This window comes from Eucyclogobius newberryi, unplaced genomic scaffold, assembly GCF_026437365.1.
Source record: "Eucyclogobius newberryi isolate DKJ021-1_F unplaced genomic scaffold, fEucNew1.0.hap1 SCAF_17, whole genome shotgun sequence".
Taxonomy (NCBI): Eukaryota; Metazoa; Chordata; class Actinopteri; order Gobiiformes; family Gobiidae; genus Eucyclogobius; species Eucyclogobius newberryi.
Window position 1 is genome coordinate 21716939 of NW_027315801.1, and position 54331 is coordinate 21771269.

Sequence of the window (54331 nt, forward strand, 5' to 3'; positions counted from 1 at the left end):
ATTTAAATATTGAATTGTTAAACTGTAATTTCAAAACAACAAATGTGCCTCAAATAACTTGAACATTATGTGATTTTTTTTATTTGTTTACTTTTCACTATTCTAGCTTTGGGTGAAAATGCAATGCCAAACAATAACCAATTTTTGGCTTTTTAAAAAATGTGCCTTAAAACGTTTTGTAAACTAAATAAAATGAAGTAAATATATAAAAATGTATTTGTCCATTATTAAGTACGGTATTTCAGAATTGATCATAAACCTTCTACAAGTTGAAAATAGAGCGGTTGTGAGGTCGTGAGGTGTGTATTTTGTTTCAAAGCAAATTTACATTTTTCTTTGTTTTGTTCATTTGCTAGTACAGCCTCTAACCAGTGCCAGGGGTGAAAAGTAACGAAGAACAAAAGTAAAAGTACTGTAAGAATGCTTTTTAGGTTTCTGCACTTTCTACATTACTACATTTGAGAAGGATTGAAAGGTAAAAAGAATAATACGGTCTGTGTGAAGCCGCGGTAGCGGCGATGATCTACCTGATCTACCTGCGTTGCATCAATGAAATTTCCCCATGTTGGACAATAAAGGATTATCTTATCTTATCTTATCTTATCTTATGATGGCTCTCGCCTCCCGCGCCACCGCCTTCCCGCCCGCCCATGTTTTCTGCTGCGTTTTGCCGCATACCAAACGACGCTCAGTAATTCACTGTTGATGATTGCGTAGTCTGCGATTCAAATACTAGTTTGGCCTGATAAATTGCAAGATCGTGCTGAACGCAGACCTGAGCAGGGAGAAAGAGAGAGAGCCTCGGTGACCCGGAACTTTTCATTGATGTTGTTGTTGTTGTTGTTGTTCTATGGCGGTTGGCATCCAATTGTTGCATTACCGCCAGACTTTATTCCTCAGACTTTTCGTAGTCCTCAGACTGTCGTAGTCCGTAAAAGTACTCCTTCCATTGCTTTGGTGTTACAAAGCCCATGAGGTCATGATATGTCTTTGTGACTAGAATTGTTGTTGTTGTTGTTGTTGTTGTTGTTGTTGTTGTTGTTGTTGTTGTTGTTGTTGTTGTTGTTGTTGTTGTTGTTGTTGTTGTTGTTTTTTTTATGGCAGTTGGCATCCAATTGTTGCATTACCGCCAGACTTTATTCCTCCTGATGTTCAGGGGGTCAAAAATACCCGAGTTGTGGCAGAAAGAATAAAGTCTTAAGAATAAAGTCTTAAGAATAAAGTCTTAAGAATAAAGTCTAAAGAATATAAAGAATAAAGTCTTAAGAATAAAGTCTGAAGAATAAAGTCTAAAGAATAAAGTAAAAAGAATAAAGTAAAAAGAATAAAAGTCTTAAGAATAAAGTCTAAAGAATAAAGTCTAAAGAATAAAGCCTAAAGAATAAAGTCTAAAGAATAATAAATCTAATGCTAAGACTGCGGCACAAGAGGAAATGTCCCATCAAAATAAAAGAGGAAGTGAAGGCATTCATTGCGCCCCTGCTGGCCAATTGTGAAAATACACAAACCGGCAATGCACATTTTGTCATGGCGTCTCGAGGAGAATATGAACCATGAGTTTCAAACAAATCAGACATTGTTGAGTTTTTCACACAATGGGTAGGGGGCGCTAGAGAGTAAATTTATTACATGGTATTCATTATTTCCACTCAGACCATAAAAACGCATTAGTGAGTGAAATATGAGCTCCGTAGATCATTTCTATTAGGCGTGACTTGTCCTTGAAAAAACAGGAAATTAAGCCTTTTTTGAGGGCGTTACGCCAAAACATTCTTTTGAATATTTATAAAATTTCAATGTCTGTAGATGCAAAAAGTGTTGTTTTGAGCTTGATCGGACAAAAAACCTAGGACATGTACGATTTTGAAAAAAAAAAAGTCCAAACGTGGCGGTGCCACTTTGATTTGACATGGCTGACTTCCTGTTTATCATAGAGCGATTCTGCCAGGTGTGTTTTACTCGTCAAAGGTCAGAGGTCAAAGGTAGCTCTATCACTGTTCCAAGTCTCATGTGCCTAGGCCAAAGATTAAGAGTTTCATGTTTTGTCTTTTTTGAACTAGTCGGCACTGTTGAGACGGCGTTCTCACAAGATCCATTTTATTGGCGTTCGGGCCGAGCCGATCGTGTCTATGTCCCATGTTTGACCCCTGTCCCCATGTGTGACATTCATCAATGTTAGGGGGTCAAAAATGCCCGAGTTGTGGCAAAATGTGGCAAAATGTGGCAAAATGACCATGCAAGAAGAAGAAGAAGAAATATGGCAAGAACAAAGACTCGTCGCATAAAATACTTTTTTACTATGAAAGTGCAATTGACCAGTGATACATTTTTTTATGATCTAAAATAGTCCAGATCACTTCCACGCCATTTTGTGCCTCAGGAGGGCGCTCAAGCTCGTTTTAGTTTCTTAGAAAGAGTTTTTAATCCGATGAAATGTCCAATGAGTAAAACATTCCTAAACTCAGTCTTTGCTGGACCCCGGGTTCTTGGATCATCTCAAGTCCTAATGAGAACCAGAGCTCCATACATATTATGAAATAGCATTTATGCATTATACAAAACACATTGTGTAAGACTACGGTCTTACACTGAGCCCACTGTTGTAATGGGACACATCAGTGTTTGTGAGCACACACGTATTAATATGTATTAATATATCCTTTTCATTTCACTTTAAGATCTCATGTTCCAATCACACACATTGGTCGAATAAGCACTGGTCTCTTTGATACTCACAGATACTCTGCAAACAAGTAGCCTACATAGTTGTTATTATCACTAATACTAAATTATACCCTATTAAGAGTTCCGTTACTTCCAAATAATATTACTTGAGTAGAAGTACAAAGTTACTCAAGTATAAAAACAAGCAATTGTAAGAATCATATATGATTTAAAATATTTTTTAAAAGCATACATTTTGGTATTGTCAAAAGATAAGACACACCAACGAGATTAAATAACATGTGAAAGAGTGGTGCAAGTGCACAAATGTTCAAATTAATTTATATTTTTGCAGTAGGAAGAGGAACCAAAACCTTTACCTCCAATAAAAAAGTAAAAATATGCCGACAACTACTCAGAGAAGAACAATTGTATTTAAAAAGTTACTCGAGTAGTAAGTGTGGGCCTCCTGCTCACCTCTGATTCTGAATTAAGCTTGGCAGAACTGTTTTGGTTTAAAGAAAACACACAATTAACAAAGTAAGGGTGTTATGAAATGTAATAATTCGCTTTCTTTTTAAATAAGTAAATTCCAGCTACAGACAAACATCTGCAGTACAGCACAGCTTGTGAACCTGCCGCTCTGGCGCACTCTGGTGGTGTTCGGGGCGCACTGCATCTGTGCGTGCTGCATCTGACCTCCACGGCTCTGTCCTTCAGAGCGCTGCATTCTTCTCCTCTATGCAGCGCGCGCGCGCGTGTGTTTTGTGCGGGAGGGTGACGTGTGTGAGGAAAATCACTATGATCGTGATCGTGATCTGTTTTTAAAAAAAAATGAAAGCCGCGAGATCCCGGTGACGTGAGCAGCTCGTGCTGTGGTAAAACAGCGGGAGCTCTTGGAAAAGGGTCGTGAAGGGCGGAGTTAGAGCCGTTGCGTCATAAGGCCACTTTATAAAGCCCATGCACGTAGGTAACGTCCAGCAGACAAACGGACAGACTTACACGAGCCCTGACGCAGCGACGCTGTAAATACCTCCGCGTGACTGTGACAAGACCCCGACCCGTCTGAGCACACGCTGCCGAGCCTTCACGTCTCATTTTTGGCCTTTAAAACGGATGGAGCTCGGGTCTACTCTGGACCTCCAGCCCAGCGGCGCCTGAAGCCCCCTCCAGCCGGGCACCGTGCTCTCAACCCCCGCAAGATTCCACAGAGCAGGCCGCTGAGGACCAGCCCTCCGTGAAGTCCATGCGATTCTTCAGACTATCATTCAAGTGTTTCGTGGATTGTTTTTGAAAGTCGCCGTACGTTCTGTGGTGTTTATTTTTACGTTTTTTTTATTTTAGCGTTTTTCTCCCTAACCCTATTCTTTTGCACCCCAACTGTGACTGGCCGTGATTGTTGAAGTGACTGAAGCCGCGGCTCGTGCGTGACACCGCGGGGGAAACAGGTGCTGCGAAAGGACTAAAAAGCAGAGTGACATTTGACAGATAAAACATCGCAGCCGCTGCATTGGTCCAGACTGCAGCAGCGGGAGGAGGACAGGTCTTTAGCGGTGACAGGTGAGCACTGCCCCCGCAAAGACACACGGGACACACGGCTTTAAATCTGCGGCACCGAGGATTAACGGGACAGAAATACGAGCGGGTTATGAGCCTTTATTAGTGACTTCTAACGGGACCAGCGGCAGAAACATTTGAACTTTACGCTTTTTTCACAGACTCATTTCTTTAATCGGTTTTATTCGACTAACTACTGACTCTTTTAACGCTTTCAATAGGATTTGAACGCGTGGGGGCTGATAAGTGTTTTTTATTTGGATTTGTGCCACAAACAGCCTCTGCTACATTATTAACAATTTGCAATTTTGTGAAAAACTTAAAAGCTGAACTATAGTTTACTGCTGCTAATATATACTATTAAGAATATAAGATATAGTCTGACAAATATTAACCCAGACTTAAAGTAGAGTTTATCCATTAAAAAGTGAATTAGAATAAATAAGTTTCTGTTTTGAGAATTTGAAACTGTTTTGCTGTTCAGGACCATTTAGAAGTTGTTTTTTTGTTTTTTGTAGAAAAACAAAATCTGACTTCTGTTGAGCTCAGATCTTTGTTTGGACTTTGAAGTTCTTACTATAAAAGAAGTGAACCGCTCTGTGGAAGCACCAGTGACAGTGAAAGAGTGGAGCAAATTTCAAAGCCATATACTGAAACTCTTCTAAACTTCCAGGGAGCAATGGAGAAGACTGAAAAACAGTCTCTGCCCGCTTCATCGTCCTCAACACTTCTGGACGACTTAAACAAAAAGTCCCATTTCGTGGCCAATGGCAGTGGCAACCATCTTTACCCCTCTGTGCCAGCCGCTAACGGCTCACTCGTGGCCACTGTGGCCATGGGGGGCGCGGCCTGTCCTGAGAAGAACGGCGTGGGCACAGGTGGCACGGTGGCAGTGCCAGGTGCGTATCAGGAGCGGGAAACATGGACCCGACAAATGGACTTCATCATGAGCTGTGTGGGGTTTGCTGTGGGCCTCGGGAACGTCTGGAGGTTTCCATACCTCTGCTACAAGAACGGAGGAGGTAAAGAACAAACACACACCTCATTACTGTGTTCAGTGGTGCGATTACAGACGTAAAGAGTCGGCTAATGTGCTTTAACAAGCTTCTCAAAACACTCTGCAGTAATTATGCATCACTCTGCGTCCGGTTTAAGCTACTTTTGAGGCCACAGTTGCCTTGGGCTGGACTGATGCAGAGCTGCCACCTCCAGTTGCCTCACTCTCCACATGTGATGCACGGTGCACACGGCAACGCTTTAAAATGTATGCTACGCCTGTTCCACACAATAACTCAATGCATAAAACGATGTGCAGTGACCACAACAAGCCAATTTAGTGATAACGCAACACGGAAAGTCTTACATTCATACTGTTGTGTGTAAAAAGTGTAAATGTTTTTTATAATTGTGTCCCACTTTGGCCCAGGTCAGCCCTGATAGAGGTTTAAACCGGGTTTTACAAATTCCTGCCCTTTTGTGAAACTTGTGAACGTCAACCAAGACATTTGATCACATTCCTGATGCATAGTTAAAAATAATCCAATAATCTTGTTAATATTGCCCACCCATAAGAAGAAACAACTTAGAGTCTAAATTGTTTGACCAATGGATGGATGGATGAGAGCGTAGAAAAACCCCCAGCAGCCTCGTGTAGACCAATAGGGTTAAACCGGCTCTGATTGGTTCTGCTTATCCCCAACGCGCCTAATAATTGTGAATAATCGTTCCAATTGTGACATCCCTAGTCCCTGGTTCGGTATTAAATCTGTTTGTATTTAGTCCCAGTTTTGACACATTTTTGGATCTCTCAAGAACGCATTCTCCGTTTGAACGTATTTCTTTTTGATGGACCGTTTTATTTGACCAGGTGAGAAACCCCATTGAGATTGAAACCTCTTTTACACGGGCGCAGAGGAGCAGACGGAATCATCCACCACACAGATTCTGTCTTGAGAGTGTGTTGGTAAAACGCCGACCGATGCTGATCGCTAAAAGTTATATTTATTCTGTTAATTCCACTTTGGCCCCGTGTGAATGAACGCGAGAGCGATGGTTATCTGTCAGTCTGTATCTAAAGCCCAGGAAAAGGTCTTGTTTTTGGCACGCTTTTTGAAAGTCCACATAACAAAGAGGTTACCTGGAGATGTCTCTGTATGTAATGCGACGCAGAGGACATTAAAGAGATGGAAGAGAGACATCCAAACGAGAACAAAGAGAAATATAGCCGCAAGCGGCAATGATCGGCCCTCGCCACGCCGCCGCCACACCGCCGCCACGCCGCAAGAGGAGGGGGCGCTAACGTGCCCCAATTGTCCTTTTATTACGCCTACTGCTGAATCTGTGACGCTGTCACATCTTCTCCCCTTTGTTTTACCATCAAAAAGCTATTTTATTTTGAATTCTTGGCAAAATGTGCGGCTTCGCCGCACAGACACCGTGACTCTTTGAATAAAAATGTGGATAACTTTTGATGGTCCTGAAGATGAGTCTCACCAAATTTCAGGTTAATATGTCTAACGCCCTGGGAGGAGTTTGTGAAAGTCTAAAGTGTAAACATGTTCTGGCGATTTCCCCATTGGAATAACATGAAAGGTTTCGATCATCGTTACGGCAACGCCATAACAATTATGACATGGGTCTCATTGACTTTTTTGATGGGGATGCCAAAATTGAGTTGTGTGTCAAATTTCATATAATTTCGCAAAACTAAACATTTAACCTCCATATAAAAGCTGTAGGGGGCGCTGTGGCGCCAAATGAATTTATTTCACTTCAAGTAGGTTTAGGGCAAAGAGTTTAACAACTGATTCTAATTTGACGCAATTCGGACTTTATCTGCGCAAACGGCAGAAATTTTAAATATGGGAGATTTCTGAAATTCTAGCTACAGTTTGCGGCTTCGCCGCACCGAGACCGTGAGAGGTATCAATGTAATTTGGATAACTTTTGATGTCCCACTCCTCAGTAGCATTTTCACCAAATTTCAGCTTTTTAGGGCCAACGCCCTGGGAGGAGTTCGTAAAAGTACGACGTTTGGAAAAACTCCGAAGTCATGTTTAGCCATTTTTGAAGCAATATGGCCGACATTTGGTTCGGGGGACGGCGTTGCCGTAATAATATTTTTTACTTCTCTTGTCACCATCTACCTCTGCGCCAAATTTCATGATTCTACGATCAGATTTTTTTTGGGTCATTTCCCATCTCTCAATGCATTTTTGGTACATTTGGTGGCGCTGACGCGCCAATTTTTTTTATTTTAGAAAAGGGAAATAGCCAGAATGTAGAGAGGCACGATTTTTAGAGGTGTGCAAATTTTTGTGACTTTTCGTCAATGTTCACTGGGTGAAAAATAGGGGGGTTGGTCCCGAGAAGAAGAAGAAGAAGAAGAAGAAAAAGAAAGAAAGAATAATATTCCGATGCGAAAACAATGTTTCCCATTTTTCAAATATCATAAACTATACATTTTCGGAAAGCGCTCGCGCTTTCCTACCTCATGGTGTGGGTCCCTGGTCACTGACGGGTACTTTCGATAATTTTGAGTGGGCTCCGCCCACTTTGTGTTTTTGGCCCTCTATACAGTAATAATGTTCAATTTTTGCATTACATGCTTATATGCACGGAACATGCAAGAGATGGGGAACGTATTCGTGAGCTACTTAGCGCAAATGAGTGCTTTATATGGGGATGACGACCGCTTCGCGGTCGTCATCTCAATGTAAAGTGCTCGTTTAGTGCGCACTTTTGCACGGGCTTCGCCCGTTTACAACGGTAATGTTCCATTTTCCTACTACTAATTAGTATGCACGGGGCGTGCATGAGTGAAGGAGTGCGTTAGTGAGTGTTTGGAAGTGGGCGAGCGCTTCGCGCTCGATTTCGTGCGCACTACGTGCGCACTTTCGCAGCCGTGCTTCGCACGGCCTTACGAGATTAATAGGCCTCTCGCCAGCTTGTGGCGCTCGGGCCTAACAAGACGTTCAGGAGACATTCCGGACAAAGAGCAAAGTGAAAGCAAATGATTCACCTGGTAAAGGTCCAGCTCTCACCCAGATCTGGTTCAGACCGGACTCTGGGTTTAGGAGAGGCCCATGGAGACGGGCTCTACGGTCGTATCTCACCCGTCCTCTCCTTTGCCCCGTGAAAAAGACCTTGATGGTCAGCGCATCAAACAGACTCCTGATCACCTTCTGTCCTACACTGTCTCTTCCACTCTTTTTTTTCTCCCCTCTCTCTCCTCCTTTCCTCTCCGTCTCCTTTGTCTCCTAAATATAGTCACGACTGGTCTGTTCGGATGCAGTTTTTTGGAGGTGACTTCTCTGTCCTCTCATTCATCCAAACCTCAAGAGATTCCACTGAAGGTCTCGGAATGCAATCGGACCGAGTTATTTATTGGGGAAACGGTAAATAGTGAGGCACTTTTTTTAGATAGTCTATAAATGTTTTTGTGGAGCACATAAACTCGAGAGGTTTAAACAACAAACCATTCCAAAAGCGATTCAAACATTAAACACATCATCATTTACAGCCCTGATTCAAGTTGACGTTTACAAATGCTGCCCAAGGATTCTAAAAGACAAACACTATAGATTTGGCACAAAACGTGTGCTGCTTTTCTGTGATTGGTTGAGTCACATCATGACCAGGACGTTTCAAAGCTGTGTTCTCACCCTGTCCCTGTCTGTTTCCTGTCAGTTTTAAATAAATTATTTATTGATCCAAGCTCAGGTTAATTTACTGATTGGCCACAGCTGATTTGTGGTTTCCACAGCGACAGGCTCAGGGTCACAAGGTCAAACTAACACCCTCATTGTGCACGTTGGTGTGACAAACCTCAATGCCAGGGTTACACCAGTGACTAAAGGCAAGGCAGTTTCTCTGCTTCTAAAACACTAACACTGAGAACAAACTATTCAGATGACACATAATCTAACTGGTCATCTTCAGGCCCGAGCCAGGAACTATTAATATTATTATTAGGCCCGAGCGCCACAAGCTGGCGAGAGGCCTATTAATCTCGTAAGGCCGTGCGAAGCACGGCTGCGAAAGTGCGCACGTAGTGCGCACGAAATCGAGCGCGAAGCGCTCGCCCACTTCCAAACACTCACTAACGCACTCCTTCACTCATACACGCCCCGTGCATACTAATTAGTAGTAGGAAAATGGAACATTACCGTTGTAAACGGGCGAAGCCCGTGCAAAAGTGCGCACTAAACGAGCACTTAACATTGGGTCATCCCCATATAAAGCACTCATTTGCGCTAAGTAGCTCACGAATACGTTCCCCATCTCTTGCATGTTCCGTGCATATAAGCATGTAATGCAAAAATTCAACATTATAACTGTATAGAGGGCAGTACCAGGGACCCACACCATGAGGTAGGAAAGCGCGAGCGCTTTCCGAAAATGTATAGTTTATGATATTTGGAAAATGGGAAACATTGTTTTCGCATCGGAATATTTTTCTTTCTTTCTTTCTTCTCGGGACCAACCCCCCTATTTTTTACCCAGTGAACATTGACGAAAAGTCACACAAATGTTCACACCTCTAAAAATCGTGCCTCTCTACATTCTGGCTATTTCCCTTTTCTAAAATAAAAAAATTGGCGCGTCAGCGCCCCCAAATGTACCAAAAATGCATTGAGAGATGGGAAATGACCCAAAAAAAATCTGATCGTAGAATCATGAAATTTGGCGCAGAGGTAGATGGTGACAAGAGAAGTAAAAAATATTATTACGGCAACGCCGTCCGCCCAACCAAATGTCGGCCATATTGCTTCAAAAATGGCTAAACATGACTTCGGAGTTTTTCCAAACGTCGTACTTTTACGAACTCCTCCCAGGGCGGTGGCCCTAAAAAGCTGAAATTTGGTGAAAATGCTACTGAGGAGTGGGACATCAAAAGTTATCCAAATGACATTGATACCGGTCACGGTCTCTGTGCGGCGAAGCCGCAAACTGTAGCAAGAATTTCAGAAATCTCCCAAATTTAACATTTCTGCCGTTTGCGCAGATAAAGTCCGAATTGCGTCAAATTAGAATCAGTTGTTAAACTCTTTGCCCTAAACCTACTTGAAGTGAAATAAATTAATTTGGAGCCACAGCGCCCCCTACAGATTTTATATGGAGGTTAAATATTTAGTTTTGCGAAATTATATGAAATTTGACACACAACTCAATTTTGGCATCCCCATCAAAAAAGTAAATGAGACCCATGTCATAATAGTTATGGCTTTGCCGTAACGATGACCGAAACCTTCCATGTTATTCCAATGGGGAAATCGCCAGAACATGTTTACACTTTAGACTTTCACAAACTCCTCTTAGGGCGTTAAGACATATTAACCTGAAATTTGGTGAGACTCATCTTCAGGGGTGGACCATTAAAAGTTATCCACATTTTTATTCAAAGAGTCACGGTGTCTGTGCGGCAAAGCCGCACATTTTGCCAAGAATTCAAAATAAAATTGCTTTTTGATGGTAAAACAAAGGGGAGAAGATGTGACAGCGTCACAGATTCAGCAGTAGGCGTAATAAAAGGACAATTGGGGCGCGTTAGCGCCCCCTCCTCTTGCGGCGTGGCGGCGGCGTAGCGAGGGCCGATCATTGCCGCTTGCGGCTATATTTATGATTATTATTATTCGCTGGTCAGTGTAATCGTCCAGGAAAAAGATTCAGTTGCAGTCATCTGGACGCTGTTTTTAAAAAAAACTCATCAAAAAGATTTTCAATCTGTGGATCTAGTCTGAGAACTCAAGTATTTATCCTACTGAGTAAGCCCTGCCTATGGGGTGGAACCTCCTGACAATAGTTTTGAATATATTTGTTAACACTGTTAAGTTTGACATGAAACTAATCTTCTTAACAACACCATTTTGAAACCATGGGGCAGGATCAGCTTGGGCCAGTCAGATGCTAATCAGGTACTCATCAGTGATGAGGAAGCTGCGGTCGGCAAACAATAGGAATTCTATGGCCCATTACAGGGCTGCTAGTGGACAAGGTCATAGTTGCACACAAAAGCCTTAATCTCACAAAAATTCCAAGCATTTACGTGCGCTCATTGACTGCACGGATTGAAAACTATATTTTTGAAATGATCTCTACTATACTATATACTGCTTTATGGGTACACGGTGGCAGATTTCTCTGGGTGGAGACTGCGTCCTCCACCTGTGTTAGCGTGGGTTCTCTCCAGGTGCATGTTTTAGGTACCGTAGATTGGCAACTGTAAATTGCCCCTTGTTTGTGTCTCTGTGTTGACCCTGCGACGAGCTGGCCCCCCCAATGGGAACAAGTAGTTGAAAATTAATTAATAAATGAAAGATCTCTACTATAGCACCACCTACGTATACCTTGAATGGCCCTTTTTTGGATATCCACCGAATTTGGCAGACACATGTGTAACATTAAACTGAACCGAAGGGAAAGAAAAAAATTGAAAGTGAATTTCAGTCTGAAGACCTTTGCCCTATTGTGTACAGTTTCACATATAGGATCTTAAGGTCTCCCATTCTTTCTCTATGGCATTCACATGTTTCATTACTAAGATAAGATAAGATATTCCTTTATTGTCCCACATGGGGAAATTTCATTGGTGCAACGCAGGTAGATCCAGAGGTAGATACAGAAGAACAGATCACTTATAGGAAGTCTGAAAAACACTTTCCGTAGAAGATCTCCTATAAATAAATAAAAACTCCCATAGACAAATAAATACCATTGCATGTGATCACGACAGTAATTGCACATAATATGTGTCACGACAGCACATAGATTGCACATGAATTTCACAGTAATTGCACATGAATTGCACATGAATTCCAACAGTAATTGCACATACGACAGAATTTCACATCAGTATTAGGTTAGGTCAGTATTGCGACGGGATAACGTGACGATCTCCGGGTAAGACGACTGTTCTCCGCAGTTTCATGAGTTCCTCCTTTGTGGAAACGCGGTACGGCGCCGGCCGGGGGGCGGGGCCGGAGCCGGGGGGCGGGGCCGGAGCCAAAACACATCGCAACGACACGACGAAAACACTCAATCCAGCCGAATAAAGTCAAAACAAGTTAATTTAAAGCCAGTACTATGGGTAGAAACATATTAACAATTTCTTTGTGTACTTCTGATCAAGAAATAAAACGAGACCCAGATCTTATTTTGCCCCCTTTTGCTTGTAGAACCACAAACATTCTTTCACATGCCTGTTGCGGCTTTAATTGGCTCGAGGCAAGGAGTGGAATTAATTCCACGGAATGCTCGAGCCTTTATTTAATATTATTATTATTAAATATTATTATTCATGGTCATTCTGCCACAACTCGGGCATTTTTGACCCCCTGAACATTGATGAAAAGTCACACATGGGGACATAGACGCGATCGGCTCGGCTCGGCTCGGCCCGAACTTTAATAAAACAGAGCTTGCGAGAACGCCCTTCACGTCACGTAAACCTCAAGACATAAAACGCTTAATCTTTGGCACGTGGGACAGTGATAGAGCTACCTCTGACCTTTGACGAGTAAAACACACCTGGCAGCATCGCTCTATGATAAACAGGAAGTCAGCCATGTTGAATCAAAGTGGCACCGCTACGTTTGACTTTTTCCCCCAAAATTGTACTTGTCCTAGGTTTTTTTTGTCCGATCGAGCTCAAACCAACACCTTTTGCATCTAGAGACATTGAAATTTAATTAAAACATTTTTAACAAATTTATATTCCTTACGGTCTCCGCGTAACACGCCCTCAAAAAAGGCTTAAAGGTTGAATGGACGTTTTTTTTGACCCAAATTTTAGTCTTATTTCCTCGTGGCGTGGACTGCCAATTAGTCCTGCCACGTTTCAATCATAAAACTCACCTACCTGCAGCCGCGTGCGGCTCCTCCCCATGAGAGCAGCAGTTTCTGCGTGTCTAAGCGCATTGATCTATCATAATATAGTTCCCTCAGCGTACGGGACAAAATTAGGACGGAGAAAGACAGTTCAAGCTACGGGGGAGTGCGCATGCGCACTTCCACCTGCGTTCTCAAATCGCCGAAAAATCGTCCATTGCTCCTTTTAATTTCCAATTTTTCTAGGACAAGTCACGCCTAATGGAATTAATCTACGGAGCTCATATTTCACTCACTAATGCGTTTTTATGGTCTGATTGGAAATATTTAATACCATGTAACAAATTTACTCTATAGCGCCTCCTACCCACTGTGTGAAAAACTCAACATTGTTTCACAAAAAAAACCTGACAACTCCTCGAGACGCCATGGAAAAAAGTGCATTACAGATATTGTGAATATGCCCTTCCGCCTTTTATTTTGATGGGACATTTCCTCTCGTGCAGCGGTCTTAGCATTAGCGTTAGGTGACGGCGGTACAGGGAGGAGGGGAATAAAGTACAAAGTCTTCAGACTTTATTCTTTAGACTTTATTCTTTAGACTTTATTCTTTAGACTTTATTCTTCAGACTTTATTCTTCAGACTTTATTCTTCAGACTTTATTCTTTAGACTTTACTCTTTAGACTTTACTCTTTAGACTTTATTCTTTAGACTTTATTCTTAAGACTTTATTCTTTTTACTTTATTCTTTTTACTTTATTCTTTAGACTTTATTCTTAAGACTTTATTCTTAAGACTTTATTCTTTATTCTTTAGACTTTATTCTTTAGACTTTACTCTTTAGACTTTATTCTTTAGACTTTATTCTTAAGACTTTATTCTTTTTACTTTATTCTTTAGACTTTATTCTTAAGACTTTATTCTTAAGACTTTATTCTTAAGACTTTATTCTTAAGACTATTCTTTAGACTTTATTCTTTCTGCCACAACTCTGGTATTTTTGACCCCCTGAACATCAATGAAAAGTTCCGGGTCACCGAGGCTCTCTCTCTTTCTCCCTGCTCAGGTCTGCGTTCAGCACGATCTTGCAATTTATCAGGCCAAACTAGTATTTGAATCGCAGACTACGCAATCATCAACAGTGAATTACTGAGCGTCGTTTGGCATGCGGCAAAACGCAGCAGAAAACATGGGCGGGCGGGAAGGCGGTGGCGCGGGAGGCGAGAGCCATTATCGCTGCTAGTGCGGCTTTAATTACTGTTATTTTTGTCGGGACAATACTGTATTTTTTCATTAGTTTTGGCTAGGGTGCGACTTGTACTTATATTTATACCAATACTTATACTTTTACTCCGGAGCAACTTGATATTATTGGTTATTTTCACACTTGCAACTGCATTTCATACTCCAGTGCAACTTGCATATGTTTTTTTCTTCTCTATAATGCATTTTTTGGCTGGTGCGATTTATACTCCAGTGCGATTTATAGTCCGGAAAATACGGTAGATTGTATAGAACTAAATTTGGTAAAGTCCATAGTTGTTGACCTGGTCCAGGTAGACACACCTTCTTTAGGTCTTCGTCTCCGTTTACTCAAATTCTTTGAGCATCTCCACCCTCTGACTCATCAACCATGTTTGGAGGCTTCTAGAAAAGCCGAAAGACTTTAGTGGATGTAGTAAAAGACGACATTAAATTAGTGAATATTTAATGGTTAATTAAGAGCAGAGGATTCACTGACCTCCAAGACCTTATTTAGACATGGTTTGGCCTGTGATTTTGTACCTGATATTTTTTTTTTTTTTTAAGTTGATCAGTTATTCAGGACCTCACTTACTGTTTCCTGTTTGGTGGAGGGTCAGAGGTCAAGAGTATGACACGTGTGTGTGTGTGAGATTAACACACGTCTAATCTGCAATAATCCACTCATTTCACTGTCTGCTCCTCTTAGTCTGCTATTATGCAAATCACCATCGCAGCTCAAGCCCGAGCTCCTTCTCACTTAATATTTAAATATTAAGTGTGTGTATCTGTCTTCTTTCGCAACAGAATTCTGGTAAATCAGATATAAACATTCTTCTCCTTGAGCGATGATGGACCATTGCAGCTGTTACTTCTAGACTTTTCCTAGAGTAAGAAGCTCTGCATTTGTTTAGCGCTGCACCTGGTTTACTCTTGCTTTTATCATCTTTCTCGGTCAAATGTGGGAACATCATCTCCTTTTGAAACAATTTCCCCAATCCATCTTTAGTCCTGACTGCAGATAAGGTGGAAAGAATACTTAGTAGCAGTAAAAGGACTGTAAATGAAGAGTCCTTCCGTAAACTGGAAAAACAACATTCCCTGCTATTCAAAGTGTTGCGTTTAGTGTCTGTTTTGTTGCTGGCTTACTGAACAAACTAATGCAAAGTGTTTATAAAGTTGGAAATTCCTCAACTAGTCTTTCAGCTGTAAACTCTGGAGTACACACCGTGGGCTGTTATATCACACAAACTATTCTCAACACTTGGAGCATTAAGACCGATTCTGACATTGAACCGGCGGACATTGAAAGACCCTTTTGAGAATTGTCGTCTTGTGCTTTTAGTTGCTGTGAGTGGTATAAATGCATTCGAATGGGATCAGATAAGACTGTTTGGTTTGGACCTGGATCTGGGTCAGGTTTATACTCGCCGGACGTACTGGACATGGATAGTAAAAAGTAAACACATGTAGAAGTAAAAGTGCCGCGGTGTAAAGTCCTCTTGGTGGGGTCAGTTGAGGTGATGCGGCTGTAACAATTGGCTGAGGCGTGTGATCTGCTGCCAGCTAATCTCAGGCACGTTCTGCTCTCCAGTGGTCGTATCATAGGCTGTAAAAATCAGGGTCATAGGACACTGAACTAAGCACTTGTGTATTTTAAATGAGGTTAATCAATAAAGAATCGATCTTGACATATAAAAAGGCTTATAAAATACAAACTTCTGAGCTCTCTACATGTCTGGACTGTCGAAATCAGGATTGTGTCATCACGTCTCCATAGAATATTCCTTCAGCCTAATGTTGAACTTGGTATTTGGACTAGAGAGTATACTGAGTGACCCAGTAGATTGTCAGGTTGATGTGTCACTTTGAAGCGGACAGGCTATTTGGCACAAGTCCCTCGTTCAAAATAAAAGGTTGTGTTCACTTGACTTTACTAGACTAGAGTCATAGTTTAAAATGTGAGCTGAAATGGGTGAGAATTCTCAGGTTAAATCAGATGTCACAATGAAATTTCCCCATGTGTGGACAATAAAGGATTATCTTATCTTTCACTGTTGGATTACAGATTTGTAGTCCTGGTTTATGGTTCATATCTCTGTAATTACTGGACACATCCACGTCTGTCAGTATAAATGAACATGAGTGAAAGTATTTTCCACAATAGCCTCCAGAAGTGTGCTTGTTGTCAGTTAAAATAACTTTAAATCGTGAGAAAACGGCAGGTTTGTGAACTCTGACTCATCGGGTTATTGCAGTTTTGGGGGGACGATGCACCCACCATCTGACAATATGACAAGTGGTCGCAGCCTTTACAGATGCGTTACTGGATTACTTCTAGTGTTTTCAGGTGGCCTTGCTTTGCCGTGTGCATTGCTTGTCTCATTGGTTGGCTCCACCCATAGAAATCAATATATATACTTTTTATTTTCCCATTTAAATGAAAAGTGCTACCGTAATACAGTGTTTTATCTCATAACCTTTACACTTTTCCTCCCGAGTGCGTTTGAGGTCGTGGTGAGTCTGTGTTACTGCAGTCTCCTCTGTTACATAACTTTAATAACATCCACATCATCACCAGGTCATCAATAACCAGTGCTGGTTTAGTTCTGATTGTAGACTCTGTTGAGATCTGATAACGTCCTGGTCTTTAAGTTTTTAGTTTTTATTCTATACTAATTTCCTCTGAGTGCTGCTTCGGAGGTAAAAGTGCTGAGACAGGAGTCGACATCCCAAAAGAAAAAGTGCAGAGTCTTAGTTTAATTCTGCAAACTCATGTTCTGAGCAAACCAGGGCAATGACACAAGGACCAAACCAGGACTTAATGGGGCTGAATCAAGAAAAGCTGTTCATCTAGAGAGAGAAAAGTGAAATCCTGAATGGAACTCTATCTCTTTGATCCTCTGTCATGTCTGGATCTGATCAGGGGTCAGCTGGAAACCGGCCCTTTGTGATGCGGAACCAACGTATCTAATTATCAAAGGGTCATGTATAAAATGGAACAGGTTTGTCGTTGGGTACATTTACGCGGTCAGAAAAAGCAAATGACCGGTCGTAATCTAGATAATTAGATCTGATTATTTCCATGCACCAAACATTAAGGAGAAGACTGTCTGTTCATTATTGGGTTTTTGTTTTGTTTTTTTGAGTACCCGTGGTAGGCAATTTGGAATTCAAAGTGTATAATAAAAAAAAAAATTAAAAAATAAAGTTGTCCTTAATCATGACACATTAGTTCGTTGTATTGTTATTTTCTCGTTAACATCGACCACTGTAAACCATCAGCTCGGATTTTGATTTTCTCAATAATCTGACAACTCTAGAAATCAGAATGATCACAGATATGTGGTGTCATAGATTGAATTGCGGTTTCCAATTACATGGGGGCTCGTCCAATCAGCCACCACACAAGAGGTCACATGACTTCGATGATATTAGCCCGATTACAGTGCGTCACTTGGTCCGGCCTTAGTCTGGTGTTAGCCCGGTGACAGAAGATTAGTCGAGACAGATTACCTCGCCGACAGTAGCCTGGGATAAGCGGCTAACGGCTATTTCTGCTTCAGAAACATAAACCAACAAGACCACACGTGGGATAGGTTGAACTGGGTTTAGGCCTGGTTTATTGTTGCTTTTGACCAGTGGAAACTTACTGTCTTTTTTTGGAACAAGCTTTGTTTTGTGTCTCCTGAGCGGAGTTGATCTTCTCTTTGATCTCTAAACCAGGTCTAACACCTAACCAGAGTTCCCATCTAATTAACTTCTAAACCTGGATGAGGGTTTCTTGATTCAGATGTAATCTACCTGGTAAAATACAAAATAATGCACAAATCTGGTTTTAAGATAAGATAATCCTTTATTGTCCCACATGGGGAAATTTCATTGGTACAACGCAGTAGATAGAGGCAGATACAGAAGAAAAGAACAGATCACTTATAGGAAAGGTTTTTAAAGGTTTGAATAAAGCATAATATAGATATAGGATCTCTATTACTTGTAATAAGCTGTTGCAATGGTTTCAAAATGTTTTCATAAACCTTGGCTTGTCGAGATGTACTTCTCGAAATCTTAGTTCCTGTAACAATCCTTGAGTTCTGAGGCATTAATATAATTGTCAATTGCAATAATCAATAGAGTGTGTGTGTGTGTGTGTGTGTGTGTTGCGTAGAGCCTGCCATGTCAAAGGTATGTTAATGAGTGTGACCAAAAATGTGGGTCAATTGAATGACCCCAAACAGAGGGGGTTGTGTAACTTTAATTCAAACTCCAGACATCCCATAATGGCACCGCTGCGACTACGTCTTCCACTACTACTGCTGAGGATCTGGAGTTGGATGATAGATGTAGAACCTGTTTATTCAGTAATGTGCCTGGTGGATTTATAGCAGGAGTTTCAGACTTGATTCACAATTGTTTAGGACTAAATTCTATCGCACCACAGGGATGCTGCGTCTCCCACTGTGCTTTATTCCACCAACATGTTACTGACTGAAAATTCTTCAAGTAAAAAATCTGACTGAATAAGTGATTTATCAACACAATAGATTGTGATTATGCTGTAAAAGTGACACTAGTGAAAAAATATTGCATCCTCAGTATTATTTGGCAGCCGTGGCAAAATGGAGGACAGTGAATATTGTATAGAAATGACATGTGTCTGACTTGACATTGGCGTGTTCTGCAGGCGTGTTCCTGATCCCCTACCTTCTGATCGTCTTCATTGGTGGAATCCCCATCTTTTTCCTGGAGATCGCTCTGGGGCAGTTCATGAAGGCGGGAAGCATCAACGTGTGGAACATTGCGCCGCTTTTTAAAGGTACTACTACTATTACTACTGCTACTACTACTACTACTACCTCTTATGAAACCACTGTTATGGTATAAACTACGATTATGGTATACGCTTATTGACATCTGCGTGTTCCTGCCGATTCAGGCCAGTGGGGGCAGTATAGCAGTGAGTATGTAGGGTTTAGATTTGTACACACTAACTGGTGCTTTATTAGTACTGCACAATGCCAGAACGCAGAGATGATGGGCACGCTCCTGCACCACACAAACAAATAAAACAAATATAATATTTCAAATTAAAGTAATGTTTTAAATATTACAAGGATGTCAAGTTAATTCAGATAATCAATTATCGTGATTATCTACGCCACAATATAACTGTGAAAACTATTCAATGATAATTGTGTCAATGTTATAGGTAAATCCAGTTTCTGTCTACATTGTTTCTATTCGGTTGGCACGGTAATGCAGCGCTTAGCGCTCTCGCTTCACAACAAGAAGTTCCTGGGTTAAAATGGTAAATAGTCACATTTATAGCGCTTTTCTAGCGTCAAGGCACTCAAAGTACATTACACCAAGGAACCAGTCACACATTCACACTGCAGATGTTCGCAAACACTGGGGTGAGTCGGGTTCGGCAATATTCACCTGAGGAAGCTATGATCGCGTCGCCAACCTGCGGGCCAGTGGATCTGACCGCTCTAACAGAGCGGGATTCGAACCGCCGACCTTCGGAAGACTCCCATGGGGTCGTGCGGTCTTTCAGTTTGCGTGTTCTCTCTGTGTCTGTAAAGGTTTCCTCCGGGTGCTCCGATTTCCACTTGATACATTCAAAAGTGATGGAAACGAGCCCAGGCTACAATCTGGCGTGTTCACAGCATGTGTATCATGTATGTTCATTAACATGCACTGCCCTGACATAAAGGAAAGAATAAATGATACTCAATACTCTTAATGTAAACCTAAATGTAAAGTCCTTTTTTTTTTTTTTTTGTCAACAATCTCACTGATCATGTTTTTTCCTCTCAGTAATCGTAACAATAAAATGTTATTAGGTGGTGACATCCCTAATTATTACTATATATTTTATGATTATATGAAAGGATGTGTTGTAAAGTTACAAAGGGCAACAAAAATATAGTTTATTTAACTGAAGAACATAAACTGAAGATTACATAAACTGGCGTTCAAAGGCCTGATCAAATAATTCCCGTGGAGATTTTTTACATAGGTCTTTTCAGCCAAATGCAAACTTGTGAATATTCAGAGAAACTCATGAGAGAGTGTGCTTCCTACTGTAAAGCATATGATTGACAGGGACATCTAAGAGTGCACTGCATATGCTCATGTGCGCAGTGTTGGTTTCCTCTGAGCAGACTCATACAGTGTGTTCTAGAAAGGACACAGTGCAATTGTGTGACTTTATCAACATCTGATAATCTGACCTCTGCTCACTCTACGTGACAACCGCCGCGTGCTACTGTAACATATGCTGTACTAAAGGTAAACAGGCATTAAAATGATTAGCTCCAATCGTCTACGTGCCACAACTATGTACCACAGTCATGATAAAATACTACCTCTACACACTTCTAGAAATGTAAGGAACATATGCACATTTCCTCAGATCATTTAACTATATATAAAAAAAAAAAAACTAAACCAGCTGATAACCGGCCTTTGTTTCAAACTGTTCAAATGTCTATCTAAGCACTACAAGTCATGTGATTGTTAGGGGCTAATCCAGGTTTACTGCAGTGACTCATTCATTCACACAGAGCTCGAACACAGTGGAAATCTACCAAAACACTTATGTTCCAAGGACAAAATGGGAAGTAGGGTTGGGGTCATGCAGAGGAGGAGGAGGAATGGTGAATAAATGGGTAGAAGGCTGTTGAGGTTAGAACAGTCAAAAGAGGAAGAGCTAAGAGGAGACTCGTGGACGTAGTGAATGAGAAGTTAGTAGCCATAAGAGCAGTGGATACATGCGCAAGAGTGGAGTGTGTTTCAGCTCTGTTTACAGCATAAACCTGTTCTTTCAGTAAATGTGTGATTTCTCTGGCCTGTGGTGAAAACGGCCTGTTTACCTCACACTGCTGCAGCTGTGACAGGGAGTTACTGTGTGCGTTTAATGGAACAAACCCCAGTGATCTCAGGGTTCACATTAGTCCAGTTTATGTTTTTACTTTTAGTGCCTTCACAAATTAATAGAAAAAGGCTCTAGCTCTGGTTTAAAGCTGTTTTTTTTTTTTAATAGAATCGTTCTATTCCAAACTTAGTGTGGATCTTGGGCAGACCTGGTTTAGACCTCTGTCCTCGAATTCTTTTATGAGAGTAGCGATAGTTTTACAATACTGCTCATCACTGTTGGAAGCCTTATATAAAATCAGTGTTCAATCTAAAAGATAAATTAAATTGTTTTCCCCTGAATGATAAACTGAAGCGGGAGGTATACCTGATAAGAGACATGTTACTGTGGCGGGACTTCAGATTTCAGATTAATAATCGACTGAATATTGCACTTCAAACTCTCCTTTAGCAAACCGATATGTCTGAGTAATATAATCCATCTAGATAACATGAAAAGTATCGTTTTATTAAGCGAGGAATGTGCTGCAGATGAACCTGCCACTTCCTGGTGAAGTGTGCGCCAGCTGTAGTTCCCTGCAGGTATTGCTTCCAGTTTGTATCTATCTCCATGGAGACAAGCAGGGGGCAATTAGACCAAGTTACAGGTCAGATCTGTAGAGGGGTGACCCCACTCACAATAATAATGCCTGTTTTTCAACGTATTTTCAAGCGATAAAAACACCTGTAATTGAATAAATATTAGATGGATTAATGCTCGTCTCCATGGAGACGAGCAGGTGAACCCTCATCAGAAAAGCTACATAGTGCACTTTTAACGGCCACAGGTGAACTTTTTGCCTTTTTTTAATCTTTATCTTAGGTTTACCCAGATAATAATCAAATAATCCTCTGAACAAAACTGCCTCACTTTAATCCTCTGCATTTCAAACTGTCAGGATGAGGTGGATTAGATCAGAGCCAGGATCCTGGACAGCAGCGACGCCTTTCTTCTGCAAAACATGATTTTATGAATCATTCTGTTCTCAAGTCCCAGTACCTCCACAGTGAAAACAAGTCGCACATCCATTAACTCAATAAAATAATTAAGTACAGTATTGATGACGAGGCCTAAATTTGCAACTGGAATCCAATAGTGAATCAACGATGTTAATTTATATAATATATCCACACACAAAATATAATGAATCGGTTCATTGTAAACCACAGTATTGATCCTAAACAGCTTGGTAATAGAAATTTCCTGTTCGAAACTGTACGAACATTTTTTTAATCACAACTGAGTTCAGGAAAGTAGGCGGGAATAAGGGGCAGGTGAAAACGGGCATTTCTGAGAATTCGAGCCTCAGTTGCACGACAACACAGGATTACTGGTAACTCAAACTTGCAGGAATCAAATAAAATACAACTTTGAATAAACTAATGATGAGGAAAACCGCTGTGACGAGGTTGAATGTTCATTGACGTTGATCTTTGCACAATATGTCTCCAAATAATTTAAACAATGTCAGACACTGAATAAACTAAACCTGGACATGTCTAATCTCATTGCTCTCAGGTCTGGGCTACTCGTCGATGGTTATCGTCTTCTTCTGTAACACGTACTACATCATGGTGCTGGCGTGGGGCTTCTATTACCTGATCAACTCGTTCCGCTCGGAGCTGCCCTGGGCCTCCTGCGACAACCCCTGGAACACCCCGAGCTGCAGCGAGATCTTCCAACAGGCCGCGTGCAACAACAGCTTCATCAACGGCAGCATCGCTAACGCCAGCGTCGCCTTGAACCAGAGCTGCGAAGTGGGCCGATCCCCCATAATCGAGTTCTGGGAGTGAGTATCTCTTCTATGTTTAATCTGCCAAGAAATGCAGTCTTTGCGCCCTCTGTTGGTGGTTTGTTTGGACACGGAAAAGCTTACAGTAGCTCCAAATCACATGCATTATTATAACAAAAGCCTTAGACCGTTTGGATGCTACAGTGGGAAGTGGAAAATACAGTTGGTAAATATCGAACATGCCGCGTTAAAAACACGTTTTCTTAATGTCCACAACAACGGGACAGTTCACAAACACGCAAACGTAACCCAACTTATGTTATGTTAAATCTGTATTGGTATTTTCTGTCTTCTTTCTTGGATCTATTTCTGAAGCAGATTGTAAAGTTGAGAATGACTAGCCCTGACCCACTTAAGAACCCTTTAAGTCTATACTTGAATCCTTTACGGGCTTTAAAGGGTTTGTTTGAACTAAAACATCTTAGGAATCGTACTGTAAAACGGACTCAATTTTCACAACCATAACAGGATCAATGGATCAATCAGGAAAATAATTAAAGGTATTTTGGGGGCAATCTAGACAGTTACTACTACTGCTATTACTGTACTGCTAATACTTCTGCTGCTGCTGCCAGATAGAAAGTAGTCAATTCAACTAAAATTTAAAAGATATTTGAAGAACAATTATTTTCAAATTGATTTTCAATACGAAGATTTTCAGTTTTATATGATCTTATTTCTTATTGTAATTTCAGGAATTTAATGCTAATAATTGACTTTTGTATGAATGTTTTTATGTTATTCCTTGCATTTTCTTTTTTTTTTTTTTTTTAGGAACAAAGTGCTGAGCATCTCCTCAGGTCTGGATGACCCAGGGCCCATTAAGTGGGAGCTCACCCTGTGCTTGATGGCTGTGTGGATCATGGTTTATTTCTGCGTCTGGAAAGGAGTCAAGTCCACGGGGAAGGTACGAGTCCTACTTTACTTCTTTATGCCATGCTAAAATTTTTACCGTGATGCGCATTTGATCTAGATGCCCCTGCTGCTGGGAAGTATTTAAATGTCGTTAAGGAGTCAGCCATTCCATATCCCATCTTTGCTCAACAATCTCATTTTTGTCTTGCTCTATTAAACAAGAGAAGTTGTCATTGAAAAGTATTTGAAAATGATTAGCATATCGTCCTGATTAAAAACATAAACTCATTAAGTTAAAGGGGGAGTCCTCTTCTGCCCTTTGTGACCCCTGACCTCTGCAGCTGGGGTTACACATGACCTTAGACCTTCAGGGTGGAGTTACAAAAAGAAGTGTGCGGCAGCTGTCGGCATCAGTCACTGAGAGTCAACACCAGGAGAACAGGCCAGACCACTCACCACATGGTTCAAACTAAGCTGAGTTTTTGTCTCCCCTTTAACCTCCCGTGGGTAAAATATTCGGGGGTCTCCAAAGGTTACCCACTCTGCCATTGATCAAAACGTGAGCTTAATCGAGGGCCCTCGTACAGTGGCAGGACCCCGAGGTGTGCGTTACCTCGTGACTGTCCCTGGTCACGTGATCCCGTCTCACTGTGTCACGTGACCCGCCAGTACGTCACCGTGGTTACAGCATGAAGGGCAGGGGGTCAGTGACGTGGCGCTCGCTGATTGGACAAGAGCGGGGGGAGGCAGACTGCAGTGAGACGTGATTCAATTTAATAAGGAGAGGCTAAAAAGGAAGGATCGAGGGGACTAGGAAGGAAGGAAGGAAGGAAGGAAGGAAGGGAGGATGGAGGGAACATCGGCAAAGGTGCAAGGCCACATGATATTATATTGAGATTAATCTAATCTCGTTTCACTTTCTTTTTTTTTTTAACGTTTTGAATGAAAATTAACAAAGGTCTTTTAGATTGAGGTCTGTGATCTGGCTCCAGTCCAGACGCAATAAAACCTGAGAATCATCTACAAAAACAGAAGCGAACCTGAGAGGCCGAGGCAGCAGAGACTGAGGCTTTATGAGATTACGGTTGATTATGTAGTTGAAGCTTATGTAAGCTTCAATGAATGTGTGTTTCAGATTTTCCTGTCGGTATGGTAAAAGTAATTACTCTGAAACTTCATATCGGATTGGTTAAGGAACTGTAAATATATGCTCAACTCATCCACTGGCCACTCGAAGCACTAACAAACCCTTCACTCGTTTTCTCACACTCCCATACACAAGAATGTACGCAGACCATGGAGACAAAGCAGCTGCAGTGACGTGTTTTGCAGTAGCAGGTCGGACGGTTAAATGTCAACAGATCAACAAATATCTCTTTTATAAATGATTTGAGATTAGAGATGAAGGGTCGGGACAGATTGATTGTTGGTGGTGGTAATACAGTTATGTTGCAGCTCGTGGAAGTAAATGTTCTGGGAGACGAGTGAGCGAGGTTACATGTTGCTACTAATAATCTGTCATTGTGGATTGCTGACGTGTGCCTCCAGTGCAACCTTCACTAGGCAGATCTCTGAAGATTCTGTTCAGTTGTTCACAGATTATTATTATTATTGTGTCTGGAACGGTCTCAAGCTGCCCTCTCCTCAGGTATTCATCAAACACAGCAGTTTTGGAGGAGATTTTGTCCTGATGAAAGTTCTTTTCAGCACGTGCGCTGCTGAGCGGGCACCGTGCTCAGTCCCTCCCTCCCAGATATTTTTTACGAGGTCATTATAGGACAGCAGCTTGAACCAGAACAAACTGTATCTGTAAAGTAATTTTCTAACCATTGTCAAGATAAGAAATATAGTAGTTACATTTGTAGTTTAAATGTATTTAAAAACGAGGCCAAACCAAGACAAACACAGCTCTAAACCAGGTTTAAATTAGGTCCATAACCTGATTAAACCAGATCACAATTGGAACAGAATCAGGACTGAAACCAGGTTAATCAGATCAAAATGGTCCAAATGAATGCTTTTCCCTAAACCAGGTTCAAACGACAACATTACAAAGCCTAAAGCCGCGACCCGTCCATTCTCAAAACTATGTCAGGACCAAAGCCACGTCCAAACCAGGTCTGAACCAGGTTTGGCCCGGCACAGACGAGGACAAGGTCTCACAGCAGGTCTTAAACACATTATTTTAGTTTAGCGATGGGCCTGGGTTCTCACAGCTCTCACTGTCTGTTCCCTGCCGTCTCTGCTCCACATGAGCTCGAACCTGAGAAGTGTTCACAGATAGACTAAAGAATGTTTTCATGCCGTGGGGAGCCGAAGATAACTGGAATTTAGGGCTTCAGAAAGTCAGCGGGTACAAGACGACGTGCCTCGATTCAGGTCGGCTGGAATGTTCCGAAATGAATGAATGGGGCAAATTTTTAATCCTGGTTTAGTTCTGGTTTTGTCCTACTTTACTATTTTAACCCCTGGGAATACAAGTGTGTAGCTGTGAAATAAAATGCTGTAATGGCTCAAAAGCTAAACAAACGATGGCAAATAATTGATGATTTGTCTTTGGTTTGCAGATCGTGTACTTCACTGCCACGTTCCCCTATGTGGTCCTGATCATCCTGTTCATCAGAGGACTGACTCTGCCTGGAGCTTATGACGGCATCATGTTCTACATCAGCCCAAACTGGTCCAAACTGAAGGAGGCGCAGGTACAACGCTCTCTAATACATGATATACTCTGGATAATATAGTCTTTATGTTATTAATTTAAATCTCATCTTTCAGGTGTGGATAGACGCTGGGACCCAGATCTTCTTCTCCTATGCAATTGGCCTGGGAGCTCTGACGGCTCTGGGGAGTTATAACCGCTTCAACAACGACTGCTACAAGTACGAGCTAAACCTTTACATACACGGATATTTGAGAACACGAGTAATCTGCACTTGAGCATCTAAACTGCTCCTTTAACGTGATAATGGCAGTATATTTCCCTATTTCTCCTCAGAGATGCGTTCCTCCTGGCAATGATCAACAGTGGGACTAGTTTCTTCGCTGGGTTTGTGGTCTTCTCCATCCTGGGCTTCATGGCCGCAGAGCAGGGAGTGGACATCTCCCAAGTAGCAGAGTCAGGTAGGTCTGCATCTGATTTAAAGGCGGGATTTTAAAGGTGGGATTAAGAGGCAATAAGACAGAGGAATGTGCTGTGTTGCCTTGTTCCCATCAGTCTTTATTTTTATGAGTGTCATTATTTTAAGTTGTTGTGGTCCTACAATAAAAACGGCACTGCCGTAGCAAAAGAGTCATTTGTCTGGGACGCTAGTTTAGATGATGATAATTCACACACTGGATATGCTGCGTCACAGATCCCTCCCCTTTGAGTGTTTTGATTGGTTGTCAAAAAGCTCTCGGGAGAAACTCTAGCCACTGTGAAGCAGCATCAGACCAAAAAGAGAAAGTAGTTCTGGCTGGTCCGTGTTGTCCCTCCCCTCTCCACTGTGCTAACTGTACAGTTGTAATTTTAGCCTCGAGTCACTTGACTTAATGACATCAGGCCATTAAATTTAGCACATTTAGCACGCTGAACACATTTGAGCCTTAAGCTGCGGCAAACCTCCCACTCTCCTCTGACACCTGCTCTGCCCCTGCCTCCTCGTGCCCTTCTAGTTCCTTATATCCCTTATATCCTTGCTCCTTGTCTCCTACATCCCTATATCCTTATCCTTGTCTTCTAAGTGTCCCATCTCTTTGTTTAATTCTTTATTCTCTCCTTCCTTGTTTTGCAAACCTGTATCACTTTAGTCAAATACAGATGTATTTATTTTTTTGCACTTTGTACAGGAACTATTGGTACTTGAATGTTTGTAGTTTTTTTTAGTCCGCGATTTGAGAACGCAGGCGGAAGTGCGCATGTGCACTCGCCCGTGCGGACTGATACAACACACACATGCGTTTGTTTATTAGCGCGACGGATCGCATCACATCTCTCGTCTCCCGTAGATTTTCGTCCTCTTCTGAGTCAGCTCAAACACACTTTCTCCGTCTTCATTTTGTCCCGTACACTGAGGGAACTATATTATGATAGATCAATGCGCTTAGACACACGGAAACGTGCTGCTCATGGGGACGCGGCTGCAGGTGAGCGGTAGGTGCTTGATACGTGGCAGGACTAATCGCAGTCCACGCCACGAGGGAATGAGACTCAGATTAGGGCCAAAAGAATTGTTCATTCAACCTTTTAAGGCAACTGTGTTTAATTGTTGTTCATTTCTCGCTGTTGTGATCGTATCCAGGTCCAGGTCTGGCGTTCATCGCGTACCCAAAAGCTGTGAGTCTGATGCCCGTTGCTCCTCTGTGGGCCGCCCTCTTCTTCTTCATGTTACTCATGCTGGGACTGGACAGCCAGGTAAAAAACTCACCGGCATTTTGCTAGAGTCACATTCACAACGTATCACCCCTGTCTGCAGCATTACTTTGTACCCACGATGACCACAAATAGTAATTCATTTATATTTTATTCAAATGATTTGTCAGGTTTATGTTTGTCCATACTAATCGAGTGTGTTTGTTTTCAGTTTGTGGGCGTGGAGGGCTTTGTGACTGGAATCATGGACCTTTTCCCAACGCATTATCACCACAAGTACAAGAGGGAGATCGCTGTAGCAATCTGCTGCCTCCTCTGCTTCATCATCGACCTGTCCATGGTCACGCACGTCAGTAACTCCCTCTCTAATTCCTCTATAGTATGATTTGATCAGTCTTCCCTCCTCTTTTCACCCTTTTGTCTCTCCCCTCTTCTTTGGTTGGTCAGTTTGCTTCTTTCCAATAGGATAGGTTCATTTCTTTTACCTATATATCCTCAGCCAAGTCTCCTCATCTCGATTCCTCAGTTGTAAATACCAAAATTGAGTTGGAACTGTGCTTATTATCACCACTTCCTCTCTCGCCTGTTCCTCTGGTTTCTCTTCTGACCAGTCAATTTCTTTCTCTTCTCTTATTGGTCTCTTTCTCTGGTGTCTCTCCCCTGTCTGCCACTCCCTCTTCTGTTGTCTGATTGGCTCTCGTCTCTCCGCAGGGCGGGATGTACGTGTTCCAACTCTTTGATTACTACTCGGCCAGTGGAATGACGCTCCTATGGCAGGCCTTCTGGGAATGCGTGGTTGTGGCCTGGGTCTACGGTCGGTTCTTCTGTTAAACAGTTTTTACATGTTATGTTTTTCCAAATATTTATACAAAAAATATCCCGTATTTTTACAGGAGCGGACAGGTTTATGGACGACGTGGCCCGGATGATCGGCTACAGGCCGTTTCCCTGGATGAAGTGGTGCTGGTCATTCATTACTCCATGCGTCTGTATGGTAAGTGCTTTACACGGCAGTACTGTTTATTATTAAAGTCATAAACCAACCATGTAACAGCACTGGCAGTTGTGTAACACTTAACATTGTGTCTGTTCATTCTGGTTGATTTCTGCTTAATCTGGTCCTCTTTGAGTCCATGTAACTGAGTCTTCTGATATTTTTAGGGCATCTTCCTGTTCCACCTGGTGAACTACAAGCCCCTCACCTACAACAACGACTACATCTATCCGTGGTGGGGCGAGGTGATCGGCTGGTGCCTGGCCCTCTCCTCCATGTTGTGCATCCCGCTCAGTCTGCTCTACAAGCTGGTCAGAGCCAAGGGCAGCTTCTCCCAGGTACTGCACACATGCTCATTTATGTTCATGTATTTTCATGTTCAGCTACGGACATTTGGCCATGAATGGAAAATGCTTCTAGTTAGTTTTGGTCAATTTTCTGTCTGGATTAACGCTTAAGCCTTTTTCATGAACCAAAAGAGAAATATTAACCATTCAACAAAAACAAAAAAGCTCATTTCAGCATTGTTAAAAATAAGTGAATTTATTATGATGTTTCAGTTCACAGTTGATTGTTTCTCTGTTTTATCATCAGCGCTGGGCTCACCTGACCAAGCCCGTCTGGGGGGGCCATCACCTGGAGTACATGGCCCCTGACGTCAAGTCCCTCAACCCGATGGCTCCGGGAGATGACAACAAGGTCATTGTCTTTGAGAGCGTCTTGTAAAAAAAAAAAAAAAGACCCCCGCCTCCCCCCAAATCCCACGCTCCTCCCCCCACTCCAGAAGACTAAATGTTAATCGCTGAATGGTTGGTAATCGAAGATGCAAATTCTGCTCCAAACGGAATGATATGATCTTAAATGATGAGTTGAACAAGAGCTGAAACATCCTGGACAGAACTGTGTTATTTAAGTCTTTTTATAGAAACGCCAGAACAAAATGAATGCCATCATGAAAAACCGGGCCATACGAGATACAGTAACATTTAAACGGTTTGTCGAACCAAAATCTGCAACAATCTATGCAAACAGAGTCCAGTGGGAACAAGCGATGCTTTGAACTGAAATCATTCTGGGAAAGGTTATTCTTCTCAGTCATTGGTTTTGGAATGAAAAGAAAGCTCGGCCGCTGTTCACAAAGACGGCTCGAATGGCAGTTTTCCACCAATATTTCCTCTACACCATTTAGAAGATGCAGACATTTAAACTGCAGAACAAAATTACAGGCAACAATTGTATAAGACGGTTCAGGGACATGTTTTGTTTTTTGCAACACATTTTCCATTCTCGTTTAAGAGAGATGGCGTTTGTGGATTTGACAAATTCCGGAGCTACAATAAACACAAGGATAAAATGACTCTTTATTGAGCCGTTTCTGAGCCATATTTTGGAGTCGGCAAAACCAAAAATTCTCAATTTTTCAGTAATTATTGCTGCTGTTCTTTGTGATCGGTATTATGAGGCTAAATAGAATAAACATGGAAGGAATAAACTTCCATAAATGATTGTATGATAAAGCCTACATTGCTTGCCCTTGTCTGTATACGAGGATGAGGAACGGGAGGAATGAAGCCACAAAGTATGAATTAGAAGATAAGATCTTTATTTGTCCAACAATGGGGAAATCCCCAGTGCTGCAACACAGAAGCACAGAAGTATAATGCTAAAAACATGCACCGTTTTAGACCTGTCCCATCAGTGATTTTTTTTTTTTTTTTTTTTTTTAAATGAATTCACTGCTGTACATTTTCATCCACACAAAACATTGCACTAATTTGTTTTTAATGCCATCAATACACATTCAATCAATCAAATACACATACGTCTGTATATAAACACAATTTTTAATGCAATAATGATTTTGTGCCACTTATTTCCACTGTAAGCTGAGCGAGATGCTTTTCATGTAAAGCTTTTTACTTGATTATGTGCAATGAAACGACACTTGTGGCTGAATCCAGGGCACATTGTTCCTTCTGTACAGACTCGAGCAGGTCTTCTGGAGTGGGACATGTAGCAGATCTGAACTAAAAACATGGAAATGTCATTTTAAAATGAAAGTTTGTGTATTTTTGTTGAGGTTTGTGAGATGGCTGCTAGCTCTCTGTGCAGACAAACATATTTGAACAATATTTGAGGACTCTTTTTCTGTAGTTTAACAGTTAAATGCCAAGCACCTTTCCACTGAACAATTCTCATGTGTTGAAGTTCTCAAACACGGAGACCAAAGAATAGAACTGCATTTAACACTATTGACATGTATTTCATAAATGGATATGTACAAGTATTTCACTAGATACTTTTAATTGGAGCTGTGTGTGACTCTCACTGCAACGACTTGCACTAAACAACACAGGATGTAAAGAAATGTAATATTTCGGTCATTCAGTGACTCTGAACTCACAAAATATTTTTGTGAAGTCACAAAACACAGTCTCGTTTGCAGTTAAGTTGAAGTTGACATAAAATATTACACGATAAAACAAATTGCACAAAATGTTTGAATGAGATAAAGACTCGCGTCCTCTGAAAGTTGACTGTGCTGTATTTGGTGTGTTCCGGTTTTTGCTGTTTGTGCCAAACTCGGCTCAAGGTGCCAACACCACACCTACCATTTTGTTTTTCACCGAGTCGCCACTGAAAACGTGACATGACCAGCGACTCGAGTCTGGCCTTTATCAGATTAAAAATTTAAAGATTTTCATCAATTTATGAAATATCACATTTTTGTCCAGTTTCCAAAGTTTGTGACTCGGTGAAATCCTAGCGCTGCCTTATGTCATTGTCTTAACTTTAAAGCCTGGAGAGGTTTCATAAGTTTTGACCAATGGTTCTTGTTTCAACTGTTGACTTTGTTCTCCACCAATCAGAATCCTGTGCTGACAAATCAGTTCATCTCATGCGTTTGCACATGTTGTAAAATAATGTCGTGCTTTGGAACAAAGTTTTGTTTTACATGTGGAAAATGACAGAGATTTATATTAAGTATATTGATATCTAAGTATTATTCTATATTTGATGCAGTATGTGATTATCTCAAAGGGACATTTTCAGCTGAACGTTGGCTCCAGACGACGCACACCGAGCGACCTACAGGGTTTCAAAGTATAACAGAATCATTCTAAAATCGTATTTAATCGACAGTCGTTTCTCAGTGTTAAGATAATGAACCCGGTCACTCGAGTGGGCGTGGTCTGTGGGGAACGAGCAGCGAGAGCAGGATATTTTGGAGTTTGCTGCGATGCAGTGATGAGGCTGAATGTGTGGCTGACACACTCTAAAGGGATTGTTTTACCTTTAATTCCTCTTTTACAAAGTGCTCAAATGTTTGACAAAAATAGATTTAGATTATTTTAATATTTGTTTTTTTATGTCTTGAATGAAATCTTTTTCTAAAACATCATCAGCAGTGATTACACAATACTTTAGACTTTGTTATATTTTCAGATCTGCAAAACTAAAGGTTTACATTTAGTTGGGACAAAACAGACCAAGCAATTTGTAACAATTAAGATACTTATAGATCCATAATCAACAAATCCATAGAGTGTATAAAATATAAACTAACAATTTCATGTAAAACGACAACGCATTTTGTTGTGTTTAAAAGGAAAATTATCTACAAAATCGCAGAGTAAAAGTTAGACTGTAGAATTCTAAATTTAGATCATTTTCAGACCTAATCAAAAGTGCCACTAATTGTCTTACGCAAACTTTCTAGACTTTTTTTTTTTTTTCTCATAAATGAATGTTTGTTTTAGGTGACATTATGTTTTGGATTGAAGCCAGTGAGGGTCAAAAGATTAAACTTATTACAGAATATGCAGTCATACTTCTAAGATTGTAATGAAGTGTACATTTCACAATTCAAATGCATTTTGTCTTGTCTGCTCTTCACCAAAAAATGTTTACAAGAATTGCATCTTTGAACGAAACGCAATTTAAAATAAGAAAAAACTTTGCAGTGCGTCCAGTGTCTTTTCCAACTAAACCACTGCAAAACCTGTGACACTCAAAACACATGGTCAGAAATCAAATAATGAAGTTTTTTTTTTTTTCTGAATTTGGATCAAGATTTGGTTCAAGGATACGGTTCGACTGGAAACATGAATTTACTGTAATCGCCTGAATGTGAAAAAGTCTTCCATGAGCTGTTTGTGCATTGTAGCTTGTCTGTAAAAATCAGGACTCAACGTTTTCTCTACAACTGGAAATAAAAACGTCTAAAAAATAAAGTATCAGAGAGAATTGCTGTAATCCGGTGAGACGGGTGTGGGATTAAATCGACTGTGACCGAATCAACATGTCTCCAATCACAACACACTTTATTCGTAAATATTCTCTTTCTAGAAACCTTCAGTCACATTTCAACCTAATAGTGTATTCAATAAAAGTATTTAAAAATCAACTTAAAACAGTTCTCGCAGCCCAATTTGAAAGCGACAAGTAGAAATATGGCAGTACCGTGGCTTTGACGTTGAGTCCTGATGTCACCATTGACCTCTGACCCCTCGAGGGCCTCCATTTTGTGTGCAACTGTGATAACCTCAGACTAAAACATGCAATAAACTAACCTCACAACAAACAGTCTGTGCTTCGTTTACTCTGAACCAAAGGCTAGGAATAGTGTAATAGTAAATCATGTACTTCTGAGTAAAATGTCTTGCAAGGTGACACGATGGCTGCTCAGGCGAGGTTTAAACCACACACTTTCTGGCTGGTGGGCAGGAGCTCCAAACTGCACTGGTCTGAGCTGGTTTAGTCTAATTTTAGCCCCGGCTCGTTGCAGCTGTTGGTCCAGAGTCCTAAATCGAGCCTCGTCAGATCCGTGACAAACGCCGACTCGAACATGCACTTTCAGGATTTTTTGGGGATAAATTCTAGTCTTTTAAATTAAGAATAAATCAATCCAAAAGATACGGAGGCCCTCTGGGTTCACATGAATTGAAAAGCAAAACAAATGGACAACACAACCAAAAGTCTGCAACAAAATACAATTAACAGACAACACAACTACCGTATTCTCCGGACTGAGTTGCACCAGTTTTGGCCGGGGTGTGAATTATACTTATTTATGCTTTTATACTTATACTCCAGAGCGACTTGTGATATTTGTCGTTTTCAACCGCATTTCATCCTCGAGTGCAACTTAGTTTTTTTTCTTAGTCCAGAAAGTGCTAAAACAGAAGTAAGTCACAACAGACTTTTGCTTGTGTTGTCTGTTACGTTGTTTTGCTTTTTAATTGGTTGTGAACCCTGAGGGCCACCGTAAAAAGCAGAATCAAGAGAACAAATGCAAGATTGGATACGTTTGACCCAGGACTAAAGCACAAATAAACAGAACATAATCTAGGCAAAACAAATGCATTAAATACATCTTAAAAGTCTTAAATCCAGAAAATCCAGATCCTGCATTTGTTTGTTCCGGACATTAATATTGAAGTCCTGATCAAACAAATGCAGAGCAGAACAACAGCGACAAAGTCAAAATTAGTCAAAGCAAGAATGTTTTTAAACCGTTTATTTGATTTTGAAAAGCACACTATACAGTGGAATGAAATATGAAGAGCTAAACTCACTTCATTCACATTCAGGATGCGATTCTCAGAATTCCTCAAAAACATTGACCAAAACATGATCAGAACCACAAAGATTTGGGCTTTGGTCTTTCAACGTAGGAAAGGGAATCTTAAAATCAATTCAAACAAACTACAAATAACACGTTCAACCAAGTGACATTATTTGGAATGAGTAAAGTAGATAAGACAATCGTGAAATGTCGGGGAAAAAAAGAACTTGAAGAAAAATATTGTGAACAAACTTTAACGTGAAAGTGTCACTAAACCGCTCCAATTCAAGTGGGAAAAAAATAGAAAAAAGGATATAAAAAATAAAGGAACCCTCAAAGAAAAGCCCTCCAACACAGAACTGGTCTGCTCCAAAAGTCTGTGATAAAAGTGACGAGTCCGTGTGAACCAATCAGAGCGCAGAAGAACAATGACACGTGCTGTTGTCGAGCAGGAAAGCAGAGGGTGGCGATGTGAAGCTTCAGTCGGATTTCTTGTCACTTGTTGCCTGAGAGAGAGAGGGAAAAAGTAAAACGACTTTAATAAGAACTAGGGTTACGTTTAAATGCTTCAGCCCACCCCATGCCCGCACCGTGCCCATATCATGCCCGCCCCAGGCCCGCCCCGTGCCCATATCGTGCCCGCACCGTGTCCGCCTCGTGCCCGCCCCCGGCCCGCATACAGTAGAGTATTTATACATAGCTCAGTGAAACCAGAGCCTCAGCAGCTGCTCTGCTTAAAGTAGTAGTAATTATACACCACTACTGTATTTACATGAACAGGAAATATTATGTCATGACGCAAGCGACCATCAGGCCCAAGCTACTTTAGTCAGTCTTTCTCTGCATCTTTCTCTGCGTGTATATGTACGAAAAAAACGTCCTTTCCCTTCAAGTCTGTCGCCCCCTGTTGGCGACAGTGGAAAGTTCAAATGGAGCGCAGACGACACCAACACATTCAGAGGTCAAGCTGGGGATAGATCATAGATTTTAGGGGAGAAATTGGTCCGATGCAAATGCCTTGAAATGAGCATCAAACATAATTTCGTTAAAAGGTAAATTTTCGGTGCCTGCATGTGGCGTATTGGTTTGTTCTATTGCACATATGCAGTGTTGTGGTTTCCCCTGCAATGACTGTTTGCAGAAAGACTCCACCATTTCAGGCAACAATGGTCCATGTACAGTAAACAAAAGACTGTGGCTGAAATGCATCATGGGTTGTTTTAAGATCCCAGATGACGTGACACTTTTGACCGTTTGTTTTTCTTACAACCGACACTTCTTTGTCTTATTTGTTATTATATCAGGAATGCCATAAGTACCTTTTGTGTTTTTCATTTACATGTCATACGTGTTTGATCATCACTCTAGGGCTATGCAACATAAGGCCTGGGGGCCAAATCAGTCCCTCCAAGCGATTTAATACGGCCCACGACCCATTTTCCAAATCTGTTTACTTGTTCAATCTGGGTTAGCACTAGTTTAGACCTGGTTGGTCAGGTCAGGTCGGACTGACCTGAATGCAAATTGTACTCTGAGAAGGGCTTGACCTCAGACAGTATGCAGGTTGTGAAATAGACCGGGGCCCGGGGCCCGTAAGCAGTCAAATCTCCGGCGGGCCTGCGGTTTGAATTAGGAGGGGGCCCGTCGTGCCCCTGTATCTAAATTCAGTTAAAACTAGTTAAATTCAATTCGTTTTGACAGACATGCCCACTTCGCAGTCTCCTCGCTTCTCATTGGCCGAGCGGTGTCCGTGATCTAATTTCGTTGAAAGCGGGCATCTGATTGGCTGCTGCGTTTGTGTCACGTTCATGTGTCCTCGGAAATGCCCGGTCTAATTTTGCGGCAAAAGTGAAGACTGAATAGCGGATTGAGTAAAGTTGTTTACAACAAAAACTGTGTCGATGTGGAAGTATCTTGAAGGGGGAAAACCCCCACCACCCAAAAGACAAAAAGTTACAGAAAAAAAAAAAAAAAAAAATGATGAGAAGACTGAAAGGGACAGTAGATGTGGTGGGACACACCTTTCCCCTGCATCAGTCTGACAGGAGCAGGATTATTGTACTGCACCGTGTTTGGCCTTTCCTCAAAATGGATACAACAAGCCACAGGTATTTATTTGACAAGCTTTGGTATTTAACAGAACTCTTACAAGCTACTATTTTAACAATATTGTTACTTGATTTGTTCCCTGACAAGAAGATTATGATTCAGAATATTTATTATAAAAACATAAAAGATGTGTCTGTACTCAGGTTATTTTGTAGACTGTGATTTTATTTATTCCTGCTGCAGAACATACAAGATCTCCTCATGTCAAATGCTGTATGCAGTATTTATTTTATATATTATATTAAATTAAACAGTATTGAAAGATCATGATCTCTGGTTTATAGGAATTCAGTATTTGTGTTCTTTCTTCATATCAAATAAAAGATAAAAGTACTTTAAATTGTTTTACATGCTAATAAAGAGGTTTAAAACAACTAATTTATCTTGTTCCTATGACGCCGCGATGCTGCGCGCGCTTGTGGGCCCCTAACTTTTTTAGGTAGGGGGCCCCCCTGGCCCCTAACTTTGAAAATCTATTTCTCAGCCTGGTATGCAAGTGTTGGGACCCCTTTGTTCTGGTCGCACCGTTATCAGAAACAAAACTAAATGTATGTCCGCACCAGTAGTTTGCTGTGCTCCTCCAGCAGCCGGTCGTACTCCACAGTCAGGTTCTCAGCCTGTTTCTTCATCGCACGAACGTCACTGTCCGACTTCTGCAGAGCTGCAAGAACACAAAAGCATTAGACCTGCTTTTGATCCGGTTCAAGCCAAAGTTTAGAGCCAGTTTAGCAGTTTTAGGGGAGATAAATATTTGTATTTGTTCAGTTCAGCTCGGGTCGGGTCAACAGCACAGAGTAAACTAAAAAATGATTTCACCGAGACCGGGGTCATTCAAGACGTGGCCCGCAGCCCGACCCACTCACACTCACACCCGAGTGTTTAGGCAGGTTTCCAGGGACCTGCTAGGAAATCTAAAATTAGTTTTTCACTGTTAAATGGCCTCATCAAAACACATCTGAAGGGTTTTTGTTTTGCACGTTATTAATGGTAAATATTAAACCAGTCTCCCACTGCAGAGATATTAACTAAACTAATCACTTAAAAGAGCTGAAATGTGGACTAAACCACAAATACAATTGGACCTTGGTTTAGTTTTAGAACTGCTGGTTCTATGGTCCTGGTTTAAAAGTGATCAACTTCATTTGTACCTTTCTTGGACGAGTCCAGTTCTTCTTTGAGAGTCTTCAGTTCAGATTTCAGGCTCTTGTTCTCCTCCTGGAGGCCAGCAGCCTTTCCTGCCTCTGGGATGTCGATTCCTGCTTCACGCAGCTTCTATTCAGGCACAGAAAAGACAGATCGTGGGTTCATCCGTTCATGAATATGCTACAGAACTGTAAATGGCAATAGTAACAGCAGCAGGAATCGAGGCCCCGGCTGAAATTTGTGTTTTCCAGATGTTGGCAACGAGTTTTTCAGCCCCTGGAACCATTTGGATGAAGATTCTGTGAAAGTGGGTCAGTGGAGACTTCTGACTGTATAATGTCATTTATAGAAAAGAGAAACGACTCCACCCGGCCGCACAGACAGGTGTGAATACCAAACGCTCCTGACCACAGCTGCTTGGAAAGTACCCGACTGACCATGAGTCACCTCCAGAAACAATCTTGAACTTTAATACTTCATAATATTTATACAAATCAACTACTTTACAGCCACTACCACTGTTCATACCACTTTCTTTCACACAATCATTTCATTTTATACTTTAATATTGATGCGTTGCTGAGGTAGTGTAAACGTGGTTAGAGGATGGAAGAGGAGACTGACTGAAGGTGGGGCCAGTGTCTGACGGGTAGAAGGTAGGGCCAGTCTGAAGGTGGGGCCCGTCTGAAAAGGAGACTGACAGTAGCAGCGGTGGGGCAAAGGAGCTCATAAACTAGATTTTACGGCATTGAACGCAGTCCAGAGCCGAGTTTGGGTTGTAATTTTTATGTAAGGGATTACTTTAAGGGTAAAACAGAAGTACAGTGCCTTAATCTTTTACGTCAAAAACAAGAAAATCAGAACTAGTTAATTTTGAACATTCTGTTAAGTCTTGGAAATATTACATAGTTGTCTTTGCATCTGTACCAGGGCCAAACCGATTTGACTTTATTACATTACAAACTGGTGCAGCCCCTTTAACAAACTTGACTAAAACCACTACTATTCTTACGTAAATTCCAGTAATTTCTGATTGGTTCTGCGAAACATGGGCTCTTTCCCTCACAGGATAAACATGAGATCATTCATGGACCAATACAAGTCTACGCCTTGGATTTGCACCACTGAGATGGAGTAAGTGGTCAGAAGATTTAGATTATGCGGGGGGGGGCCGTCCAAACTGGATCGCGGACAAATTCTTAGGTGGAACACGACGTCTTGTTATGGGTTGAAATTATTTTCACGTTTCAGTGAAAGATGTCAGTTGTTAAAATTAATGAGGCAACAAATCATACTACTACCGTTCACAAACAAGTACAAATATGGAAATGATTAGTCAATGACTTGGGGGGTTGGGGGGGGGATTAAATTATAAAGAAAAATAGATGAAATTGCAATATTTCAACAGTGTTTCTAAACCAAAATGAGAACAGAATCAAGAATAAACTTAAATTAAAAAGGCCACTAAAAAGATTCATGTATGCGTTTTGATATATACGGTAGTTGTGTAAAATACTGTGGGCGTTTTATGCCAGATGCCCTTCCTAACACCACCTTAAACGCTAGAACATTTCAGTATAAAAAGGGAGGTCAGAGGAACAAGTTACCGGCTCGTGAAATGTGATTAAAAAAAAAAGTATATCATCTATTAAAAAGGTGTTCCTCCATTGAAAACACAAATATCCAGCTCAAGGGTCACAGGTCACCCCAGTTACAAGTCACATGGTCGCCGCTACAAACAGAGCTATATTAAATCTAAAAGACAGGCCTGAGCCGCCTCCAAACAGAAAGGTCACACATTAAGGCGGAAGGATTTATCGCACGGTGTCCCGTCTCACGACATGTTCTGAAATACCTGGGATTCTTGAATTAGTTTAGCAGTTTGTATTTCAGTCGAACGAGCTGGTCGTGTTGTATGTGAACGTCGTGTGCTCATGATGCAAAATGTTCTGATAAGAGTTTATATTTAATGTGTAATGACATTTCAAAAACACTGTCGAATGCAGTTACAACACCACAAAATAGTTGTTGTTTCAATAATATATGTAGCAAGAATATTCTAAAATTATTCTGGAACGGTGTTAACATTTTCTTCAGTTTTTATAGCCGTTCTAGTTTTAGCATCGTAATATACTTTTTTTTGCCAACTTTACTTTGATCAGAAATTTTGTATTAAAATCCTAATACGGTATTTTTCTAGATGTCACGATTTAGATATATTTTTCAAAACAACATTCACATATTCTCAATATTCAAATATTGCATATTGTTTAGAGCAGGGGTGTCACACACAACAGCTCATGGACGGAGAATCAGATGTGACCTTACTGCTTTGAGGGAAGTTGCCCCCTGTGCCACTGGGCATGGCATTCACAGATGCACATGTCCAGGGGAAGTCATGATTCCAGGAACACTGTCCACGTGCACACACTTGGTGTAACTGATGCCGGAAGGCTCCTTCTTTCCTCTGATATATTTAACTCTTTACAAACAGGGCTTTCCTCAGCGCAAAATGTCCAAATGGAAAGAAACACTGCCCCCACGCCAATACTCTAAAGATTATTACAGAGATAACAATAGTGTTTGTATTTATACCAGAACCAGAACACAGCTGCTCGGGTCCGGACTAGACTAGACTGTGATTGTACTAATGTGTGAAGCATCATCACATTAGTCCTGTTCTCTGTCCTCTGCACTGGCTCCTGTGGCTCAGAGAATAGACTTTAAAGCAGCTCTGCTTGTGAACAAGTCTCTCCATGGCCTAGCACCAAAGTACATCTCTGACTCTGAGGACCTCAGGGACCGGCCTCCTGTTGGTGTCCAGAGTCAGGACTAAACATGGACCGGACTCCTGTTGGTGTCCAGAGTCAGGACTAAACATAGACCGGACTCCTGCTGGTGCCAGAGTCAGGACTAAACATGGACCGGCCTCCTGTTGGTGTCCAGAGTCAGGACTAAACATGGACCGGACTCCTGCAGGTGCTAGAGTCAGGACTAAACATGGACCGGACTCCTGCAGGTGCCAGAGTCAGGACTAAACATGGACCGGACTCCTGCAGGTGCCAGAGTCAGGACTAAACATGGACCGGCCTCCTGCTGGTGCCAGAGTCAGGACTAAACATGGACCGGCCTCCTGCTGGTGCCAGAGTCAGGACTAAACATGGACCGGCCTCCTGCTGGTGCCAGAGTCAGGACTAAACATGGACCGGCCTCCTGCTGGTGCCAGAGTCAGGACTAAACATGGACCGGCCTCCTGCTGGTGCCAGAGTCAGGACTAAACATGGACCGGCCTCCTGCTGGTGCCAGTGTCAGGACTAAACATGGACCGGACTCCTGCAGGTGCCAGAGTCAGGACTAAACATGGACCGGACTCCTGCAGGTGCCAGAGTCAGGACTAAACATGGACCGGCCTCCTGCTGGTGCCAGAGTCAGGACTAAACATGGACCGGCCTCCTGCTGGTGCCAGAGTCAGGACTAAACATGGACCGGCCTCCTGCTGGTGCCAGAGTCAGGACTAAACATGGACCGGAGATTTCTGTGTTTTGTGATTTGAATGCATGTTTTTCCTTTTTTGTGAGGCACCTTGAATTGCCTTGTGTATGAAATGTGCTCCACAAATAAACTTGGCTTTTAAATGACGATTAAACTGAGGCATATGAAATGAAGAATAACAAATGTGATGACAATTTTAGTGCAAATGAAAACTCTTACTGATAAAACTATTGCCATAACTATCAAATATAGTTTAAAGGTGCACTATATAACCTTTCTGGTGGAGGGTTCACTATTGTCCGTGATTACACCACAAGGCTAATTTACAGGTCAGATCCCAGTAACAATGAATGTTTTCCATATATATATTGAGCAATATTAAAAAAAACAAAAACAAAAAAAAAACAAAAAAACGTGCTACAGCAAAGTCTTTATGTAGATCAAAGGACAGCCTCCCACAACTTCAGTGACCCGACCTTTCACCTCTGTGCCTCTTGACCTGGCATCCCCAGGTCAAGTACAATTATTCTGCAGTGAAAGTGTGAGTGTGATATTCCCTTCAAAAACAACAACACTTGCTGACAATTAACAGAGTGGAATGCCAATTGCTGTAGACCACCTGCCCAAACATGATGGCTAAAAGAAGTCCTCTGCCCTCCCCGTGTATGAACCCCTTTAAACACCTACCATCCCCATGTTGGACGCTACGACACGCCCTTATTACACGTGACCATTAAGGAGAGCCAACTTGTATAATCTGCATTAAAGTAGCTTCAACACTTAGTCGCCTTAAATGAGACTAAAAGACGAAGGTCAAAAATACTCAAATGTAGGAACTGGTGAGTAAACATAAAAGAGTAAATAAAGAGGAATAGTGACAGACAGTGGTGAATACGAGTCACATGGAGCTGATGCACAGGTTACATTTAGAACTGGATCTTGTTTCATGGTTTCCTTCACACCAAAGTGACACTAACCACACACTGCCCCCTACAGGAGACAGGGGGAAGTCAACAATTGGCAATTTTTTGGAACGAATGCAGAGCAGCTATGGCAACACTGAATAAATGCCACGGCGGAGTTTGCTTAGCGTCATATTGTGGAACAGGCAAAGCAATAATATTTTCCACGAGACAAGCAGGTAGTGGGCACAGAAGAGACACAGACTAGATGCTCAGGAGGCATAATCTACAGGAGATTCTCTGGTTGAGGAAAACAACATTTAATATCACGAGTAAGATTTACTGTAGGTTATAAACTTGTGACTCTGGTCTAGCGTCACTGAATGCCACAGTGCGGTTACACGCTGTGCAAGAATTTACCTTTTACATTTCAATCTTTTAACAGAACCACCAGACACCCTGTGACTTCAGTAGAATAACAGAGCAATGCTGCTTCCTACAGGTGACAAGAGGAGCTGCAATTTACTGTACACATCTGTTAACTGTTAAACATGATCAACAGTGCTGCCACCTTGCAGGGGGGATTGCAGCCTAATAAGACTAGAAGCCATGAGGTATTAAAAACTGTTCATTACCTTCAAATCCAATCGCTTAAGATGCAGGAAAATACAAAGAAATACTAAAATACACAAGTAATAATCAGAAAAAGATCTTCCAGATACATTGTGTAGTGTAGTTATAAATATACGATGTAGAGTGCCTTACCTCCTGCAGAAGCTCGTTCTCGTCCATGAACTTCTTGGCGGCAGAGCTCGCTCCTACAGCCTGTTTCTGAAAGGCCTCGTTGGACGCCATCAGAGTGGCCTGCTGGGACAGGAGAGTGGCCAGTCTTCGAAGCAACCTGAGAAAAGAAACCAGACACATACTTTATAAATCCCACAGGTAATTCTAAATCTGGCAGCAGCAAACCTAACAAATATATGTAAAGTTAACAGTTCATCCTCTTGCGCTCGTCAGCTGGTCGAAGGGACGCATCGTGAGGACGTATGGCCTGTGGGACTAACCACTTGTCCATGGAGGCAACAGTCCGTCTGCAAAGGGACTTTCCTGTCCACTGAAGGAGCGGTGCAGGTGGTGCCGAGGGTCGTCCGTGAAAGACAGGAGTCGTTTCAGGGCTGTTTTCTGCCACAGATGTTAGAGACTCTGCACCCACTACAGAACCCGCCTTCCTGACCAGCCCATCCAGCTTCAGCGTCCTTTTTCTGGCAGATAAAGGACTTAATTTGCCTAAGGAAGCACAGCCTGCCCTGTCTCTTTCAGTAGATAATGTCTGTATTCACAGAGCAGTCTAGTCTGTGGTCCAGCTACAGGCCCAAGTACTTATAGGTCTCTACAACCTTGATAGTTACAGGCTGCAGCTGTGGTCTGTGCCTCCTGAAGTCCACCACCATTGCTTTTATCTTAGAAGTGTTCAGTTGAAGGTGGTTTGCCCTGTTCCACACTACAAACAATCTAGGGTCGATACAATACTATTAAATCAAACCATGATACAAGACAGTGATGAATTTCCAATATGAACGGACGGTTAGATTATGATTTACTTTTACAGTGTATTGCAGCTCTATGAAAACACACTTTTCCCCACTCACTCCTTCCACAAGGACAGCCTGCCTCCATCATGCTCTGAGTGACAGCCAGATTTAACCAATCACAGTGAAGCGAATCCTTGGAAGCATTGATAACATTTACATGTAAAATCTTTGATTTAATTCTGGGACCAGTCCAACCTTCATTTATCCAGCGCAGTTAAGAGTCTACACAGCTCGGACATAAACACACAGGGCCTGACTGACCCTGGTGCACTGACATACTGGTGACGTAACAAAGTCCCCCCCAACACAGTCTGTCACACACACTGCTTTACAGGAGAGGCTCAGTGACGCACAGCTCATTCACATCCCCAAGGACATTTCTGACCCCATTTCTCTGCACTAGAATACAGGAAGAGGTTTTGTTACATCAAGTGAGTGCGTGGTGAAGTGACGCTCGTATATTTAGATTCTGAAAGGCGAAGACAGCCGATGACAGACAGTGGACGGAGTAGTCTGGGATCCATCCGTCATGCATGTCCAGACCAAATAGCGAGAAGAATAATATAGCTTTGAGTGGACACACTGCGTACAGTTTAAAAGGAGACGTGTTAAATCAACTCTAACTGAGCTTTTAGCCTGGTTAAAACAGTCTTTTCGTCATCATTAGTTTACTCAATGTTGTATTTTGATTGATGCCTACATGTTTGAGTTAATCCTGTACTTTCTCCTCTGCTCTTCTACACGTACACAAACTGCTGCATCTCCAGCCACAACTCCGTAAAACTGATCAAGGCTGCGGACGACACCACCCTCATCGGGCTCATCTCGGACGAGGATGAATCTGTCTACAGGAGCGAGGTGGACCGGCTGGTGTCCTGGTGCAGAAAGACTTCACCACAACTTGAGACCACCCAACATCAGCACAATGTTTGTAAAAAGTGGTTTTAAGGAGGTATATTTGCCCTTACAAAGGGAGTGTCTGCAGAGCCGCGGTGCGCGGCTGAAACAGCCATGTTATTTTTGTGCCGGCAGCGCGCCGCGGCTCCTGAAACAGCGCCGCTATTTGATCGCGTTTTAGCGCCGTTTTAGACCGCGCCGGGTTAAGGTTAGGGTTAGCCATGAGGCTATAAGGGAAATGCCGCGGTCCATGAAACTGCGCGGCTATTTGACCACGCCGCAGCTCTCCAGCCACGACCTTTTACAAAACATAGCACAAGGACATTACAGGTGTGGCCATCGCACACAATGTAGTTTCACTCACAAAACAAAGACCTTCAACCACCCTCAGACTTAAAAAAAATCTTCCACATCAAGGGGATTATTTCATGAAACACTAACAACGTAATCTATTGCTGAAATGTCCATGCGGCTTGGCCTATGTAGGCAAGACCACTTGACCGCTGAAAAACTGCATTTCAGATACAAACAGCCCAGAGGAGATATACTTTACAGAAGCAGAACACAGTATGAGCACACAGCGAGAACATGCATTATTTTGGATCTACACACTTGACACTCGTAGTCCCAGGGGTCTAATGAGGATTTTGATTTGAGACCATCGAGACTGATTACCAACGCTGACATTACTCCAGTGTGGGCCATTTGTCTGTATTTTGCAGTGCTGATGTTAAAATGGGTTCCGTTCTTCCACTTCTCACTTTTTGTAATATGTTCTTTTCCCCCAAAAAACATTTGATGGTGATCATAGTTTTTTTTTAATAACATAAATGTGATCACATGACCACTCATCAAGCCCTTATAAAACGGGTGTATTCTGAGCTACATTTAGTCTGAAGACGGGCAGCGCTGAAACGTCACTGTGGTGAGAACATCATCGATATCTCTTTGAAGCTAATAGAGTTGTGCGGATCATCTCTTTTCTTTATTGGGACTATGTTTTTGTGATCCTGAACACTCATCTTCAGGACGGATGTACATGTCTAGCTCCTCTTCCATTTCTATTACTAAGCCGTATTAAATCAATATTGCAGTTTGCAACGAACAAAATGTAAAATGAGAAGTATTCTAGAGGTTTTAGTATGTGTATGCGTGTCAACAGGACACACTTTGTTTGCCGTTTGGCCAGGTTGAAATGAGATGTATAAGATATTCCTTTATTGTCCCACATGGGGAAATTTCATTGGTGCAACGCAGATAGATACAGAGGTAGATACAGAAGAACAGATCACTTATAGGAAGTCTGAAAAACACTTTCAGTAGAAGATCTCCTATAAATAAATAAAAACTCCCATAGACAAATAAATAAATACCATTGCATGTGATCACGACAGTAATTGCACATGAATATGTGTCACGACAGCACATAGATTGCACATGAATTTCACAGTAATTGCACATAAATTGCACATGAATTCCAACAGCAATTGCACATATGACAGAATTGCACATCAGTATTAGGTTGGGTCAGTATTGCGAGTGTTCAGTACTAACAGTTTTTGTTATAAAGTCTGACAGCAGCAGGAAGGAAAGACCTACGGAACCTTTCCTTCACACATCGAGGGTGGATCAGTCTCACTGAAGCTGCTCTCCAGAGCGGAGAGAGTGTCCTGCAGGGGGTGACACTCATGGTCCAGCATAGATGTGAATCTAGCCAGGACCCTCCTGTCCCCCACCTCCTGCACCGAGTCCAGAGCACAGCCCAGGACGGAGCTGGACTTCGTGATGACTCTGTCCAGCTTCCTCCTCTCCCTCTCTGTGATGCTGCTGCTCCAGCAGGCCACACCGTACAGGATGGCTGATGCCACCACAGAGTCGTAGAAGGTCTTCAGGAGTGGCCCTGTCACTCCAAAAGACCTGAGTCTCCTAAGGAGGTAGAGCCGACTCTGGCTCTTCCTGTACAGTGCGTCTGTGTTATGAGTCCAGTCCAGTTTGTGGTTCAGATGAACACCCAGGTACTTGTACGAGTCCACTCTCTCAATGTCCCGTCCCTGGATGTTCACTGGTAAGGGGGCAGTGGGGTGGCGTCTGCGGAAATCCACCACCATCTCCTTGGTCTTCCCCGCGTTGATGAGGAGGTGGTTCCGCTGACACCAGTCCACAAAGTCCTGCGCCAGTCCTCTGTACTCCTTATCATCGTCGTTCGTGATGAGTCCGATGATGGCAGAGTCGTCAGAGAACTTCTGCAGGACACAGCTGTCCGTGTCATGTCTGAAGTCTGCAGTGTAAAGGGTGAAGAGAAAGGGCGCGAGGACAGTGCCCTGGGGCGCCCCCACACTGCAGGTCCGAGTGTCAGACACACAGTCCCGGGCTCTCACAAACTGGGGTCGGTCTGTGAGGTAGTCCAGGATCCACTCTGCCAGGTCATACTCCACACCAGCCGTCTCCAGCTTGTCCCTCAGGAACAGCGGCTGGATGGTGTTGAAGGCGCTGGAAAGATCGAAGAACAGAATCCTCACAGAGCTGCCAGGCTTTTCCAGGTGAGAGAGAGAGCGGTGCAGCAGGGAGATGACGGCGTCCTCCACTCCGATGCCAGACCGATATGCAAACTGCAGCGGGTCCATGGCTGAGCTCACGGTGGAGCGGAGGTGGTCCAGGACTAGCCGCTCCAGTGTCTTCATCAGGTGGGACGTGAGAGCCACTGGCCTGAAGCTGTTGAGGTCTTTGGGGCGCGGTGTCTTAGGCACAGGGACCAGACAGGAGGTCTTCCAGACCTGTGGTACCACCCTCAGCTTCAGGCTCATGTTGAAGACATGCTCCACAACTCATCTGCGCAGGACTTAAGGAGCCTGGGGCTGATGCCATCAGGTCCTGCTGCCTTCCTCACTTTAATCCTCTTCAGCTCACTCCTCACCTGTGCTGCTGTGACAGTCAGTGGTTGGCAGGGGGACCATGTGCTGGGGGGATGGGTGAGTCCAGGCGAAGTGGGGAGCTGATGGTCCGGGGCAGATAAGCGAAGAGGAACAGATGCAGGGCATTGTCCAGCTGTGGAAGAGGGAGCATGCAGCTGTGCAGGGGGAGGGGCGGGTGACCGATCAAACCTCAAGAAGTGAGCATTTAAATCATTCACCCACTGTAGATCCCCCTCTGTCTGGGCAGGGGGGATTTTGAAGCCCGAGATGGTTTTCAGGCTCCTCCACACTCCCTGAATGTTCTTTTGCTGCAGCTGCTCCTCCATCCTCCTCTTGTAGCCGGCCTCAGCCTGCCTGATCTTCCTCCTCAGCTCCTTCTGCACAGTCCTCAGCTCCTCCTTGTTCCCTGACCTGAAGGCTCTCTTCTTCTCCTTCAGCAGAGCCTTCAGTTCACGGTTAATCCATGGCTTGTTGTTTGGAAAACACCGCACCGTCCGGGAGGGAACAATGTTCTCAAAATGTTCTCAATGTTCTCAAAAAAGATCAAATAGATTATAGCAGTAATTTCATTAACGTCAACATTGTCAAAAGTGTGTTGAATTAGAAATAGTCTTTAAAAATGGAAGTTTGTGAATCCAGCAGAGCTTTCACAGACCTGGAGTAGAAACTATTTGCGTCTCTCACGCCCTCATGACTGACCCGGTCAGAGGGGAGGGTCTTTACAAATAGTGACAATATTTGTGAAGGGCAGAGAATGGAGTGTGGGGTGTGAATGGGGGAGGGGAAGGTAGATCTATGAGCTGAACACATTCTACAGCTCTAGTTAGACCATGAATGAACTCACAGCCCATTCATGACATTAGTGTCAGAGCAGATACAGGAGGAGAGGGGGAGGTACTGATGAATGGACGAAAGGAGAGAAGACTGCTCAGCTGCTGCAGTTTTAGTCTGAGCTGACAGAACACATTTCACTGCAAGACTGAGAAAGATTTTGTGCTCAGAGACACTGGATCCAGAGGAACCGGAGAACTGAAGAGACAGGTGAGGAGCGCATGACTGACTCACTGCAGCTGGAAGAGATACAGCTCCCTCTAATGGACATGGAGAAGAAGTGCAGTGTGAAGGGACCAGAGAGTGGAATGCAATCCTAGTGATGCACCCGTTTCTCTGTGAATTTGAGTCTGATAAAACCCGTTGGCGGGTTAACGTGTAGAGAGCATGTCAGTGCAGTCATCACAGTCCATTATCTGTGTGTGTGAGCCAATTTACCAGTGTCTGCCTTCATTGCTCAGGGCCAGATCCTACATGTTGCAGAGCTTTCAGGTGCTTTTTCAGATTGAAACAAAACCATAGTCCAAATTAGGCAACATTTACATTTCAATACGCAACCTCGACAGGCCTCGACACGGTGCAGTTTGAAAAATAGATACTGTGGTGGGGGTTGGAAAAACCCTGACCACCATCACTAAAAACACATCCAATGGTCATTTTCCATTTAAAACTACATTAAAACTCACCTCTGATTAAGGGTGTTTAGTACAATTCATTCAGCAGAAGTCCACTATGTTTCTTAGTACTTTTCCCCATCCCATTTTTTAAGATAAAGATATTCCTTTATTGGCCACACATGGGGAAATTTTGTAACACACGTAAGCCTCAGTTTTTGTTGTGATAGATAAAACCTGCATTTCTCTGGCTGGTTAATCTGAAAGTCAAACAAGATCCTCTGACTTCTAGGGCAGTAGTTCCCAAAAAATGTATTTTAAGATTTATTTATTTTTTTAATTTCCCCAACAGTATATGTTTTGTGAAATAAGTTCCAATACTAAAATAAATAATTCAATAATTCAGGGGGGGTGCATGTCTTTGAATACAAAAACAAGTGTATGGTCTTGGCTGGCCAGACTAGGGATGGTATATTGGTTATCAGATATCGATGCGTTTCCCCATATAGTGGTCCAATATTAGCATATTAACCCAGCTGATAAAGTGCAATACCCTTTGAATTAGTTCACTGCATTTCCCCCGTTACCACGGTAGCCGTAAATCTCTCGATACTTCAGTCAACCCCCCCATGTGGAAGCGTACGAACAATTAGAACAGCTGCGCACCTTTGGGTAGATGGGTGTGACATCAGGAACAAGAACAGCTGCAGATGTCTCCGCTGCATTCATCACAGGTTTTGAGTGAATTTGTTTTATCTTTTGGCTCAGAATAAAGACTGGATTAAAGTTTACGGGTTGTTCCGTCAGAATATAGCAGTCCGTTTTCTTCCTCAACACTTTCACAACCAATGTGTAACATCACGGAGTGATAGTGGTTTTGGAGTGAAACTGATATTACACATTGACCTGAATATCGGCAGATACCGATACTGGACCGATATAAAGAGCTCATTTTCAGAAAAGGGGTCAATGTCACAGTTACGTTCTTATAACCTTCATATTAACGCGCCATTCATTTCTTATAAATCAATTACTTTCGATATTTGATTTTAGAATTATTAAATGTATAAAATGGCTGGTGCCCCACATAACTATTAAAATATGATCAATAAACTTACTCACACTGCAGTGTGTCATGTTTGAAACCTTGGTCCAATTCTATATTGATATCAACTTTGAATGTCACCTTCTGTCATACGTGGGAGAACATGAATAACACTACATAACAGTAATAATAACAGTAACATTAGTTATTGTTACTGTAATTCTTGTCCAAACAAACCTCAGCTGGATATGGGTTTCTATTAAAGTTGGGGTAAGTTACAGTTGCTTCAGTGCATAAAACATTCCCCTCTACCTATTAATTTGCATTGATATAAAAAGGTTAAAACCAAAGGATAACCCATGATTCATACGATCCATGATTCATAAGATACATAATGCACTGACATAATGCACCCCTCATGCACCCACAGACAGATATATGGTTAAGAGACAGCTGTAGTTTATGTGTTGATGCTCAGTTTACTCACAGACACAGTAGTAAGGCGAACCCTGCGATGTACTCGTTCCTCTGGGCTCGGAAAAGCTTCATGTGGATGTGTTCAATGGCCGTAGGGTTGTTGGACAGATCCACTTTGTCTGTGACACTGTATTTCCTCACTTCCCTGAATGCATCTGGGAAGAAAAGTGTTCTTATTTTTACACCACCATTTTATATTTGATGTAATGTAAGCATTGGATGACATCACACTAAGTACTTGCCATCTGTTTTTAATGGCCAAAATCTCAATCCAAATTCTCATTACCTCATTAGACACAACTGATAAGTTGTGTGTAACAAATATCAACAGCAACACAATAAACATATTACATGCTTTGAGCCGAGAGGCTCAGTCTGGTGTCCAGATCAGCAGGTAGGATTTACGGAATGAATACGAGACTCACCGATGAGAAGGAAGACTAAGATGGCGATGGCCACCATGAACCAGGTGTTTCCATAGAGAGCGATGGTCTGCACTAGACGAGACTTGAAGATCTTACTCCATCTAAACAAACACGTTTACAAGAAGATTACATAGTGATTTTGGAACCAGATACCAGTACACAACTTGCATTTCCTATTTTAGTAAATGTTTTTAAAAAGTGTCAAGTTTGATGCAAACTAAACATTTTGTCTAGAGCAGGGAATGGCAAACCTTTTGGCTTTGGGTGCCATTTTGAGAAGTTCACGCCTCAAAGTGTGACACGATAGACTCAGTGAGTGACATAAAACTAAAAAAAATGAATCTGGCAATTCATTCAGTTGCCACATAAGTTTTTATATACTGCTTTTAGAGAAGCTCATTAATTCACAATCCAATTATCACACAAACTCTACCCATTTCTTCCGACATGGAACAGCCTGACATTAAAAAGGGGTTTGGGGGAGCTTCCGTGAAGAAAATTTGAAGTAAACTGAAGTAAATCTCTGCATTCTGGTGCTTTTTGGTGCAATTTTTGCATTTAGCTTATTCCATTTTAGTTTGAACTGAAAATAAATCAGATTATTATGATGATGAGAAAAGCTAATTCTACAGTCAATGTCACCTACTTGTCTTTAATGCTGTGTTGCTCTCTGGCCTTTTCACAATAAGACTTTCAGCAGCCACAATACAGTCAATTTATTTAGGCCCCAATGAAGCGTTTGGCTGTTGATGGCAATACTTTGACAACACACAGTGCTGTAATGCAAAGCTGTTTCACCACAGCTTCAGACAGGTCCAGGATAAAGTCATAACTACACAGCACATTTTGGGCACAGTTTATAATTAAAGGACAGAATGAAAGATGCAGTGCGGCTGCATAGGGCCGTTCAAACACATAAGACAGGCCTCCATCACACGACACACAAGATACACAGCTCTTCCACCGCTAAAGAGCATGCGCGCACCATCTGCTCGCAGCCCCTGCACACACCAGAGGAAAGACCCCAAAGCTGCGGTGGGCACAGAGTGAGAGGATGAATGATCATCAGAGTGTCGTTACAGAAGCGAGGTGAGGCATAGATTGTTGTCTGACCATTTTGCTGTGTGCCACTCCTCTGCATGCCCACGGTGCCTAGGTTCTCTAGCCTCTAAAGTCTAGGGTGCTTTTAAAAAAAAAAAAAAACGGATGCATTTTCATTGCTTTCGGAATGACCTCCCCCTTCTCCACATGAACATGGAGGTTCAAAATGTGTTAAATCTTTAAAGTCAAAGGAGGGTCGTAATTATGTCCTTGGAGCACTGTGTGTGAGATATAAGGGTTTCACTGTTTGAGCCACCATTGCAGATAATTTGATTTACTGCACAGGTCACACACATTTAACTACATTTACTATTTACAGACCAGGCAGAAGAAAGCGCTGTGTGTTCCGAATGAAACACAATTCATTCACTCTAGTCCCGTTAAGAGCTTTTTTGAAGGGGAGTTTCTTAACCCGTGTTTCGGATCCTACACTTTATACGTTTACATTCAGATGATTTGTGGGTGTAGTTGATCTTGTACCTCTTTGGGGAGATGAATGGGATGCACAAAAGCAGAACTAGAAATACTTCAACATAAAGAAACGTGGCCACAGCCGTCCACTGGAGACTCATCTTTGCACCTGAGGGAAGACATAAAATATTACAAACTATTGACACAGGTTTATCAGTTCCACGACGAACTACTCTGGTATTTTTCACTTTAAAGTTAAAATATGTCGTACAGACTTGCAAAATGCTTGTCATGCAGGACACAAAACAGCTCCTGCAAGAGGGTGACACAATATAATCTGGGACTAAATCAGGACCAAAAAAAACCCTTCTCCGTGCATCTCCCAAAGTAAACATACATGTTACTTTTAGCATGATTAATATACTGTGAACATCATGAACCCTTCTCGTGTCTCTCTGAACAGACCACATTGAGGGTCACAAAGGGAGCGTGGCAGCGCTCAAACTCCGCAAAACCACAGCCCACCTCTGCGCCTTTCTACTAAACTTCGTCTAATCACTTTATTCTTTTGAGTACAAACTTGTGACCAAACCATTTTATCCGTTTCTGAGACGGTCAAAGCCGCTGATCTTGGTTATGAGTAAATCCGCGTTTACTTACATTTCTGCAATATCACTTATGTTTGAGGCCAATGACAACACAGTATTCAGAAAGATAAACTTTATCCGTACAACCACACTAAAGGTAATCATTAACAGCGTAGACTTTGTAAATAACTTCCTATGAGTGCAATTAGTTGAGAAAATACAAGGTAGCTACGTACGTACTCGGAGTATCTTAAACTTCTGATGTGTTTTCAAAAATATACCACAAAATTAGCTTAGCATCTAGCTTCAATTTGGCAGTAAAGGTTAAAATAACATCTTTAAAGTGTTATCTTAGCGTGAAGATGTTGGACCTACCTGTAAACTTCACACCAACAAAGGCAAAATCATGCACTGACAGCTGCTCGTTGTTTGACGCCTCTGTTCAACGCGTTAGCTTTTAGCTTCGTCCGGAGTTTATGAACACTTCCGGGGTACGTCAGTAATGGCAGCTCATCCCGACACATGATTGGACAAAAACTGATGAGCGTGCTGCGTCACCCTGGCAAGCGTATTACGTCACTTGGCTCTTGCAACTTTGCTGCAATATTGTCTTTGAATGTTTTTATATTTATTTGACTTCGTTTGCAAATATTAAATATTCAATACGTATAGACTTTCCTCTCTAATTTATAACAGTTTGTGCTGTGACATTGAAAAGTGATATATCAATTCCCCTTGCCCACCTAAAAATAAACGTTAAAAATACATACATTAATACATAAAAAACAAGCGTATTTTTGTTTTTAATGCCCATAATGTATGTATTAATGTGTAAATGCTTTTATTTGTTCACTCGGTTTATTCACCTTTGTCTTTCTGAGAAATAAAATCGCATTTCAACATTTATTCTCGCATTTATTTGACATAAAAAATTCCCGTCAGCTATAATGCATTTGATTCACGATATCTACTCCCTTTAGCCCAACATAAGCAACACGAAAAAGCTCGTATGCTCC

At 42.1% G+C, this 54331-nt stretch overlaps 2 protein-coding genes across 4 annotated transcripts; one reads left to right on the forward strand and one right to left on the reverse strand.

Annotated features, from left to right (window-relative positions):
• The first annotated feature begins 3634 nt into the window (after positions 1–3634).
• slc6a8 (solute carrier family 6 member 8) lies at positions 3635–33793 on the forward strand. 2 transcript variants are annotated; one of them, XM_072449424.1, is made up of 14 exons: positions 3635–4224; positions 4895–5243; positions 18979–19110; positions 22732–23002; positions 23780–23912; positions 26428–26562; positions 26639–26742; positions 26859–26983; positions 28144–28256; positions 28426–28563; positions 28926–29028; positions 29108–29208; positions 29376–29546; positions 29803–33793. In XM_072449424.1, the coding sequence occupies exons 2-14, from the start codon at positions 4901–4903 to the stop codon at positions 29932–29934; spliced, it is 2001 nt and encodes a 666-aa protein (XP_072305525.1). In that variant the 5' UTR covers positions 3635–4224; positions 4895–4900; the 3' UTR covers positions 29935–33793. The 2 variants fall into 2 exon arrangements, with proteins under 2 accessions (XP_072305525.1, XP_072305526.1); XM_072449425.1 differs by lacking the exon at positions 3635–4224 and having other exon boundaries at positions 4743–5243.
• A 918-nt stretch (positions 33794–34711) lies between these two features.
• bcap31 (B cell receptor associated protein 31) lies at positions 34712–53849 on the reverse strand. 2 transcript variants are annotated; one of them, XM_072449426.1, is made up of 9 exons: positions 53691–53849; positions 52798–52897; positions 51217–51317; positions 50802–50946; positions 43189–43324; positions 43059–43073; positions 38035–38158; positions 37447–37547; positions 34712–35283 (listed from the first exon to the last, which is right to left on the reverse strand). In XM_072449426.1, the coding sequence occupies exons 2-9, from the start codon at positions 52887–52889 to the stop codon at positions 35257–35259; spliced, it is 741 nt and encodes a 246-aa protein (XP_072305527.1). In that variant the 5' UTR covers positions 52890–52897; positions 53691–53849; the 3' UTR covers positions 34712–35256. The 2 variants fall into 2 exon arrangements, with proteins under 2 accessions (XP_072305527.1, XP_072305528.1); XM_072449427.1 differs by lacking the exon at positions 43059–43073 and having other exon boundaries at positions 53691–53848.
• Between the last annotated feature and the right edge of the window lie 482 nt (positions 53850–54331).

Bases quoted from the DNA above. Each gene is read 5' to 3' on its own strand.
- slc6a8 (XM_072449424.1), top strand. From the start codon at position 4,901: ATGGAGAAGACTGAAAAACAGTCTCTGCCCGCTTCATCGTCCTCAACA. The intron at 23,003-23,779 runs GTGAGTATCTCT...TTTTTTTTTTAG, and splicing joins CCCATAATCGAGTTCTGGGA to GAACAAAGTGCTGAGCATCT. The intron at 28,564-28,925 runs GTCAGTAACTCC...GTCTCTCCGCAG, and splicing joins ACCTGTCCATGGTCACGCAC to GGCGGGATGTACGTGTTCCA.
- bcap31 (XM_072449426.1), bottom strand. From the start codon at position 52,889: ATGAGTCTCCAGTGGACGGCTGTGGCCACGTTTCTTTATGTTGAAGTA. The intron at 51,318-52,797 runs GTACAAGATCAA...GTGTTTGTTTAG, and splicing joins CCATTCATCTCCCCAAAGAG to ATGGAGTAAGATCTTCAAGT. The intron at 50,947-51,216 runs GTGAGTCTCGTA...TTTTCTTCCCAG, and splicing joins CTTAGTCTTCCTTCTCATCG to ATGCATTCAGGGAAGTGAGG.